The 72,089-nt window shown below is 33.3% G+C and overlaps 4 protein-coding genes across 6 annotated transcripts; 3 read left to right on the forward strand and 1 right to left on the reverse strand.

The window, feature by feature from the left end:
* The first annotated feature begins 3,728 nt into the window (after nucleotides 1-3,728).
* LOC133191755 (C-C chemokine receptor type 3-like) lies at nucleotides 3,729-4,958 on the forward strand. Its single transcript, XM_061327492.1, has one exon. It carries the CDS (start codon nucleotides 3,750-3,752, stop codon nucleotides 4,956-4,958), a length of 1,209 nt encoding a protein of 402 aa, XP_061183476.1. The 5' UTR covers nucleotides 3,729-3,749.
* A 7,607-nt stretch (nucleotides 4,959-12,565) lies between these two features.
* On the reverse strand, nucleotides 12,566-18,933 carry LOC133191830 (uncharacterized protein C1orf50 homolog). Its single transcript, XM_061327558.1, has 5 exons — nucleotides 18,825-18,933; nucleotides 16,023-16,138; nucleotides 15,669-15,755; nucleotides 14,304-14,435; nucleotides 12,566-13,882 (listed from the first exon to the last, which is right to left on the reverse strand). Exons 1-5 carry the CDS (start codon nucleotides 18,856-18,858, stop codon nucleotides 13,694-13,696), a joined length of 558 nt encoding a protein of 185 aa, XP_061183542.1. The 5' UTR covers nucleotides 18,859-18,933; the 3' UTR covers nucleotides 12,566-13,693.
* A 2,681-nt stretch (nucleotides 18,934-21,614) lies between these two features.
* On the forward strand, nucleotides 21,615-37,786 carry LOC133191715 (mitogen-activated protein kinase 1-like). Of its 2 annotated transcripts, XM_061327450.1 has the most exons (11): nucleotides 21,615-21,758; nucleotides 22,409-22,535; nucleotides 23,824-23,879; nucleotides 24,120-24,309; nucleotides 27,904-28,036; nucleotides 32,632-32,703; nucleotides 34,405-34,484; nucleotides 34,720-34,798; nucleotides 35,078-35,187; nucleotides 36,882-37,011; nucleotides 37,389-37,783. In XM_061327450.1, the coding sequence occupies exons 1-10, from the start codon at nucleotides 21,640-21,642 to the stop codon at nucleotides 37,008-37,010; spliced, it is 1,095 nt and encodes a 364-aa protein (XP_061183434.1). In that variant the 5' UTR covers nucleotides 21,615-21,639; the 3' UTR covers nucleotide 37,011; nucleotides 37,389-37,783. The 2 variants fall into 2 exon arrangements, with proteins under 2 accessions (XP_061183434.1, XP_061183435.1); XM_061327451.1 differs by lacking the exons at nucleotides 21,615-21,758; nucleotides 22,409-22,535 and adding an exon at nucleotides 22,577-22,623 and having other exon boundaries at nucleotides 37,389-37,786.
* Nucleotides 37,787-48,752: 10,966 nt separating this feature from the next.
* Nucleotides 48,753-54,876, forward strand: LOC133191831 (uncharacterized). Of its 2 annotated transcripts, none has more exons than XM_061327560.1 (6): nucleotides 48,753-48,886; nucleotides 50,016-50,288; nucleotides 50,595-50,676; nucleotides 51,410-51,547; nucleotides 52,973-53,259; nucleotides 54,563-54,876. In XM_061327560.1, the coding sequence occupies exons 1-6, from the start codon at nucleotides 48,839-48,841 to the stop codon at nucleotides 54,794-54,796; spliced, it is 1,062 nt and encodes a 353-aa protein (XP_061183544.1). In that variant the 5' UTR covers nucleotides 48,753-48,838; the 3' UTR covers nucleotides 54,797-54,876. The 2 variants fall into 2 exon arrangements, with proteins under 2 accessions (XP_061183544.1, XP_061183543.1); XM_061327559.1 differs by having other exon boundaries at nucleotides 48,804-49,026.
* The last annotated feature ends 17,213 nt before the right edge of the window (nucleotides 54,877-72,089 follow it).

The raw sequence follows: 72,089 nt of genomic DNA on the forward strand, positions 1-72,089 counted from the left end.
CCGGGGCCAGATTTGTTACGTTTGATTCAGATGAAAACTTCTAGATAAGGCTTAACCTTTACCTACAGTGGAAGCGCTTCTTGTTTACATTAAGGTGTTTCTTCACTTGTGAGATCGAAGGTTCTGACTCAGACAATTCTTTACAAAAAGAGTCTGGACTTCTGGGAATCAATGGATATATGAATACTTGTTTGATCTATGATGATTTCTTTTTGCTTGATCACGAAAAAGTAAACATACAGGTGAGAAATTAAGATTAATTAGCTGAAGCCTCAATCAACCAGGGCGTATAGATTGAACTCTCCTAAAACTTAGTTTTATATGTTTTTATATTCCTTGGCAGACTGTTGTGTTGATCTTTTCAAACTTTTATGGTTTTAGATTCTATATCTCTTTCAATATATTTTGTTGCATCAATAATATAGTAATGTATATTGTTTAAATGCATTCAAAAACTCCAAAGAAGCAAAATAATTACATAACATTTCACCGCTTTATCCAACCACTTCTCATGATTAATTAAAGACTAGGTTTTTTGACATCATAGATAACTGTTTCTTCAGAAAAAATGGAATTTGGAAATTTACATAATTATATTGAGATTTTCAATACTTTGTTAAAAACAGTTTTGATCCTACACGTAAATACTTTTAGGTCGAATATTCATATTAAAAAGATGCTGGAGTCCCTCATTGACAATGTTTATGTAGTCTTTTGAGACCAGGCCCCAAGACCATAAACTCAGAACAGACTTAAGTCAAAAATCTGATTTTTAATAAATTAAATTTCATTTAACGTATTAGCTTAAAAAATTGAAATTGTGCATAACACTTCAATTCAAACATATGATGAAAATTTTATTTTATAATCTAAATTATTTTGAAAGTTATATCGATTTTGAACTTTGACTTAAGTCTGTTCTCTGTTTATGGTCTTGGGGCCTGATCTTCTAACAATCTGTTGGAATCTCGATGGGCACTAAATGTGTTTCTTTATTAGCCGACCCTTTTTTTTTTCTTATATATTCTATAAAGCGGAATTTATTCAAGACGTTCTACATGAGAAGCAGGAAACCGTTGTTGTGGCCTTCAATTTGATATTCTGCTTATATCGACGACGTTTTGATTCTTAACGAAAATTATTTGCAATTTTTGTCGATTCGATATACCTCAGTGAACAAAGAAAAAAAGAATTTCAAAAGAAAACTAAAAGACACCACAGAGTCTGCCACATGTGTTTTATACTTGAATGTTTTACTTCCCCTTTTTGTACAGTAATATTTCACTATCACCTGTATATGGTGTTTATGTCTCCTTCTTGATTTGATACTCAAGATCATGTACGATTATTTTTTTCCAACGAGGCAGACTAATAAAAATTGGTTGACGTTATAGAGTTTTCAACAGTCTCTTTTAAAGCCTACATTCTGCAAATTCCGTTGTGGTTATATTGACTGTTTGCAATTATACATCCTATCGTTGGGTCGTATTTCAACTGACATTTTCTTGCCACTTGTTAGGCCCCTGCTCTAATATTTATATTGATTATGAATATCTCCGTCTACATGATTAATACAGAGGGCTTACGGAGGGTGTGACAGGTCAACAAGGGATGTTTACGCCTTCTAGGCACCGGATCCCTTATCTGGTGTTTCCAGAGGTCCTCGTTTTTACAATGTTCACGATTCATAATCATACGCGTACAGGTTTTAAGAGATCGATCACCTTTAAATGTTTTGAGCAGGCGTTTTTATTGTAGATTTTTTTTTCTTGAGGATATAATATTTAGGCATATTAGCTGTTTAGAATTAATTGTAATATTATAGGTCAAAAAGTGAAAGAGAACTTATTGACCTTTTTGACTCTAATTATAACATTAGGGGGCAGAATACAAAGGTTATTTTAATAGTGTAAAAAAAAAAATAAAGAACAAAATCTAAGATAATGATGAGTGTTTTAATAATGGTTCTGATCACAACTTAAAGAGAATCTTCAGACCTCAACCTTATACTTACGACAGAGATGCTAGATGTCAAGTTAAAATGATTTACTAATTTATTGTCAAGAGGTCAACAATGCTTTACACAAAATTCAAGAATATTACTGATACAAAGTTTTCAGAAGAAGCACATTGATTTAAGATAAAATGTTAGATATCAAGTTCACGCAACAAAGGCGTAGCATGAGCAATTTTAAGAGAAAGAAAGAGAGACTTTTATTGTCAAAGGCAGCGATGATCTTCTGAACTCTTCAAATATACACTTCAAAAATTCCGTCGAACCTGTACATTTTGTTAATCGGATTAATGGCAGATTGTTGGATCATATTTTACATCTTTATGAAAATCTTTGTTTTTCTTCTATTGTATAATAGGGTTGTGTATTGATTTGAAATATTCAAAGCCAGTACGATCTAAATGAAGATTGATAAATAATTTCTTCACCTTTTATTTCTAAGAATCATTATTAACTATCTAAAGTGACAATTTCCATTTATCTTACACTGTTATAAACAGATCGTGTTCATAAAATTCTGCACAATGTAAATACTGACTTCGATTTTGTGTTCTAGACACTTAAATTTATGGCTAGAATGGTACAAAAATACAAGGTAAGCTTTATAAATATTTAATAGGATTTAGAAATGAGAAACAAATCATTCACAATGTAGCATTTACTAGAAAGAAGTATTCATTGTTTTATCGTTCAATGTTTTATTAAAATATAATTAAAGGTTTTCCTTAAATTATAAAATAAATTAACCACTTCTTCTACTCGGGAAAATAAATATACAATGCAGGGAACTAATTTAATTTGTTACATAAATCAGGATCACATAAGCAAAATAAGCATCAGCATTCAGATAGCATCAGGATCGGCATTTAAAAAACAGCATTACCAGGATCAGCATCAGTAAGCAAAGGATATAACTAGCATTGACCTACTTAAAATCAGCATTGACCTACTAGCATCAGAAAATCAGTTTTTTAAGTAAAAATTGAGAAAAGAGAGAGAAAAACGCTTAAAATATTTAAAATAATAATATATAATAATATTTAATGATATAAAATAATATAAGGCATTTTATTGCTCTAAACGGCGATGCTAATATTAAATCATCTACTTCCGGTAGCAGCATGCTACTTCCGGTAGCATTGACCAACTTATAAATCAGGAGAGGTAGCATCAAGATAAGGGAAACTAGCATTAAATCAGCATGCAAGCAAAGGAAGCATTCAAATCAGCATCGATGCTGTAATAAAATTAGTTCACTGCACTGTTTTTGTGTATCTACTTGGAAACTATTTACAAATAGTACAAAGTAATAAGAACTGATACTTGGGCACTTTACACATCCTGTGTTTCCAGGGTTCCGTATTTGTCCCTGTTCAATATTCCTTTTGATTACACGATTTGGGGAATTGATAACTGATCATTATCTTTACCTATTTATATAGATTACGAGATTACCAGAAGCCGTTTCATTGTTTAATAGGACTAAATCCTAGACATTGAATAGTTTATAAGTTTGGACGAATATAAAAGACTGTTGCACAAAATTAAAGCTATCAAAGAGGTAACAAACAAAACCAACAAGAAACTGAACACTATATTTCAAAAACATAGAATAGACTAAAATGATGTTTCGGAATGGTAAATTATGATTTTTATGGTTTCGAGTGAAAATCAATTTTACCACATTATATTATTTTTGTTTCAGAAGTTAATCTGAGCAGATTCTTTTCTGAAGATGATGAATTCAACAGTTGTGCCATTTTCTGCGACTGCAACATCAGAGGTGAGCGCCACAGAAACCAAAAGTCAAACGTCAGGAGACATTATAAATGCTGTTTATCCACCAATTCTCATATTTGTTGGAGTCACGTGTAATGTACTCATCATATTGGTCATGCGCACAAAACAGTTTTGTAGACAATCAACGTCTGTCTTCATGACAACCAGCGCTGTTAATGACGCTCTAAGTCTAGTGATATCCATGACAACACACTGGCTTTACGTTAGTTTTGAAGGGATTTATTATCGAAATGATGTGAAAGGCATCTGTAAATTCCTAGACTTTTACGGGTGGGGGAACTGTGACTTCGGTATTTTGATCACAAGTATGATGACCGTAGACCGGGCTTTAGCAATGACGTTTCCCTTAAGGTTCAAAACGAAATCAATCAAGCGAGCAAGAGTTGTGGTTCTTGTCACAGTCCTGATTGTTGTCGCCAAGGAATTTCATTTCCTCATTGGATCCAATATGGTTCCGGAATCGCGGAAAGAAAGGCTCTGTGATGTATTTCCAGGAACTGAGTCATACAAATTTTTCTGGAAGCAGGTTTGGCCTTGGTTACATCTTGTATATCTTTCTGTGTGTTTCATCATCATCATGGGGAGTAACTCTGTTCTCCTACTTCAGATACTCAAATCATCTAATTTCCAGAAAATCTTCAAGAAAACTAGCAAAAATTCCAAAGTGACTGAACAAACCAAATTCAATTACAGTACTCGGATGAGAAAACAATTACATACCATAGCACCTATGTTGATTGGAGAGTCCTTAGTACTGTTATTGTTAACGTTTCCTTTCTCCGTCCAATTATCCATATCAGGATACGACCCAGAGTTTTACAGTACACCAGATATGGGACTGCTATTCTCTGTGACTTTTTACATGCTTTACACCAATAAATGTGTTACATTCTTTGTTTACCTTGTGACTGGTGGTAAATTTAGAAAATCACTGAAACAGATTTTCAGAAGATGGTTCAAAGGAAAGAAGAGCGTGAGGAAAAATCAATTCAATAATTTTTCTAAGTGGTATTCAATTAAAGGAGATTTACAGACAATGAAGCCTATCTGTAGGAGCCCGAGCAGCGAGGTCTGGAACACAGGAAGCTCATTATCATCGGACATTCAGACAGAGACCAGTTTTGTTGTGTCTACACATCTGTAAACGACAAACATTTAGAATGTTTGAACAAACTATGTTAACTTCATTCATTGACTCTGTTTTTCTTTTTATTTAAATTTTGTAAAATGCAATATGTTATTTGTAAAATACTTTTTCCACGTACATGTGTTATTGATTGAAAATCTGAATTTCTAGTCAAGAGGTAAAAAACGTGAAGATAATAATGCCTTGGAATACTTTTTTTTTAAATTTCATATTGATAAAAGAAGAGCGCACGGATACCTGAAGGGATAAGTATCATATGTAGTGATTGCTTTTTTCTTATTCAATATATGGGGCTCACAGCGGGTGTGACCGGTCTACAGGGGATGCTTACTCCTCCAAGGCATCTGGTCCCATCTCTGGAATTTCCAGGGGTCCCTGTTTATGCCGTATTCACATATTTGTATTGTTTCTAGTTTTTATGAGATCGATCACTGTTCGTTATCTTCACTCTTTTTAAATATAAAAAAAAATATTGAGTGCTTATTTTCAAAGCTTCCATTTGCAAAACTTTGCTGGGAAACGTACCGCTTAGTCTAACAAAATTTGTTTTGCATCAATTTAAATAATTTATATGTAATGACTCGGCTAAACGGTCACCAATTATGCAGCCGGAGTTGTTCAAACCGTAATATCCTTGGCAGGGTTGTTTAGATATGCTTAAATCGTCATTACAGAAAACATTTTAATCAGACAATGAAATCGTCTGAAAAGAATTTGACTTTTGGAAATACATCTGTATTTAAGGAATGAATATACTGTATAGCCTTGGTTGGGAAAGTTAAGGCTTTATAAACCGCGAAGAGGTTTATGAAAAAAAAAACGTAAATTGTTCCAATCCAGGTCATTCTTTGGTAGGTAATAAATTTATTCCTTATAAATTTATTTTCTTTCATAAAAATTAAGGGTTACAAATAATACAATTTCATTTCAAAAATGTTTCAAGTTGTAAAAATTGTAATATATGAAGACAACAGTAAGCAAGCTCAAAAGTGTGCTACTTGTCATGATCGGGCAAACGGAAATTCAGTATGAAAATAATAGCCTAAAAATTTGCATGAAAAATGTCGTCAACATTGGCCTAACTGAAAGATTGAATTTTCTGACAAGGTAATTAGATCAACCGTAAAATAAGCTAAATTTTGACTTTTAACGAGACTGTTGATTTTGTTGTTTTATCAACTTTTTTTTCAATGGCTTGCCTCGTTTTAGAAGTTGTCCATGCATACAGCATGCCCGTGTGTATCTAATCAACTGAGAGACATAGACTCCATATGCAGGTGATAATAGTATATTGCTACATTAAGGGGGGGGTTGCCGATAGAAAAGTTTCATCAAGTTTATCTTAAAGTTTTGCTGTTAGGTTAAGACTAACGTGTTTCTAGTAAAGTATCCAAATATGAAACAGATGCGTCAGACTCTATGGTATCTTTTATGTCGAGTTCAAAGGGATATGTCGAATCAAAGAGGGAATGAAAACAACATTGTTAATTGATGACATGTCGTCTAATGTTGAATTGAAAGTTGCAGCAAGAGACTTCTTTCCATGCAGAAGTTTTTGAATAAAATCTGCTTCATATGAAAATAAAATAAATCTGTTAATAACGGGGCGCAATTAGTACCCTTGGGATTTCCAACAGACTGTTGGAAGACTTGATCTCCAAAACCACATCGATTTGTCAATCAGAAACTCAAGCAACTTTTTAATATCATCTTCGGAGTACTTGTGTGTACAATCAGTGTGTTTTAAACAAAATAATCTTGCAAACGACCAATGACAAGATAAGTATTTTTACAAGTACCATTTTAATTGAAAAAGCAGCTGTCAATGATGTCAAAAAAGCTTGGACTTTATCTTGGGGACTGTTGTACAAAGTGTTGAAAAGGCGAATGTTTTATTGTTGGTAAAATTTTGTGATTTTCCTAAAAATCCACCTCTGATTTACAAAATTTCTCGAATATATTGTTGTACAGTACTCCTGACGTTCTTCTTCACTGTAAGCAGATTTTTACGTTTTTGATGAAGTATGCGCAGAATTTTTAGCGAGCATTCAATTTTGGCATTATTCGCGAGGGTGAAATTGAATATCGCTAACAATTCGTTCCAAATTCATGGTAATAGATATCTATCTCCACAACTTAAAAGCGCTAAAATTGCTATTCGCTAAAATATATTTACAAAATTTTAATGATAATTCACTACATTCGCGTCCTGATAAAAATTCCACATATACGTTAGTATGATAACAATTATTTCACCATATCCAGAATGATAAGTACATGTATAATTCGTCACTTCAATTTTCCGGAGAAGTGCATCAGAGCCAGTGACAATCATATTGTACAGAAAACTCATGATGTGCAGAACTCATGTGTCTTCTCTCTGGCATAGATGTCAATTTCAAAAACTATAAATTTCCTCAGAAATGCAAAATAGGAGATATCAACAATGAAATATCTGAGTAAATCAAAGGCAATAATTACATTTACCTGTACTACATTTTCAACTGTGAAATACTGTAATTTATCCATTTAATAAAAGTGATATTTTTTTTCATTTTGAAAATATCAAAATTGCGTCAAACCCGATTTTTTTTCTCTTCAAGAATAGTGTAATAAAAAAAATACTGTCTTTTATTAGCGAAAGTAAATAAATAATCCTGACAGTCTAAAACCGCCCAAGTTTTCTCCAAATAGATATTAATATCCATGTTTACCATTTTCGATCTCACATTCGCCTAGTTATGACGTCTCAGAACCGCTTAACTTTGATATCACACCCTATGACACTGTGTTACACAGTGTAAAAGACAGAGGCAAAAGGAAAATCAAAGAAAATATGATAAACCGAAAATTTATTATTTTATAGGTGGAGATGGACCTCTTTCACTCGTGCGACAGGATTCGACCTAACGACAGACTGTATTTGCAAAAAAAGTCATTGTATCGACTATAGAATTTGTGAAATGTTTGCTTCAATTGAGATTGCAGATACCCTAGTATCATCAACTGGTTCGGCAGTAGCCCTCCTAGTCTTAGAAATTGTTCTTGCTCCTTAGTTGGCTGATATCTTTTTGGAATTTATGTGAAGGAATATTTATTCAAAAAAATTCAACATAAAAGCTCTTGCTGAGTTGCCTTCAATTTCACATTCAGCTATATCAACGATGTTTCATCAATTCACATGCATTTGAAGATAACGATAAGTTATCATGCTAAATAGTACAATGAACGGTACAAATTGAGAGTAGAGCAAACACGAACTTCCGAAATGAAAAGGGTGAGAATGAAAAAAAAAATATCTACAAACAATACAAATCTGTGAACAGCTAGGGCACAAAACAAGGACCCCCAAAAATTCAAGAGGTGGGTTAGGTGCCTTTGAGGAGTAAGCATATCTTGTTGACCTGCCCCCCCCCTCCCCCCCCCCCCCATCTTGAGCCCTATATTTTGATCAGGTAGACGGAGCATTCCGTAATCAAATAAAGTATAGAAACAAAGGCCTAACAATTTGTATAAAACACGTCAGCCAAAATACAACCCAATGATAGCTTATATTTGTTACATGTAACAAGGTCCTTATATCGACCATAGAATTTACGAAAAACTGACTTTAAACTAGGTGGTTAAATTCATGTAACATTGTATCATCAACTTATACGTCAGTAGCATGCCTCGTTTTAAAAAATTGATCATTCTCATAGCATGCTTTTGAGTATCGAGTAAGTTGGGAGATGTAAACACCATATACAGGTGATAGAAGAATATTACGACATAAAAAGGAAAGTTCGTCGTCAACTACAATTTAGCTGTTAGCTGGCCCTTATTGTCTATATTCTGCGAAACATCCTAATTTGAAACAGATGTGGCAGACTCTGTGGTGTCTCTTTTTCAAGTTCACTATAATTTTCCGAGTCGACCTATGAATAGAATCACAAGATACGAAAATTTCCGATCGCGTTCCATTTTCATTTATTTTTTTTAAAAAAGCAGTTGTATTTGATACCAAAAATCCAAGTTTTAATTTATCGTGAGGAATAGTTGGATAAATTGTAGGAAAGTGATCTTGAATTTTCTAGGTTCTTTGTTGTTTTTGAGAATCCACAATAGTACTTCTGAAGTTTCTCCTTAACAGCAGGTAATATTTTTGTAAGGAGTAAAGAGAGGGGTGCTGTAGAGCATTTGCTGGAACCGGCCATATGTATTTTTGTTGGTAAGGATTTTTATGAAATTTAGGAATCCAGTATACGTAAGGTAGTTCGAACTCACCTTGGTTGACTGGAATGTTAAAAGTATTAAAGACTGAAATGTGATTTTGAAGAATTTCATTCATAAAAAAAACAGCAGAGGTGGGATCGAATGCCATGAAAGCATTCCATTTTGACTGGTTAAGCTTGCCATAAGTCCTTTATATTGATCGGGTAAACGGAGAATTCCGTGAACAATGCAGCATGAAATCAATTGCCTAATCATTTGTATGAAATATGTCCAGTCATCATTCGATGTAACGACAGTTTTTTTTTCCGCTAACAGGGTTGACGGCATTGTATTCATCATAGAAGTTGCGAAATGTTGCCTTTAAACAGTATTGTCTTTACCTTTGTAACATCAACTTATTTGTTATTTCAGCCTGTCTTCATTTAAAAAGTGTTCTTATACAAAACATGCTCTTGTCTATTAACCTTACTGGAATACATAAACACCATATGCAGACAATAATAATTTACCGATATTGCTACATAAAATGAGAGTTGACTGTAAAGAGATTGAATTCACAGCGTTTATCTAGCTGTTAGTTTGCAATCATTGTCTTAATTTCTCTAGTAAAATAACCAATTTGAGAAGGATGTATCAGATATGTATTGTCTTTTATTTCGAGCTCAGTAATCAGTAAGATGTATTAATTCAACGTATTGAATGAAAATGAATATTGTTAATAAAATAATGAAAGAAAAAGTGAGCAAGCTCACATACCCCACGCTCACCCAAAACTCAACAATGCAACACGTTTTAAATACACAGTATAATAATTCAAAAAGGGGCATTACTTGCAAAAAATCATCACATCAAAACTTCTTGCATATAAGGACATTCAAATCTTTGTATGTTACAAATTTAATTGGGCTGAAGTTTCTAGATAAATAATGGAATCAAAATTTCTTGGTAATATACAAATCTATACATTATGTCTGAAATACCTACAAAGTTTCAGGAAATTCAGTGCAGGAGTTATGCTGACAAACTGTTATTTAAATTCCTCAGTGATTTCGATTTGTTATGAGTGTAAGTCCATGTCCAACACATGACAATTTACACATTTAAATAATTGATGGAAACAAAATTATGATGTAGTCATATGAATTTGTTTATATACTGTACTTATGAAATTATTTAAGGCAAAGCACCAATTTGAAGGGGGGTGAGGGGTGGGGGTGGGGGTGAGAACTATCCAAGATTGTGTGTGTGTGTGTGTGTGTGTGTGTGTTAAATCATTAATATTTTGATATCAAAACCAATAGGGGTCTTTTAAGGTCATAAAATATTTCACATAAAATTTCATTACAAAAGCTGATTCCAGTGGATTTCCTTATTACCTCACTGGAAAGTTTCTTCAATAATAGGCAAAACTCTTAAGGCAAAAATAATGCAATAGGAATTTCCTTGTAATATGCATATCTGCAAAGTTTAACCAAATTCTGTGCAGCGGTTTAAGAGGAGTTGCACTAACAAACTGTTCGTATCTATATTCAAGATATGGCCAAAAATCTAAGTTGAAAAGTGCCGAAATCCCCAGAAAAATAAAGGAATCGGAATTTCCTGGTAATATGCACATCTACACACTGTGTACTAAATATCTGCAAAGTTTGACCAAATTCTGTACAGCGGTTTAAGAGGAGTTGCGCTGACAAACTGTTCATCTCTATATTCAAGATATGGCCAAAAATCTAAGTTGAAAAGTGCAGAAATTCCCAGAAAAATGATGGAATCGGAATTTCCTGGTAATTTGCAATTCTACACATTGTGTCCTAAATATCTGCAAAGTTTGACAAAATTCTGTGCAGCGGTTTATGAGGAGTTGCGCTGACAAACTGTTCATCTCTATATTCAAGATATGGCCAAAAATCTAAGTCGGAAAGTGCCGAAATTCCCATAAAAAATAAAGGAATCGGAATTTCCTGGTAACATGCACATCTACACATTGTGTCCTAAATATCTGCAAAGTTTGACAAAATTCTGTGCAGCGGTTTATGAGGAGTTGCGCTGACAACTGTTCATCTCTGTATTCAACATATGACCAAAAATCTAAGTTGAAAAGTGCCAAAATTCCCATAAAAAATAAAGGAATCGGAATTCCCTGGTAATATGCTCATCTACACATTGTGTCCTAAATATCTGCAGAGTTTGATGAAATTCTGTGCAGCAGTTTATGAGGAGTTGCGCTGACAAAAAAACAGGACTGACGGACTGACTGACTGACACACTGACTGACGGACGGGTCAAAAACATTATACCCCCCTCAACTTGTTGCGTGGGGTATAATTATTGATAAAACGTCGTCGATGTGTCTTAATGTAGAATTGATGGCCACAGCATGAGACTTCTCCCCTTCATGTAGATTTTTTTTAAAAATAAATTCTACTTCATATTAGTGCAAAAATTAGTCTGCTAATAAAGGGGGACAATTAGTATCCATGGAAATTCCAACAGATTAAATTGTCCCTAGAGACAACATAGATATTGTCAATGAGGAGCTTGATCTCTTTTTTTCAGTATTAATTTTCGTTCGTATGTCTCCACGTTATATCCCCATGAACTAAAAATAAAGCACAGAGTCGATCAAATCTTTTTTTAACATCGATTGCTTTATCCCGTATAGACGTTAAAGGCAAGCAAACTGCAAGCTACCGATAAAATATATGATTGCAGAGAATGAAATTAAGCTTTTTATCGCGTCATCATCTCTTTTTTATGTAGTAATATCCCGCAATTACCTACATATGGTGTTATGTCTGAAAACGATCAATTTTTAAATCGATGCAGGCTACTGACAAATAGGATGCCATTACAGGTCTTTCAACATTCTCGTTTAATTCTATGGTTATTACGATCTCGTTTGTAAATTATATTACATATCCTTAGGCGTAATTTGGCTGGCATATTTGATACTATTATCAACCTATTCATTTACCTTTATACTAATTTTGATTATGGGTTACCAGTACCGCTTACATAGAGTGTGACAGGTAGATAGGGAATACTTACTCCTCCAAGGCACCTGATCCCTATTTCTGATGTTTCCAGGGCTCTGAATGTCTCCCTGTTCATGATTTGTATTGCCTATATGACTTGCGAGATAGATCACTGTTCTTTTTGGATATAAATGATGTGTCTTTGTCTTTCAACTTATAAGAGATAGAAAATCGTATATATATTAATTTTGTTAGTGTCCCATATTTTTCGAAAATCATAAACAAAAATGATAATTTCATTTTATAAGCATTATTTAAGCTGAATAATGGTATGGACAATAGCTAATATCCCTCTATCATAGTTACATTGAAAATCTTAATGATTTGTCTTTCTTAAAGAAAGAAAAATATCAACTATAGTTTTTCATTATCTTTTATTCAATCCAAAATTTCATGTTTCATACTTATGAAATACTGAGAAATATGTAATTTTTTGGGGATTATGGAGTGTATATTGATATAAATTTGTTAAGGTCAAATAGATATAAAAAAATAATTTTTCTAGCTACTCTCTGTGGATTTAAGTATGTTGCCAACTTGAAACCAAAAATGTATATTTAACAATATGAAATATTCAGTAGGACAGTTAGTTTATGTAAGAGGTCACAAAAATTGATACAAAGCTATTTCAAGTTTTCTAGATTCCTCTTATGTTGAAATTCTTCATGTAAAACATATTCATGCTCAGAAAGAACATTCTCTTGCTATCTAATCAACTGTGAGACATAAACCTGACATGCAGGTGTTTCCAGAGAAGGGAAATTATCACTATTACATGTGTAGCATTTGGTGGACATTCCAAACTTTGGTGGACTCAGGCCACTGGTGTCAAACCCTCTCATTACAGTAAGTTTTTGGCTACAAATATGTGCTTGTGTTACAAATACACTATTCCTCAAAAACAAATTTGATGATTATTTCAATATGAAATATTTATTTTCATTTTTTCAAATTACCTTAAATACAAAAATGTGAACAATAAATACAAATAATGTTAACAATAAATTCAATAAAAGGGATATTTAATTTAAAATAAACCATAAGAAAAAGCATGTACATAAATATAACCGCAGGTAATTTGTACTATAGCCCTCAAGGATGGTTTAATAATTATGAAGTACATAATGGATAAAATTGTAATAATTAATAAAACAAAATACTGACAATGGTACATCTATTGAACATTCAATTTATCAACTCTTCTTCTGATGGTTGCAAACATCTGATTAAAATATTGATCTAAAAAGTAATCCTTACATTTTAAAACAAAATTCAATAGCATGATTGGTAAAAGTCACCTTCAAATTCAAACTTCCCTACTTTTCATCACAGTTATTCTGAATTGCAAAATTTTTATCACATTTTTCATCTGTGACACATGTATTCACAAATCCTTTCACACATGCATATCAAACTTGTATACACAACATTACACATGAGTCCATTCCAATCACACATTAGTTGTTCACTCCACGACCGTTCACTCTATGATTTGTCTCCAAATATACCGGTGATGGATGATGTTTCAGGCAATGCTTTCTGAGTGTCTAAGATTTTATCAATGAGAGCGAATTGTTGACTACGTTCCTCCACCTCTTCTAAAGGAGTCCATGACATATCATGTTCTAATTTGTAGGCTCCACAGAATACATGTGGACAAGATGCACCCCATTCCTGAAATATGAATTATAGAGTGCAAAGGCAAATGAAGAATATCTAGTGAAATACGGATTATTCTTGATGGAGATAACTCTTTTAAGTTCCAGTTACAGTATTATCTTGGTTTCTTGCTATTTATTTTTTTAAGTTCGTCAACATTTATGCACATTTTACAATATGCATTTATTTACTACATTTGTGATGCGCTATTCAGTACTCTCAAATCATTCAAGCAATATTTGCTACCATACATGCTATTTGTGTTGGAAAGCTACTTACGTATTTTCTTTTAAGCTTTAACAAAGGTAGCTTATCATTTACACATAGAGAACCTTTGGCAGTCCAAACCATTTAGTTCATGCAGCATTAAACCTTCTAAGGTGTGTAAGTTGTGTTATCATTTGTATTATTTTGTTTTATTTACTTAATGACTCACTTCAGGAGATAGAATTGACATATACTTCTGTCCGGATTCTCTTTCATACAGATAGTATGTGGTGCCTGGTTTCTTCACCAAGTTACAGGCGTAATGATGGAGTTTGTTGTCTCTGTTGGCCTCTTCTAAAGCCTGCAAGTACATCCAAAATCACAACCATGATGTCATAAAATTCAAGAATATCACAATATTGAAGTGGGGCAATTTCAGTGCATGAATCACATTGAAAATTATTAGCTTGCAAGTTTGATTTTTCAAAAGTTAAAAATTAAAATAGCAACTATTAAAAATTCCTTCTTAATTTCATGGATTTTTCTACACCCAATTTAGGTCCAAATATCGGCCCTTTCCCCTATCAAAAATTACCGATTTTTTCCCAATTTCAGTTGCTTTTTTTCCTAAAATAAAACCATTGTTTTTGTTATATTGAATTTTTTTACGTACGACTTATCAAAAATGGAACAATATTGTTCTCAGTCATTCAGACTCTTAAAATAGTGGTGAGGAAGAGTAGATCATTTTGTGCGTTTACAAGACAGAAAAACACATGGATCATGTCAAATGTCAATTTGTGTGTAAATACATCGTAAGAAAGTGTAAGATGCATGTGAACCGGTGAAACATAGCTTTATTTTTAAATCCAAGTACTAATAGTTTTACAACAAGCATCCCTTATTCCACGAAAATCAAACCGTTTCTACACCCGGCAGATGCAACCAATATTGCAGGGTAATTGCAGCAATATGAAAGGTAATTTAGATAGCTTTTATAATGTTAGGAAAAAAATGATTTCTTATAAATCAAGTCAAATTACTCCATCTTTAATGGCTATTATGAGTAGGATTTTCTATTATGTCTACCATTATGGCAAAAAAAAATGGAAGTATAGGACGGTCACAATGATAACTTTCAAAGATTAAAAAAAAAAGTTTAAAATGTAGAACTGTGTCTAATTTGTTATTTTGTAGTAAATATTTTGAATAAATGATGTTATATTTACTTATATATTTTATTTTACCTGTCAATTAAGGTTAATTTCAATCTTATGGATTTTTTCCCAATTTTACACAAATGTCGATGATTTTTCCCAATTGTAAAGGCCCAGGCCCCATTAAAAAAACGTAGAAAATTACTGAATTTGTCAGTTTTCATAGAAATTCACTAGTTTTAATTGTGCAGATGGACAGGAATTTTGTAATCAAACATTATTTTCTGAGAAAAAAAGAACATTTCATTGGGCATTCAATAAGATACTAATGCTGAACTGCACTTTGAACTAATTCAGTTCTGTTTCCCTTGTACAAGTACATATGAAGTAGTCAAATCCACACCAATCCAGCTTTGCCCTGCGGAATCTATTTTTACCTTTCTGGCCCGCTCCTGTAGGTAGCGGATCTGGTTTGCGATCTCCGTCAGTTTACTGCCTGCTGTAGCTTTAACAAATTCATCAGCCTACAAATGTTAATGATATATACATGTATTACTTATTCTTAACCATGTTAACATGGATCACTTAAAATTTAAACCTGGAAAAACTATAAGCAACTAACCATCGACCAATAATGCTTGACTTGTATGCTTCAAAGTTCAATATTGTATGATAACCCTCTTTAAAAGGTCTTTTATATGTGTTTTAAAAGGCCAACACATATATGTACATAAAACAATATACATAAATAGAGTGATCATACAAGCATTAGAATTGACAACCCTTAGTACCTTTTGTATGGTGGTAGCTAGCTCCACTAAGTCCATCGGATCAGCTGATTTGTTTGTCCTGGCGGTGCTGACCAGCTGGACACCACATGGTCGACTGTTGCTCTCCACTAACTGGACTACAATCAGAATCAGAATTTATTCCAAGTCAGGTAATTAATGAGTTACACGAACAAGTCTGACCACCCAAGTATGCTTTAGATTAATCTGATTAAAATCAGATCCTTTGATCTGCTCACATAGATTGCTACACAAAGATCTGAGGAAACTCCATTTAGGGTCATCTCCTGGTGACCTTTCTTATAAAAATATTCATTAAAATTTTGACCAATCAGAAAGATCGTACTTAAGCGACATTCGGGAAAAGTAATGTAGAAATGAAAGTAGCTGTGAGGGAGATCTTATTGTTTCATACAAAACAAAGAGCTAAATAAACAAGGCAAAAGCAAATACCAAATATATTTCTGTACAGAAAAGACTGCAGTCATTCTTTTGACAGGCTATGGAAACCAGGTCACCATTTTCCGTTCGTGTATCATCGGGGCTTTCACTTCCGTAACTGAATTCCGAGATACTTCTAAATTCTTGCAAGCAAATGTTTGACTGGATAATTGAAAGGTCACCAGGAGATGACCCTGAATGAAGTTTCCTCAGATTCTTGTGTAGAGATCTATGCAAGCGGATCAAAGGATCTGATGTTAATCAGATTGGCTTTAGATATATCATCCACATGTAAACATTAGCTTGACTAGACACTGAGCTGACCTGACCGTCGTCTCTCATTAACAATTTCTGGAGAAAGCTTATTTATCTAACTTTAATGTTTATCTACATCTAGTATAATAATTCTATGTTCAAATTCAAACTTTTTTATTTTCAAATTTTTTTGTCCAATAAAACTACATATTATTATTAATAGTAAAAATACTTGATTTCTACATAAATCTACTGCTTCATCAATTGGTGTCAAAATATTCATGTGCGGGCAGGACAGAGAGAGACAGAAGTAGGCGGGGCTTGTAGCATGCAAAATAAACAGAATCAAGTGCATATAAATATATGGAATAACTGTCAGATTTTTTGGCTTCATGACAATGGTCAAGCAATTTGCTTGCGTGATAATGTTACAAAAACGTTTTTTGGTGTTTATGCACATGATGCAAATTATCAAGCAAGCCCATTGCTTAATCACATCATGAAACCAGATAGACAGTTATTCCTTCATTGATTTTAATTCTCTGATTGCTTTAAGGTGGGGTAACACATACATTGGTATGACAAAATCAAATTTACATGTAGTTGTTACTCATAAAGCATTAACCCCTAATAAGCTTGTATATTTTGTAGTGTTAGGAATTATCCAAAAGTGTACACAAATTTGAAATAGAGACACCCCTCAATGGATGCATATATACAAATTTGTAAAATGCATTTTGATTTGCTAAGTAGGGGTGAAATGATACACCTCCTTCACGGTTCGATACGTTTTGTATAATTTTGTCTCGGTACAGTTATTTTCGATATGATACATTTTGATAGAAGGAAACAAATTCAACCTTGTTTTATGATTTCTTTTACTAAATCTAGTCACTTAATTTACAAATTTTTATTTGCAAATTGACTAGAAGAAATTGATTAGAATTATTTGACTGTCAAAAATTATTTTATAAACTATCAGTCGTCAAAAATTTACGTTTTCTATACTTATTTATATTAAGTAACGTGTTTTACCTTATGCCAAACCCGAATGAATAACGATCCCGTCCGAAAATGAACCAAACCAAAAATTAAAGATTTTGCACCGTGTATCAAACCAAGAAAAAATACTGCGGTGAATCGATACCGCGGTGAACCATTTCACTCCTATCACTAAGGCACTAGTGCTTGAGGCATTTAGACTAGCATCAATGAGAGTGAAATCTTTTGATTTTGACATCATAATAATGCAACGGGTTTTTACCCCTCCACTAACTTGTCGCTGGTAAAAACTCTGATTGCAATCGTTAATTCAATTAGCATTAATAGTGACAAAATATATTAAATGAGAAGACAGTTTTTCCCTTATGGGAAGTAAATATATGTAAATTAGGGAATAACTGTCTTCTCATTTGTTATTTGCAACCGTTAATACTGATTTAACGGTCGCAAACTGAGTTTTACCGGCGAGGCATAAGTGGAGCCAGTAAATCGGATGCTTGCGACCGTTAAATCAGCATTAAGGGTCAAAAATAACAAATGAGAAGACAGTTATTCCCATTCTAATGCAATTTATGCATTTTGTTTGATGTTTACGTCTTATTTTGGTGAGTTTTGTTACATGAAATACGTCATGAAGCATTGTGTTTTTGCGTCGTTTTATTTTAACATCACAATCGAAAGCTATCATTCTCGTTAATGCATGTTTTACTGCCTCAAACATTGGTGTACTATACAATCAAAATGCATTTTACAAAACAGTTGCATTAGAATGTGAATTCGTGTATTAAAATAAAATAATTACATAACAGGGTTCAATGTTCTTAAACCAGTGACATAACTTTATATATTCCATTTTACACAAAATATTTAACCAAAATCTAATTTTTCACGACATGACAATAGTGCAGATGGTGTCTGTAGGTAAGGATTTAAAAGATATAATCAAACCATACAATCATTAAACAGTGTTAAATATATCCAATACACATGATACATACATGTGTTTACAAAAATTTGTTACACAACATTCGAAGGTATCGATATCGTTTCAATATTCCTGATCCACGTTTTCTTTCTGAAAACTACAGAGTGTTTTTGTAAACTTACCAGCTTTGGTGTGTGCAGGGGGATTTTGACTCATTGTGTAACAGAGGAACACTCCTGACTGCTGTAGACCCTATATGATGTTTCTTCTCCTCTGAGGTTTCACCGGAAACAGACAGTGCGACGGATTCGCGTCCTCGATTTATATAAAGGATAATGACGTCACTATACCTCATGATAATTCGTACCTTTTCGTTTCGTGCAAAATTTTGTAAAAATTCCCAGGTAGGAGGTTAGGCTAGAATTTTTACGAAATGTTTAATTCAAGTAATTTTTCAAATTATTCCATCAAAAATGTATAATTAAAAAATAATTTTTCGTTGAAGATTCGGAGAAGGGGTGGTTGTTGTGTGTGTGTGTGTGTGTGTGTGTTTTTGTTTGTTTGTTTGTTGTTGTTTTTTTTTTCGAGGGGGGGGGGGGTTCCCACAGTTCGTCCTCAACATGCTCAAACACCAGCGGAACTCGTAATTAAGAGAGCTCGATGAATACATTCCTTTTGCGGAACAGAATACCAAACCAAACAGAATCTGCATCTAGTGTTTGTGTGTGTGTGTTCGGAGGGGGGGGGGGGGCGATCATTTTTCTTCACTGGTGCTAAAGCAGTGGCGTATATTCCATATAGGCAAAGGCTGTAGCCTACACATCATTTTGTCATGGATAAAAAAAAAATGGTTGTAAAGGAGGAGAAAAGATGATAATAATTCTTATCTATTAAATTTATTTTGTTGCAAATGCAAATGCAAAAAAAAAAAAAAAAAAAAAAAAAAAAAAAAAAAAAATCCTAGCAATCCGTGTTTTTATACCTATAACAAAACTTCCTATACCTGGATTTTTTTTAATTCCGAAACTCAAGTGGTATATTAAGTCTGTACTAGACAATTTCAAAACCATCGACGGCAACAGGAGGCCATGATTACTGCAGGAAATGAAATTAATATTATTGGAAACATATTTTGGTTATAGTAGGAAATCAGAGACATATGTCTCTGAGGAAATTAAATGTATTGATCGTATTAAGATTATTCAGTAAGGAAGTTTCCATATTTTCTAAGCAGAGTAAAAAATAAGTGAAAATTGAAGTTCTCAATTTTGTTAAGTAGTCTTCATATCATAATACAAACTGAAAAAAAAAAATGTTTACAATATTATTTTCACTTGTCAAATTGTAGATGACAATCGTACATGTCTTATAGTTCGGAAAAAAAAACTCCCCCAGAAACCCCTCCTCCAATCCCTATCGAGAGGGGGGCGAAATTCTCCTTGCCTACCCACACTTTGCGCCTCAGATTTAATCTGTGACTTCTCACTAGCCTACACATTAGCAGATAGGATGCCACTGAAAAGTATAACATCTGATCGCTAACATCTGACATTTCGTTGTAATGCTTTTGTGCTTTAAGATGGATCAGATGCCAATCTCCTAGTAACATGCACCACGATATTGGGATAAAAGAATAAAATCTAGATCTGTGAAATTTAATTAGCAAGGTCTATACTCCCAGCTTTAAAAAAAAAAACAACAAAGCACGCCTATATGTGACTACTGTTACAAAATAATAAGTAAAACACTCTCATCCCCACCCCGGATGTTTCGAGCTCTTATTGGCATGGTAAAAGAATCTGCTGAAATATATTAAGAAAAAAATATATAAGTACATTATTTTGTACGTCAATCCACATGCGCTTGGTTTCAAGGTGGTGTATTTCGTATGTTGTGTATTTTTCCATGTCTGTAAATACACTCGTTAAAATAAAATATCAAGAATTGCTGAAATTAGCATTCTTTTTTTAAATAAAATATTTCTGTGTGTCTTTTATGTACAAAAATATGATATCTTTTTAAATGCTAATTTTGGCGATTTTTTATTAATGAGTGTGTTTCATTGGCGGATCCAGAAGGAGGGGCGGGCCCGGGGGCTGGAATCCCCCCTCCTTTATTTTTCGCCGAGTGGAAATGAGAGAGAGAGGATATTTAAACGTTTGTTGGAATAGATACTTGTAAGTTTAACTCACGTTTTATAAACGTTGTTCGATTCAAAACAATTCAAATGGTTGGTCATATATTCCATTTGCTATAAGATAGAGTCTCACAAATTTTCTTTTACCCCATTTACCTTCACTTTTCCCGGCCTTTCTTTCAGCTTTTTTTTTTTTAATTATTTATGAGTGAATGGAATAAAATGTTCTACTTTTTTCAATATATGATGAGTAATTAATCTTGTTAATATGCGAGGTTAATTTGATATCGGATTCCGACGATCTTTGGCTATATATTCGTACCATTTTCGGATTATCTTTTAAAGGAACTAAATTAAATAAGTCAATAAAGGTAACATGCATAAGGCCACAGTAAATTATATATAATTCTTTGATTTAGTACAAAAGCCTACCAAGGACAAAAAGTTTTTTTTCAAATTCTAAAAAAAATTCTATGTTTTCTTTGGAAATGCTGCAAATCTATTCAATTTTAAAGACTTCAGTAGTTTTTAGTTTTTTGAACTTTTTTTTCTCTTTAAATTCGGACTGGGAAGGGGGGGGCTTCAATTAACGTACAAATATAAAACAAGGATATTATTTACCACGATGGGGGGGGGGGGTTTAGAGGGTCACCACCCGGGAACCCCCATTCAAAGATTGCTGGATCCGCCCCCTGTGTTTAGAGACAAAGAAAAATAACCATCTGAAACCATAGACCTAAAGCATTTGTCTATGCTGAAACCAAACGCTATGCATGAGTCAAGTGCACTTGTACCAGAAATATGCAAAATATACAAAATTCCCTGTGACGTCAATTGTCACGTGACTCCTGGCTATCAACATGGCGAGCGGGGGGAAACCTGCAAATAAACCCGTGGCCGTGAAGGCACAGGAATTCCTCGTGGGTCCACGCTATGTTGACTTGAAATACATAGGGGAGGGCGCATATGGAATGGTTGTGTAAGTTATAAGCATGCACCTGCACGCAACTGCAGTCAAGGGACGTTACTCTATTGTCTTTTCTATGTTAAAAACGAGATATTTAAGACATTTATATGAAGCGTTTTGTGACTGTACTCTTTGCTCTGTTTTTATGTAAAGTGCATTGTGGTATAATAATAGTTGCCTGTAGAAGTATTTAACACTGGTAAATCACTATACAACCAGTTGACAAGTTCATAGTAATGTAGGATTTATCAAACAAGTCATTGAATGAACCAACCACATATTTTGACAACTTGTACGAAGGGAAAAAAGAATTTAATTTACATTTTTTTACAAGAAAATTTAAATCAAATTAATACATTTTTTTTCCAAGACAAGGTGATAAACACAATATTGTGTTGACTGTGCAGAAGTTTATAATTTTATCATTTTAATGATAATGCATTTTAACTACTCCTTGTGATAAATAAAATAACAGTATCTACAAGCATATATTAAAGGTGAAATCTTTGATGTGTATTTATAATCTGCAGAGATGGATGCACAACTTTTCTCACCAAGTTTATGAAACCTAAAAATTTGTGTATTAGTGTAATTTGAGTAAAGTAAATTTTCTAACGACATGTCATATCATTATTTACAGCATTATTCTCTCAAACTTTCAGATCGGCTCTGGACACAGTTACCAAACAGAAGGTTGCCATTAAGAAGATCTCACCTTTTGAACATCAGACCTATTGCCAAAGAACACTCAGAGAAATCAAGATATTAACAAGGTTCAAACATGAAAATGTAAGTAACAATTCAGATAATAACCCTAATTCTAACCCAACGAACAACCAGAGAAATCAAGATATTAACAAGGTTCAAACATGAAAATGTAAGTAACAATTCAGATAATAACCCTAATTCTAACCCAACGAACAACCAGAGAAATCAAGATATTAACAAGGTTCAAACATGAAAATGTACGTAACAATTCAGATAATAACCCTAACTCTAACCCAACAAACAACCAGAGAAATCAAGATATTAACAAGTTCAATCATGAAAATGTTACTAAAAATTCAAACAATAAGACCAAGAAAAAGTATTCTTGTTCATTAAATCCAGTCAACAAAATTTATCCTACAGGTTTTTTTTTTTCAATCAAAATTTTCAGAAAATTAAAATGGGGGAGGGGGTGCCTTTTTTTAAAGTATCAATTTATTATGATAATAAGTTTTGATTTAAATTAAAAAATAGAAAACAATAAGAAGAGATGAAGCATGGTAAGGTGCAGCTACCATCTACTGCTTAAACAGTCAGGGGAAGGACATATTTCATGATTTGCCTTAATAACATGAATTCAATAATACAGATTTAAAAGTGAAGGAGGAAAGTTTATTTCCAATCAAGGACCCACAGAGGTTTGCATATAGACTAGTGTTTGAAACTCACTGTAAAATTAGCCAGACATGCAGGTCACTTTAACAAAAATGATAAAAATACATACATTACATAGTTAGTAGAAATGACATTTATCAATCATTTTTCAATATGATGGATTTCAGTCTCACCCCTGACTGTATATCAGAATCTGGGGTACCGTCAGAATGGTCAGTGGCCTTAAATTAGGAAAATTAATGAGTTACTGGACATCAATGATAGATCAGAAATCAAGCCTTACAATGGGTCAGTCATTATTTATTACAATCATTTATTATGACTTTACTGACCATACCATAAAGAGGCTAAGGGACAAAGAGGAAATGTGGCCTTGAAAGCATTTCCTTGTTCATGTCACAATAGCAGCACACATATATATTACTTACGATAAACTGATCAATACACCTGGCTTTACTGGTCTAAAATAGAAAAACATTGATGATGTGTAATGATGATGTAGAACAATTGTATAGAAGATAAAGAGAGTTCAATAAAAAATGTTTAAGTAAATGGTTCAGGTAGTCACTACTAATTATTTTTGTGCTAAGTTTGGTGCCATTAATTATATTGATTGATGCTGGAGAATCTTTATGTCAAAAGATTTTTGTTGTTGATGATATTGATTAACCATTGATTATTTACTCCTTTACAGATAATTAATATACAAGACATTTTAAGGGCACCAACTATTGAGGAAATGAAAGATGTGTATCCTTTAACAAGAATGTCATTCTTTTAGATTCTCTGTCTTTGATTGGTTAGAGTATTATCTAAATTTGTCTTTGATTGGTCAGAGTATTTGTCTAAATTTGTCTTTGAGTGATCAGAGTATTTGTCTAAATTTAAAAAAATTGATAGTGTTGTTCATTGAGAAATAATGAAATAAAATAATTACAGTTTTTCATGCTCATCAGTGCTTCTTCAGTATTATTCCTTATTAGAGTTTAGATATATAGTACAATGTTTGATGGAAACAGACATGTACAAACTTTTGAAGACACAGCAGCTGAGTAACGATCACGTCTGCTACTTCCTGTACCAGATTCTACGAGGTCTCAAATACATACATTCTGCTAATGTCCTTCACCGTGACCTCAAACCTAGCAATCTCCTACTCAACACAACGTGTGACCTAAAGGTAGGTACTGAGTCCTCACACAACATGTGACCTAAACTAAGAACAATGTCCTTGACACAACATGTAATCTGAAGGTCCACACTGAATCCTCAAAACAGCTTGTGACTTACAGGTAGGTAGCAAGTCCTTCTCTCTCATACGGCTTTAGTTAGAAACATGAAACTTTCAGGTATGGTAGACCTATCACTGTAGATATGCGGAAGGCGTTTCATTTTTATTGGAAGTGTCGTACGTCGGCGCTCGCTATGACCCAAAAAAAGTCCTATCGGGAATTTGAAAATTTTTAACACCTTTTCTATAATATCTTTTTACCTGTAAATATTTTGTTAAAACATATAGAACAAAAGTTGTGTAGAATGTTACGATTCTTCAAATGATACCAACAATAAGGGCCTGGCCCCTAACGTTAGGGAGCTAGAGGGGCCAAAAGTGTTTTCGCGATATCTCAAAAAGTGTTGAGAATTTTGTATAGCTTCGTAGAAGGAAAGTTGTTCCAAATGATAAGTAGCAGCTAAGGAGACCATTGAAAGTCGTCAAAATGACGTCACTTCCGGTCACACCGAGAGTAATGGTAAATGGCTCATTTTTAGCTCTACTGGTCAGAGACCAGAAGAGCTTATGCAATAGTAAGGTGTACGTCGTCCGTCCGTCTGTCTGTCTGTCTGTCCGTCCGTCTGTAAACAATTTTTCAAAATGCTACTCCTCCTACAGTTTTGGTCTGATTTCAGTATTACTTGGCACACAAGTAGACTACACTAAGATACATAATTCTGTGTATCGGTTTTTGATTTCAATGAACGGTGTTGCCATGGTTACTAAAAATAGAAATTTCTGTGAAAAACATTCAAAATGCTACTCCTCCTACACTTTTGGTCTAATTTCAGTATAACTTGGCACACAAGTAGACTACACTAAGATACATAATTCTGTGTTTCGGTTTTTGATTTCGATGAACGGTGTTGCCATGGTTACTAAAAATAGAAATTTCTGTGAAATACTTTCAAAATGCTACTCCTCCTACAGTTTTTATCTGATTTCAATATTACTTGGCACACAAGTAGACTATAATAAGATACATAATTCTGTGTATCAGTTTTTGATTTCAATGAACGGTGTTGCCATGGTTACTAAAAATAGAAATTTCTGTGAAATACTTTCAAAATGCTACTCCTCCTACAGTTTTTATCTGATTTCAATATTACTTGGCACACAAGTAGACTATAATAAGATACATAATTCTGTGTATCGGTTTTTGATTTCAATGAACGATGTTGCCATGGTTACTAAAAATAGAAATTTCTGTGAAATACTTTCAAAATGCTACTCCTCTTACAGTTTTGGTCTGATTTCAGTATAACTTGGCAAACAAGTATCCTACACTAAGATACATAATTCTTTATATTGATTTTCTGTTTTCGATGAACATTGTTGCCATGGTTACTAAAAATAGAAATTTCCTTGAAATACCTTCAAAATGCTACTCCTACAGTTTTGGTCTGATTTTAGTATTACTTAGCTCACAAGTAAACTACACTAAGATACATTATTCTTTGTACCAGTTTTGGATTTCGATGAACAGTGTTGCCATGGTTACTAAAAATAGAAATTTCCTTGAAATACCTTCAAAATGCTACTCCTCCTACAGTTTTGGTCTAATTTTAGTATAACTTAGCACACAATTAGACTACACTAAGATACATAATTCTCTATACCAGTTTTGGATTTCAATGAACGATGTTGCCATGGTTACTAAAAATAGAAATTTCTGTGAAATACTTTCAAAATGCTACTCCTCTTACAGTTTTGGTCTGATTTCAGTATAACTTGGCAAACAAGTATCCTACACTAAGATACATAATTCTTTATATTGATTTTCTGTTTTCGATGAACATTGTTGCCATGGTTACTAAAAATAGAAATTTCCTTGAAATACCTTCAAAATGCTACTCTTACAGTTTTGGTCTGATTTTAGTATTACTTAGCTCACAAGTAAACTACACTAAGATACATTATTCTTTGTACCAGTTTTGGATTTCGATGAACAGTGTTGCCATGGTTACTAAAAATAGAAATTTCCTTGAAATACCTTCAAAATGCTACTCCTCCTACAGTTTTGGTCTAATTTTAGTATAACTTAGCACACAATTAGACTACACTAAGATACATAATTCTCTATACCAGTTTTGGATTTCAATGAACGGTGTTGCCATGGTTACTAAAAGTAGAAATTTTCTTGAAATACTTTCAAAACGCTACTCCTCCTACACTTTTTGTCTGATTTCAGTATAATGTGGCATACAAGTAGACTACAGAGTTATTGTTTTTTGATTTTGTTGAATGATGTTGCCATGGTTACTTAAATCAAAATTTCTGTAAAATTGTTTTAATAGGCTACTCCTCCTACAGTTTTAGTCTGATATAATAATAAATCTTGCCACAAAAGAGACTAAACCAAGGATCATTATTCTGTTTATTGCTGTTGCAAATATTCAAGTCAAAGTGCTACTTTTATCTTCCTTTATAAATACAACCAGTAGAGCTACAGTCTCGTCAGAGACTTCTGGTTGCACATGTGACCGTAGAAGTCTCTCGATCTCAATCTTTTCCTTCAAACTTAGACGGAAGACTTATTTGTTGCTTTGCAACAAGCTCGTCTAGTAATAATTAACTTCTTTGACCTTTCTTAGCAGAAATCACTTGAAATGCCATTGTTTATTGGGTCTTTCCACCTGTCTGTATGACTTTGACCTTGACCTTTATCCAAGGGTCGGATAGGAAAGTAAAGACATGCATCCAGCGAAAGTCTCAGTGTAAAACATAGAGAGTAAATAGTTTTTTTTTTTTTATAACATGACCTTGACCTTTGACCTTGACATATGACCTTGATATTAAGGTCAGAATGTTTACTGAGGAAGTGGAGTTGATAACAACTCCCAGTTTATAACAGGCTAAGGATGATAATATTAAACCCCACCCCCACCCCCCCACCCCCCCTTTTTCGAAAAAAAAAATCACAGCAGTTGCAACATAGAATATCGCTCTAAAAATAAATTCACACATCGGATCGACACAAAACTTCAGAGAATTGTAGTTGAGACGCCAAAGTAACTTTCTGTAGAGTTTTATTGTCTATCTCTCAAAAATGTAGAAATTACAATTTTTTTTGGAAAAACTTGAATGAAAAATATCACCCTGAGAGCTATGTGAAGTCTTTCTCTAAATTTTAAATCGCACTTCGGATAGATATAAAGCTTCACGGAGTTGTAGTCAAGAACCAACAGGAACTTTCTAAAGTGTTTTATTGTCCTTCTCTCTCTGTCTCAAAAACCTAATAAAAGGTGAATACAATTCACCCTCAAAACTGGAATATGTGACTTTGGGTGTCAATCTTGTCCTCAAGGTGACATTGACATAAAGATCAGTACAGTTTCATCCTCAACACAACACTTGATCTTAATATTGGTAAATAAGTAATTAAAAATACAGTTAGTAAGTTCAAGTTGGAAAAGAGAAAAGCTAGATACTATTACAAGACTTTTAAATTGCTGGATATTTTTTCATTGGTAGAATTATCTTTGAGAACTTATATTGTAGATTTGTGATTTTGGGTTGGCTCGAGTTGCTGATCCTAATCATGATCACACAGGGTTTTTGACTGAGTATGTAGCCACGAGATGGTACCGAGCTCCTGAGATCATGCTCAACTCCAAGGGCTACACTAAGTCTAGTAAGTACATTGTAATACTGTTTATTTGAAATCTTTTGACTGATTGGTCTTCTGTGTTAGGCATTGAGAAACATTTAAATTCAGATGATGAAAGACAATACTTGTAGTATTAGCCATATTTCATTCTTCAGTTTCAAAGTCCACAAGTGACCTGTTGAAAAGTATAGGTCTGTGGAGAGTATACTATAACTTGCTGGATGTTATATATATTTGTGTGCATTTTTAGCTCACCTCATGAAGTTGGGGGAGCTTATGTAATACCCTCGGCATCCCAGGTTAAAGTTTTTGGTGCAGTTTTCTTTTCAAGTACTTCTGTGCCCTATATTAATCAGAGATGCATGTAGGATGCTTCTAGTATGTTTCATTGTACCAGTCAAGGTTTCAGATACTGCAATTTCAGCTGAAGAATGACCAGGTAAATGTGTTTGGAGCAGGTTAAAGTTCTTAGAGCAGGTTAAAGTTTTTGAAGCAGGTCTCATTTCCAAGTAACTATAAGCCCTACATTGACCAAACTTGCATGGATGATACATCTAAGGATGCAAACTACCACGCTTGCTTTGGATGCTAGATCTGACCTACATTTTCCGGATGAATGACCAGTTTAAAGTCTTGAGAGCAGCCTCATTTCTAAGTAAGGCCATTCCAAGTTTTTTCTCTGTTTAGCGTCCACCCATCTTTCAAAAACCTACCTACTTATTCGCAAAAAACACACAAACCAAAAAATAAAAAAAAGAATTGATAATCATAAAAATGAGGTCAGTCAAAGGATTTGATTTCATTAATCTACTTTTCTCATAGTTAGATCTATTCTTAAGCAAAATCAGGATATTAAATGCTTAAAGTTTACCTAACATGACATATTGTAGACAACTATGTAGAGAAATTGACTGAATTCAAAGATTTTGACCAGAATAATCAGTTTTAGGACTCCTGATTCTGTTTGTTTTTAGCTCACCTGAGCTGAAAGCTCAAGTGAGCTTTTCTGATCACCCATTGTCCGTCGTCCGTCCGTCTGTCCGTCCGTCTGTCGTCCGTCTGTAAACTTTTCACATTTTCGACTTCTTCTCAAGAACCACTGGGCCAATTTTAACCAAACTTATTACAAAGCAACCTTGGGTGAAGGGGAGTTTAAATTGTTAAAATGAAGGGCCAAGTCCCCTTCAAAGGGGAGATAATCAAGAAAATACAAAAATTGGGTGGGGTCATTAAAAAATCTTCTTCTCAAGAACCACTGGGCCAGAAAAGCTGAAACTTATCTGGAAGCATCCTAAGGTAGTGTAGATTCTTAATTGTTCAAATCATGACCCCCGGGGGTAGGGCGGGGCCACAATAGGGAATCCAAGTTTTACATTGAAATATGTAGTAAAAATCTTTAAAAATCTTCTTCTCAAGAACCACTGGGCCAGAAAAGCTGAAACTTACGTGGAAGCATGCTGGGGAAGTGTAGATTCTAAATTGTTCAAATCATGACCCCCGGGGGTAGGGCGGGGCCATAATAGGGAATCCAAGTTTTACATTGAAATATATAGGAAAAATCTTTAAAAATCTTCTTCTCAAGAACCACTGGACCTGAAAAGCTGAAACTTATGTGAAAGCATGCTGGGGTAGTGTAGATTCTAAATTGTTCAAATCATGACCCCCGGGGGTAGGGCGGGGCCAAAATAGGGAATCCAAGTTATACATTGATATATATAGGAAAAATCTTTAAAAATCTTCTTCTCAAGAGTCACTGGGCCAGAAAAGCTGAAACTTATGTGGAAGCATGCTGGGGTAGAGTAGATTCTAAATTGTTCAAATCATGAACCCCGGGGGTAGGGCGGGGCCACAATAGGGAATCCAAGTTTTACATTGATATATATAGGAAAAATCTTTAAAAATCTTCTTCTCAAGAATCTCTGGGCCAGAAAAGCTGAAACTTAGGTGGAAGCATGCTGAGGTAGTGTAGATTCTAAATTGTTCAAATCATGACCCCCGGGGGTAGGGCGGGGCCACAATAGGGAATCCAAGTTTTACATTGAAATATATAGGAAAAATCTTTAAAAATCTTCTTCTCAAGAACCACTGGGCCAGAAAAGCTGAAACTTACTTGGAAGCATGCTGGGGTAGTGTAGATTCTAAATTGTTCAAATCATGACCCCCGGGGGTAGTAAGGGGCCACAATAGGGAATCCAAGTTTTACATTGATATATATAGGAAAAATCTTTAAAAATCTTCTTCTCAAGAACCACTGGGCCAGAAAAGCTGAAACTTACTTGGAAGCATCCTTGAATAGTGTAGATTCTAAATTGTTCAAATCATGACCCCCGGGGGGTAGGGCGGGGCCACAATAGGGAATCCAAGTTTTACATTGAAATATGTAGTAACAGGGATTTTTTTACCCTTTGATTCCAGGGGCCGGGGCCATCAAGATTGGGAAAAATAGCGATATTTGGTTGAAATTGGGAAAAATATCTTCATACAAATAAATAGGAAAAAACAAGCAAAAGTCAAATATTTAATAATTTTTTCTTTTTTTTATAGTATGAAGCTGGCTTAAACCAGCTTTAGTGATATGAAATAATAGCAGCTGTTGAAATTCAGAAGCTTAAAAATGGCAAAGCCGCAGGGTATGATAACATTGTAAATGAACATATTTATACGTCATCTTTATTACCTTTATGCAAGAAGTTCTTTCAAATAACATTTAATAGTGGGTTTGTTCCAGATGAGTGGTTAATTGGTATTGTTTGACCAGTTTATAAGAAAAAGAGCGATTCAACACAGCCTGAAAATTACCGTCCTAGGCAAACTGGAGAGACTGACATGAGCATGATGCACGTTTATTTTTCAGATAACGATCCCGACTTTAATTTTTAAACATCGATCCCGCTTTAAAAAGTATGCATGCAAACATCCGGAGTATTCCGAATAACTTCTCGGAAGTCCTCGGATGGCTGGTACATCGCACATAGAGAACATAAACACCTTTTTGTCATTATTTTATTTTAATAATTTACAACCTAATACTTTTTTTTTCATATTGGGAATTTTTAGGTATGATTTTGGGAAAAACATACACTTTTCAGCATTGGGAATGGGGCCGAATTTCGGCCCCAGAGAGACCCTAAAAAAATCCCTGAGTAAAAATCTTTAAAAATCTTCTTCTCAAGAACCACTGGGCCAGAAAAAAAGCTGAAACTTATGTGGAAGCATGCTGGGGAAGTGTAGATTCTAAATTGTTCAAATCATGACCCCCGGGGGTAGGGCGGGGCCACAATAAGTACTATGGGGGGGGGGGAGAAATCAGGTGAAAAACAGCAAGGCCAAAGTTACTCAGGTGAGTGCTGTGGCCCATGGGCCTCTTGTTTCTTATATTGGGTGTCAAAAACCTAGGCGCACGCGGACGCTAAACAGAGAAAAAACTTGGAATGGCCTAACTATAAGCCCAATGTTGTTTAAACTTGCATGGATGATACATCTAAGGATGCACACTACTGGACTTGCTTCAGATGCTGGATCTGACCGACATTTTCCAGCTGAGTGACCAAGTTTGAGTTTTTGGAGCAGGTCTCATTTCCAAGTAACTATAAGTCCTATATTGACCAAACTTGCATGGATGATACATCTAAGGATGCACACTACTGGACTTGCTTCGGATGCTGGATCTGACCTACATTTTCTGGATGATGACCAGGTTAAAGTTTTTGGAGCAGGTCTTATTTCCAAGTAACTATAAGTCCTATATTGACCAAACTTGCATGGATGATACATCTAAGGATGCACACTTCTGGACTTGCTTCGGATGCTGTATCTGACCGACATTTTCCAGATGAGTGACCAGGTTAAAGTAAACTATAAGGGCTATGGCTATCTGAACCAAACTTGCATGGATGATGCATCACATGATGAACACTCTCAAACTTGCTTCAGATGCTGGATATGACTTACATTTTCTGGGTGAGTGACTAGTTTAAAGTTTTTAGGTAAGTCCATTCCCAAGTAACTTCAAGCCCTATCAGACCAAAATTGCATAAATGTTACATCTAGGGATGCACACTACTAGATTATTAGTTTGGGACTTTGCCTTACTTAAAGACAACATTTGTTGAGGTGAGCTCTGTAATCTCTGATTACCTATGTCAATCATGTCTTCACTCATTGATTGATCTGTGGGGTGGGGTGTTTTATAAACATCAGATGACATAAAATGAGGTAATATAAGTTCAGTCAATTTAATACCCCACAAGTTGATTCCCCGCCAAATTAAAAATTTGATGACCAGGTGCATAACCACCCATTGGATGACTTGGATTAGCTCACGCCAATGCATTATTAGACCTATACTTTTAAAGTTTTCAAACATATCAAATTTTGCACATGAAGAATACATTGAAGTAAATATTCCAGAAGTACTCAGGGTTAGGGTGTGCATGTGTATCACATTACCTTGTGTCATCAGTGATGTGTATGGCTGAATATATGGATGACAGTTTATGTTAAATAGGATATCACTGTACAGTCATTAACCAACCACAAGTAGTGATTTCATTACAAACTAGACAGAGAAGATGTGGTAAATGTATCCACTTTGATTTATGATCTCTGATCTCTTTCAGTTGATGTTTGGTCTGTTGGGTGTATTCTGGCTGAAATGTTAATGAATCAGCCTCTCTTCCCAGGAAAACACTGTATCCTTCATATGCTTTCACAAGAGAGAGCAACATTTCTTTTATTATTTAAAGTGGTGATGTTCCATGTCATGTCCTGGAGTTATTTCCCTTTTAAACCAGACCAAAGTTGTTTCACTTGAGATATTAAAAAAGTTACTTGTGTGTATCACTGCTTTACCAGATATTATTTTTTTATTTATTTAATATTTATTTATTTTTTTTTTCATTAAAATGTTGTTCTGCTTATGCAGATTTAAAGTGAGTCTCAATATTTTTATTGACTTTAATTTCAAATGTACATGTATTAGATAAATGCTTCAAAAACTGGTTTACCTCTCCTGAAATTGCTCATGGAACAAGCACTACTGACATACAATAATACAATAAGGCGAACATTTTTTATTAAATGATTTACGGGAATTTTTTTTTTGAAAAATTGGGTCGGGGGGGGGGGGGGGGGGGGATAAATAAAAATAAAAATCCATATTCTGCGCAGTCGACTAAAAAAATAAAAATAAAATTGGAAAAATTGTCTGATTTTTTAATTTTCATTTATTCGATAAAATATGATATATATAAAGTGTGGAGGTTAAAATATGATAACCGCAACACAAAAAATAAAAGTAGACTATTAAACCCTTATGAGAAATGGGGGAAATCTAAGGAATTTCTTCATGTTCTTATCAAAATATTAATCATGACCACAACAAGATCTCCAAAGAAAAAAAGTTTATAATGAGAACCTCAATTTTCTCAAAGTACTGAAAAATCTGAACCAACAAATCAAAAATGGAAAATATTGTTATAAAGAGAATCTCACTGTAATATAAAACCCAGAATCATGATTTAAACCTGTATTTTGCAATGCAGCATATGTTTATGCATATTAACAAACATCTGAAAGCTTGACAGTATTAACACATTAAATACCGTTCTGTATGCAGTTTTTGTTTATATCTATTCTACAACTATTTAACACACAACAAAATACATATGAATTTCTAGTCCGTACAGTGCTGCACATATGCAAGTTAGATATGTCTCATTTTATTCTTCACAAAATTCGAACATCAATTTTCGATTTTCATTCTTTTATCACGTTCATCAAAGGTATCAAAATTGTAAAAGAGAACTACTGTTACGGTACCCACAGCGAAAGTGACAGTCCTGTCAACATATCCTTTAGTAAAATTAGGCTGATCATTTCTTTAATTTCTTTTGAACTCCAACTTAATTTCGTCATTGGACATACTCCAATTGATTTTCCTGATCTTCCTGTTAGCTATGGTTGACTTAGAAAAACTATCGTACATGTATACATGTAAGGACAAAGTATTCTCAACTTTTGTAAATGTTGACATTTCTGCATCAATGTTGGCACGTTTTATACACTTCCGAAACAATTGATAACAAATGTAAATTGATTCGATAATAATAATGGCTTTCAATAAAGCAGCCAATCAGAATTGCCGACTTATTTGCACATAATTTTATTTTCTAAGTGCACTTGCATTGACAATCGGCGGAAATTTAAAAATAAAATCAACGACAGGGACTTTTATTTTTATTTTGTTTTATCCAAAATTGCAGTGGGCGCTCCCGTAAGTCATTTTATAAAAAAAATGTTGGCCTAATATTAAGTAAATCTACACACAAGTTTTTTGTTCTATAATGATATTGTCCCCCATCATCGGCTACAATTGTCCTTAGCGTAGACAGATCTGGATCAACTGAATCACATACTGGGAGTCCTAGGATCTCCAGGTCAGGAAGACCTGGATTGTATACTCAATGAAAAGGTATGTATCTTGTTAAAGATTTAATGATAATTTTTACACACTTAATCATCATTATCAATATTTTGAAAAAAGAAATTATCATTTTGATAGAGGGTTATCATATTCAAGGTTCGTACAGCAAGTGTGACAAGACATATCAAACTATGATTATATCCAGTGTTTAAGCATACTTTCAAGTATTTTAAATTGTACCTGCCTCAGAATGTTCAGTTCTTTGATTTTGTCTCACCCATAGGCCAGAGGCTACATCCAGTCCCTTCCCTATAAACCCAAGGTAGCTTGGAACAGACTTTTCCCCAGAGCTGATCCCAAAGGTATGAATATAAACACTCAATAAAACGGAACCCCCCCCCCCAAAAATTTAGTAGATAGTAATAAAGTGGTAGAAGGTAGAAGTACTCTTCTCAAATTGACATTTATTCCTTAGTGGAGCCACTATTTATAAGCAATGTAAATAACAACTGTATCCCAGTTTTTCCTTATTTGTGTTTTAAGAGATTTTCCTGCTTTTAAAATTTTCAGTAAGGCATATAGAAAGATGAGATTATGTCAGTAATTGAAAAGAAGTTCAAAATATGTCATGTCTATTGCAGCTTTAGATCTTCTGGATAAAATGTTGACCTTTAACCCCCATAAGAGACAAACTGTGGAGGAGTTACTGGCACATCCCTACTTAGAACAATATTACGACCCTGCAGATGAGGTGAGTAATAAAGTCTTTTTCTCAAGAACAGCAAAGCCATGATTAGACAATAGTTCATACTTGTTATCACAATTACTTTACTAAATGGAACTCTTTCGAGATGGAGGTAGGAAATGTCTATTAGCTGGCGGCAAGTTTTGTTGAATACAATTCTAAGGTGAAAAAAAATAACTTGGTTCTCGGGCCAGTTTTCTCAGAAATAAATGCGTGAGGGAGGCTTTTTTCCCCCCTTTTTATCTCATAAACAGATGCGGGATTTTTGATTTTTTTTTTCATTATTTCAAAACTACCAACTTTTAATCAATGGTGCTTCAACATTGAGTGTAGAAATCAAGATAATTTATTTCCTGCTTCTTTCTCTTGCATCTTCTACATTCCAATGATTCAGGTAATGAAACGACAGCATCCTAAAAACCAGATATGTGTTAAACTTACAGAACCCAACACGTTTAGTGATGCATCTGGTCAGTTACTTACGTAACACAACTAATCTAGGAGTGTTTCAGCACTATTAATAGCACTTATGATTTTATGAAAAATTATCAAATTTATCAGTTTTTGGTTTACCCACACCAAATGAGATCTGCAAATCTTGCTGACGTCCAAGTTCCGAGGTTGATGGAGCCTTCTTTGATAGCGTTATTGATCAAGTTCTAGCATGGAAAAACCCCCAGTTTGAGAGAAACTCCCACTTTGTACCATGGAAGTATTACAGTCATTCCCTTATGACTTTGCACTGAAATCAATGCCATCATGAATAAACTTAATCTTGACGTCTTATCCTGTTAACTCGATGGTCATATTTGTGATTTTTAACTAGGCCATTAGTCTGGATCATCTTGATGTTTGTCAAACGTTTTACTGATTTCTAAAATGCAGTCAAAATGCAGTCAGGAATGGAGAGAAAATTTATTTTATTATTTAAGGATAAAAATGGGTAATGCGCATTGTTGAATTAGATGCGGGCGGGCCTGAGAACCAAGTTATTAATTTTTTTAGGCCTAATTGAATGCAACCGTTTTCTTCAGATAATCGTTACTTTTAGAAGCTGAAAAAATACTTTAAACATTCCTAATTAGACAACCTACTATTTGAAGTTCAACTCTTGGCAATATATTGTACTTTGGACATACTGATATTCGAATCATTTGATTGTCACTAGAATAAACGATATTATGCTCCAGAAATCTTGCAAGATTTAGAAATTCTTTGACTTTACAACAGAAGAGCAGAATTAAGTGGGACATCTCTGAGGTGATTGTGATACTAAGTAATATTTATATGAAAGCATTTTCAGGTAGTGTAGACTACTTAGCTCAAATCAGGAGGGGGGTGGGGGGGGGGGGGGGAGGGATGGGAAGGGGCCACAATAAGCAATCAAAATTTACATAAGAATATATAGGAAAAAGTCTTTAATTTTTCTTCTTAAGGAAAGCAAAGCCATTGTATTAAAGTCATATTTATATGGAAGCATCCTCCGGTAGTGTAGATACCATGATTCAAGATTGTTCAAATCATGACAAAGGGGGGGGGGGGGGGGGGCTAGGGAAGCACAATATATCATCTAAATTTTACATGGGAATATATATGGAAAAAATCTGCTGCTAAAGAAAAGAAGGGTCAGTAGCTTTGTCACCCATGGGCCTTTAGTTCTACATTTGAGATGAAGTTAGATGTTGTTTTTGTTTTTATAGCCTGTGGCGGAAGAACCGTTTACGTTTGAGATGGAGTTAGACGATTTACCTAAGGAACGTTTGAAAGAATTAATTTTCCAAGAAACAGTTGACCTTAAGAAGAAAATGGGAATAGTAGATTTACAATAAGGTAGGGAAATAGTTTATAATACTTTTGACATTTAATTTTTTCTTTTACACATAGGAAAATATATTTTTGTGTGTGGAAGTCTTTGTTGACTTGTTCTGCCAAACTTTTTTTTTTAATCTTTTGTGTAGCTTTTACGAATATTGGCCAGGTTGCAATCATAGTTTTTACATAAAAATATTTTCTTCAGTTAACCAACAAGAAGGATGATAAAATGTTTATGTTTTCTTTTGAAAAAAGAGAGATTTTTATTTTTTTGCGAGCTCCAGATGGTTTTTAAGCTATATTAATGGTCTAGAAAAATAACATTGCAGTTGAATTGAAAAATAGTAAAATTCTTGTAGACATGCTTTAGAATATCTGTATTTTCTTTCTTCCAGGTAGAAGTAAACATTGCATATCTTGAGCTTATTCCATTACTGTGGCATGACGGACTAGAATTTTACTTTTCGCATCTTTGTGTCACAAGCTTAATGGATTTAAACATTCCATACAAACGGCACAAGTCTGTTGTCTCTCTCCAATGCCTGATAATGGACCTGTCCACAGGATTTCTGAATCTGATATCAACTGATTTCAATTGATATCTATTGATATTTACTGATATCTACAGGATTTCTGGATCTGATGTCATGGCATTTAATGTTCTTTTTTTCCCCCTTTATTCATTGCATAATTACTGTTATTGCTTACAAGTCAATGTTGTTAAAATGTAATCTTCCAATTTTCATTTCTTTTGTGAAAAAAAATTTGACATTGAATATGATGGATTATATGATTGCAAATACTTACATACATTTTTGTCTCATATTTTTGAAAAGATTATGTTATTTAATGATTTTTTAAATATAAAGTTTGATGTTCAGATGTAAGAATTATATAGGAATTCCTACTCAAATAATTTTAGTTATAAATACTAGTAAAGCAAGCTGAGAAAAGTTTATCAAGATATTAATCAGAAATTGAAACGTTTCCTTATAAAATCACTTAAGTCACAACATATCTACATGTACATAATGGCAATACTTCAGTGAAATATTTATTCCTGTAACAATTTATTTTGCAATAATTTTTCAAGGATGATCCAGTGATTTTGATATCTCTCTAATTGATGAAGAAAAGTATTCTTTGAACTCATTTTATGAAATTTAACAAAAAAAAAAAAAAAAAAAAAAAAGACATATCTCTATATTTAAGGAAGGTGGAAAGATAATTTTGCTAGGTCTCAAAAATGTATGAAAGTGAATATTCAGTTCACTACAATTTTTAATGTCCCCATGGGGGAATGATTAATGAGGGGGGTTTACCCCCCTGTTTACTCACATGAAATTTTGCTGATGATTTTCAAAAGAAATTAAAATCATCATGATCATAATTAAACTTGAAACAATTCAAGCATATTTTGCAAGGCAATTCATTTTATTTTTTTATAGAGAAAATTGCCTTTTAACTTAGTCATTAATTCAAGTAAGAGTTATTTCTCTTATCTCAGGGTCAATGGACCTTAAGAATGAAGGGAATGATATTGACATCATAGAAATTTTTTAAATCAATTCAATTGTACATCTGTTTTTGTTATTCATCTTTGAATAATTTCATTTATGTTTTCAATATTGTTGATTTTTTCTTCACACCAAACAGCAAATAGAAATGTGCAACTAATTTCCACATTTATTTCATGTACAGGTACATTATTACATGTATTTAATCATTCTGGATATAATTTGTAATTATTTTGATATGTTCTTCTCAGTCTATCATGTGGTAACAGGACAATGGATAAGTAGACCAGATGATTTATATCATATTGATTTTTTTAAAAAAATACTTAAAATAATACATTTAAAGTACTGTTCATGATCATTTAAGGAGATGGTGAGCACTTTTTGTCTCCTCCATCAAATGAATTTCAATTCCCCCTTGCTTTACATGTTTATTGTCAAAGATTTATTAAGTGGAATTATTGTAAGAAAAATTTTGTCCATCACTTGATGCATGGATAGTTGTTCTCCTTTCATTTCTGCCAAATATATATTGGGGGGTTTTCTATAACAAATTATTTATCAGGCATTTGAGGAATTCAAGAGTAAAATTTACCATAAAGAGATATATACAGTATATTATTTTGATCTGTTATTCATAAACATACATCACGTCCCATAGTTGGGATGTTGTTCAAACTGTTGAGGTTACATGGCAGAGAGGCATTTTTATTTTGAAATGGCAATCCCTAACACTAAGTCATAAAATTCATAGAAAAAAATCATTGTTTAAAGGCAATCAGTATCCTTTTCATAAATAAGATATATTTTCCAATTATTCACAAAAAATAAATAGTGATTATTGATTAACATTGAAATCAGGACTTAAAAATCTTTTGATTTTTTTGAAAATTTTATTTGCTGATATTTTTTCATCTTATATTTTTTGGCCTGTCTTTATACATACAACATTTGAAATATTGTAAATGATACTGTAAAATTGATATCAATTCTGGTCTCCCTTTGAAAATTGACTGGTACCCAGACTTTTGTGGTCCCCATATTGACTGATACCCAGGATCTTGTGGTCCTCTTAGCATATTGACTGGTACCCCGCTCCCTATGTTTTGTATGTTTATATAGGCCTGATAACTTAGCTGAAAATAGATATGCCTGTATAATAGTTATATTCTCATTCACTTCAGGCAGGGAATCTTTATCCCTGGCTTCAGAAGTTGGTTGTACTTTATATATCATTTATATATTAAGTTAGATAAAGAAATAATTTCTACGTACACAAGTGTTAGCTGTTTACTTTTTTTAAAAAAGGAATGATGTTGTCTTTGTAAACTTTATTGTTTATGTATGTCATTTGGAATTTTTTTAGTAAACGTTGTTGGTATGAATAGTCCCTATGTCAGTCAACTCTGAAGGATGTCATACATTTAATTTTATTAACAGCAAGTGTTGTATCTTTGTAACCAAAATTTAAATCAGAATGTGCTTTTTCTGTTCAGAAAAAGACTTGTCTTTTATAATTCGTGAAATTTAAATTTTCATATACTTCGCACAAAAAATCTGCTTGCTTTCTTCACATATTCAACCAAATTCCATTAAGATTTCTCTAGATATATGTATATTTAATCATGTATATATAAGGCAATATAAGTGAAACAATTCATTAATACTTCCAAAACATTGACCTACTTTTTGGTGTTTTAGTAAACAATTACAAATCAGAAGTGGGTTAGAATTACACACACAAAAAAAAATTGATTGGGCAAGTATTCATATTGAACGTTTTCAATCGTGCCAGTTATTTGGGTTGAAACTTGAAACTTTGAAGTTGACTTTCCTATTTTGGTAGACAATATTCAAGAAAATTGACAATATGTCTCTAAAAATCTGTAATCATGTTTTTGGGTTGTACATATGCTTACTAGTGCTAACAAATCAAATAGACCATCTTTGTAAGCAATCGAAAAATAACAAAGTATTTGCTATGAAAGCCTGTTTTCTATTGGTGCATTTTCTGATTGTTATATTTACAATATCAGACTGGAATTATGTGCTGGTCACAGTTTTTGTCTACTAATAAAAAAAGCAGAACTGAAAGAAAATGGTTCTTGTCAATTAAATAAAATAGTTAAAGAAGCCAGATGGGGTGGAGATTTGTAAATGTATCTAATCAAATGGAACACTGAATTTCATCTGCCCTGCCTCCATTGTATGTTAGATGAAAAAATTATCACACTATCCTGTAAAATTTGATAACTTAAAGGAGATCTTTCAGTCAAACTGTTTGAATGAAGATAATGAGGGGCTGTACAAACTAAAGGTACGTACTGGGAGTGAGCTCACAAAATAATTTCCCTGCTTCAATTTGTATAAAGTGCGCATTCAAATTTTGTTAATGTGACCTTGTACTTGCCAAACAGATCTTGATTGAGAAAAATGACACATCCATGCATTGGTCATAGGTAATCTTTTAGTGAAATGCAGTAAAGCATGCTTATAACGAAGTGCCAGAAATGGACGATTTTGCTTCGTTGCAAGTGGAATTCATTATATTCGTTAAGCTTAAGTCACGTGGCATGAATCTCACTCAGCTGAAAGCGCCCATTCATTATAAGCGTGTTTGCTGTAAGCGTGGTTTACTGTATGGACATCCAATGTTTCTCCATTAGAAAATGATAGAACTCCCAAGAATTAAGCACTTTTTATACTAGTGACCTTGAACTTACAATAATGAGATTAAGTCAAAGTAAGTAAATAAGTAAGTAAGTAAATTTTATTTAAAGTCGGCATTTTTTACAAAGTTTAACAATGAACATGAGCTCTGTAGGGCTCTTAAACCGACTATCACAGCTAAAAATATCACAGAGAAAACATTTACAACATAAATTAACATGCAAAAAACACATGTACATATATACACACGCATGACAGATAAAACAAATTTAAGAATTAGAAAAAAAAAGAACAGAAAACTGAAGAGCAAAATGATTGCATTAAGAACAAAAATAAAAAAAAAATAAGCATCATCATAATAACGAATTAGATAAAGCACTATATTAAACACATGGGATCAGATTAAAAAGCACTAATTGTATTAATAATAGAAAAATAAAATTGATAGCTTAGAAACTTAAAAATTCAAGCAAATACAGCTTAACCAAAAATTAAAAAAAAAAAAAAAAAAAAAAAATTAAAGTTCCTCACCAACACACATCCTGTCTAGTGATTGGGTCAGTCCCTACCTACATAGACAGGATATGTATTGTTGTGAGGTTAGGAAAAAGCAGATATCAAAAACAAAAATAAAAGAAACTAGGATCCTGGAGAGCTTACACCTTTGCCATCATAGGATGTTACTCCAAAAGTTTCAGCCCCCAGGGTCCTTATTATTGAAAATTTAAGTAAATAACAAAGTTTAATATATAGATATAAAAGAAACTTAGAAAAACACAATAAAATAAATTGAGGTGGTATCAGTAAAGCAAATGAAAGACTTCAAAAATAAATGAAAAACTGCAAAAATAGAAGACTGTGACTCTAAAATAAATAAATAAATATTGTCTCATCAGCTATGCCGCCCCCACGCTGTGGTTTCTGCAGGAACTACACTTGCATTTCCCCCCCCCCCCTTCCATGTGTCAATGAATGTTCTAAACTGGTTGAGGGTGGAAAGTTCCCTAGCATGGTTTGGTAAAGAGTTCCACAACGTAGCAGCCGCATAGCTGAAAGACTGTTTTCCATACCTAGTAGTTCTTAGCCTAGGTAGTTCCAGAGTCTTTTGATACCTAAAATTGTATGTGGAATTTCTCTGTTGAACTAAATCTTGCAGGAACAATGGGCTTTGCTTATTTACAATTTTGAAGACTTCGAGGGCCATGGCTCTCATACGCCTGATTTTCAGTGAAGGGAGGTTTGATTTTAGTAGTAGCTGGTCATAACTGCTTGTATAGTCATTATATATAAATCTTAGTGCTCGCTCTTGAATTTTTTCTATTTTTTTACAATTCTGTTCACTACTCAAATGCCACACCAGAGGGCAATAACTAAAGTTGGACATTATAAAGGAATGATAGATGGTAAGTTTACCCAGTTTACAGAGATGTTTCCCGACACGTTTTAACACATTTAACTGTCGAGCTGCTTTCTTACAAATATTTGAAATATGAGAATTGAAGTTTAAGTTAAAATCAAAAGTAACACCAAGCAGTTTCACTTCTTCCTCACAGGCAAGAGTTGTACCATTTAAGTTTAAAGTAATGTTTTTGTCATGCATCTTTTTCCCCAGAGCTATTGCTTGAAATTTTTCTGGGTTTGCCTGCATTTTATTAACTGAAAACCAGTCGATGAGAGTACCACTTTCCTTTTCAAGTGTAGTAATAACATTTTTTAAGATAGGATCTGATTTGGATAAGGTGTTGTCATCTGCATAGTTGTACAAGTCTGAATTTTTTACAAAAAAGAAAATGTCATTAATAAAAATATTAAAGATAACTGGTCCAAGAATTGATCCTTGAGGTACACCTTTAAAGATATCCAGTAAGGTGCTTATATTTTGACTAAATTTGACACATTGTCTTCTGCAAGATAAATAGTTCTTTATCAGATCTACCGCAGGTGGGGAGAGACCATAAGATTTTAGTTTGAGCAGGACAAGATCATGAGGGAGACAATCAAACGCCTTGGATAAGTCCATTAAAATAGCAGCAACATATTTATTTTCATCTAAAGCTCTCTTCCAATCCTCAGTGATTCTTAATAGGGTAGATTGGCAACCATACCCTGATCTAAATGCTGCTAAATAAGGGTTAAAAATTTTCTCAAAATAATTTGATAGCTGAGTGTTGATTGCATTTTCAAAGATCTTAGATAAAGCTGGGAGGACGCTAACTGGTCTGTAGTTTCCCTTATCTAGTACACTGTTCTTCTTGTGAATAGGGACTACCTGGGCTATCTTTAGAGAATCTGGAAAAACTGAGGATGACAAAGACATATTTACAAGTTTGGTCAAGGGTCTGGTAATAACAGGCTTCGCGTAATGCAGTATCTTTGGGGAAATCCCGTCTATGCCTGTAGCTTTTCTGACATTGATCTTACTAATTTGTTTACATATAAATTCCTCATCTATAGATTTAAATTGAAAAGATTGATCACAAAGTTGGGGTAAGTTGTCCCTAATTGCCTTAACACTTGGGTGATTATCATCAATGCTTATATTTGAATTTCCTATGTTTTTGGCCACATTAACAAAGAAATCATTAAAAATTTCTGTTATTTGGATTGGTCAGTTTCTAAAACATCATTTTCTAACAATACTGTATCTTTCTGCGCACAGCTGCCTTTATTTGTTAAGAAAGGCTTAATAGTAGGCCAGAAGTCTTTTGATTTCGGACCTCCTGTACATCTTTCAAGAAAGTAATTATTTACTGATTTATTTTTTAATTTTGTAACATAGTTTCTTTGAACTCTATAAGCTTCCCAGTTCTTACTAGACCTACGAGCTTGGTATTTGTTGTGTAGCATTTTTTTCTTAAAGACAGCTTTGCGTAATTCTTTATTCATGTATGGAACCTGGTTGGGTTTTATTTTTCTCATTTTCATTGGCGCATGTTTGTCTATAATGGTTACAAACTTGTTGGTAAAATCAGAAAAAGCTAAGTTGATATCATTGTGGTCCTCATAGTAGAAGTCCACCTGCGGCAGATCTGATATAAAAGATTCCTCATCAAAATTTTTAAAAGTACGACAACTCTTCCATTTGCACTCCAGCTGTTTGATGTTACATTTAAACTGAACACCTATAAAATTATGTACATCACTGAGCCCACAACTGAAGTTGCATATCTTGTTAAATTTAGTATCATCCTTGGTCAAGCAAATATCAAGCAGACTTGGTTTAGCTATTCTGGTGAAACAAGTTGGACCTTTAACTAGATTGGTAAAATTAAAAATATCACAGATGTCTACTAAAGGGGCACTTTTATCCTTATCTAGCATATCAAAATTCATATCTCCAATAAACATGATATTATCGTATTTTGTGATAACTTTATCCACTGTTTTACAAAAATCGTCATAGAAAGTAGCATTTTGAACATTTGGTGGTTTATATACACCAGATAAAAACCATTTTTGACTATCAACTATTATTTCCAAGCCTATTGATTCTATTATCTCAAACTCAAGTTGCTTTTTCCTATCACCAGCAATATCTGATCGTAAATAAGCTATAATTCCACCCCCATATACATTTCTGTCAGCTCGCCATAAAGTGAAGTTATTAATACTAAACATGGAATCTGGAAAAGAATCATCTATTTTAGTCTCTGAGATAAAAAGAATGTCAACGAGATTTCTATTCAGGAGGTCTTGTATACTTTCAAATTTTGATCTTAAACTGTTTATATTTAAATAGCCACACATTAAGTTTAACGGTAGTTGCTTGCGAGTGTCTCTTAATTCACTGAAGATGTCGTACTCACTGAGTAGCTCAGTATAAATAGAATCATGGTTCGAGTTTCCTCTGCCGATGTTATGGCTTTCGTTGGCTTGGGGATAAGTGGACCTGTCGCTCTCTAAAGGTTCATAGAAGAAGGATTCGGAAAGAGATGAAAAGTCATGATACAGCCTCGGGTCATAAACAACCTTTGTACCAAGTACAAGCTTCCAATGATTCTCCAGTTCAAAGTGATAGCCTGGGCAAGAATTTTATACCTTTTTACTGCCAGTGACCTTGAACTCGCAGGAATGACCTTGGAACAAGGTCATGACATACCTGTGGTCGTAAACAAACTCTCTACCATGTATGAACTCCATTACAAAGTAAACAATCTCTCTACCAAGTATGATCTCCATTACAAAGTTATAGCCTGGACAAAAATTTTTATACTTGTTCTGCCAGACCTTGAATTGGCAGAAAGACTTTAGGTCAATGTCACACACCCTCAAGTCAAAAACAATTTTTGTACCAAGTATGATCTTCCAATGATTCTCCATTGCTAAGTCATAACCCAGACAAGAATTTATGCTTAACTCTTTCTCTCAGTGGTAGCCGTCACGGTAGCTCAGTCGGTAGAGCGCTCACTCCGTTATCGGAAGGTCGTGTGTTAGAATTACGGCCGCGACTGACCTAAGTCGATAAAAAAATAGGTAACACTGTTCCTTCGTCAAGCTCTCGGCACTTTAAAGTGAAAGTTGTGAGTCCTTCGGATGAGCTAGACCTTAAAAAACCAAGGCCCCGTGTCACTGTAGGCGTTGGCACGATAAAGAACCCTCACTGCTCAATGGCCCTACGTACCGAATAGAGGTCTGGATTTGAAGCCCTTCACAGGTATATGGTAACGTCTCTATATGAGTGAAAGATTCTGGAATGGAACGTGAAACACACAATCAATCAATCATTTGTCAGTAGCCTGGAACTTTCCGGAATGAGCTTGATTCAAGGTCATGTCACGCTCTCTTGTTATGAACAGTCTTTGTATCAAGTATGAGCTTCCACATTTTCACAACGTCAGGGGCCCTGAGTCAACACGTTGCCGTTTGACCTCGGGGTTGAATCAGGACCCCTGACGTTGGGAGGATGGAGCTTCCAATGATTCTTTAATAATTTAGTTTTCTTTCGACTTAAGTCCTGATGGACACAACATTACTGATGATGTAAAAAAAAAAAAAAAGAAGCTGAGAATGCTGATCTAAAAGCGATTAAGCATTTGAAATATTCTAAATTCAGGGAACCCCAAACTTTCAAATGGCGGCAAAATTTAATTCCTATCATGAATTCCGTCATAATGCCAGAAGATGGTGAAAATATGAAGGAGAAGTCCCCCTCCCCACAATTTCTCGGAATAGATACACAGAGATAGTAAAAAATCGTATAGCACAACGATAAAAGGGAAAATACGTACCAAACTATCTTTCCGTTTTCAGAATCTGGAAGTTAAACTATATGTCCATTATGTAATGATTCCAGCTGACAAAGCATGTGTCAAAATAGTCTTTGTTTAAATGATTCTAGACAACGGATCTGAATTGAACTTGAGTAACTATGCCTATAATGGGTTCCAGTAAAATATAATTAAATATTCTTTCCTTTCTATATTCCTCACAGAAATATTAACTGCTGTGAAGGAGAAACTTAAGATGATGCTATAATTATATAAAATGTTCAGGAAGTGGTGTGAATCAACTGTAAATTCTCAAAAACTAGCTCTCCTAACAAAAAACGAGCGACTTTTCAACACTATATACAACCATACCTCATTATAAATTTAAGATCAGGATTTTTACACCATAAACAACTTTTTTTGAACAGAAATAATTTAATTGTGATTGTAACGCGCCATTTGATTGGATAAAAAAAATTACTTTATATCGTATAAATCCACTCGGCACACCTCGGCCGATTCGTACCTCATCAAAGAAGGTGACGGAATCAGCCGAGGTTTGCCGAATGCGTATAAATCGGGTTGCCTACGTCACAATAACTTGCGTCAGAAACGTATCAGTTGTACAATTTGAAGTCATTCTTTAAGAGCAATTATCTTTTTTTTTCTTAAACTAAATGAATGGAAATTAGATTATAAGGAATGAAATTAATAGCTAATCAATTTATACGGTATAAAGTGGGTTGGAACAGTTTACGTTTTTTTTATAAACCGTTTCGGGGTTTATAAAGCGTAAACTGCCCCAACCCACTTTATACCGTATAAAATGGGTAGCCATTAAATTCATTCTTTAAATGAAATTCGAAAATTTTCATATTTAGCGATGAGTTTTATATATATATGAGGTCCTTTTATGAGGTCGATCCATAGAGATATCGATTTCACAGAAAAGCATATCGACTGAGCATGAAGTGCGAAGTCGGTATGCATTTCTTTGAAATCGATATACCAATGGACTGACTGAATCAAAAGGCTGCATTTGTTATATTATTTTCTTTGGAAAAAAAGATACAAAAAAGTAGGAATTCGTAAGTTTTAAAGACTTTTCACCACTATATAAACACATCATTGGATTATCCCGAAGTTTTTTTTTAGTACATGTAACTCAAGTCAATATCGTAAAATATAATTTTGCACGTGATAGCAAGCAAACTAATCATATTTATTGAATTACATATATATATATATATATATATATATATATATATATATATATATATATATATATATATATATATATATATATATATATATATCACAAAGAAATTCACTTTTACAAGGATACCCACTTCCACCCCAACCCGGGGTTGAACTCTCGACCTACGGAATAAAACTAATGTCCAAATAACTGTATCTCACTTCCATTCTCAATGACCGTGTAGTGTTGGACAGCGCCGCGAGAATTCCATCGGCATCGAAAGCAAGTTTTTTTGACTTGCCAAGATGACCGAGCGGTCTAGCACGCCGTTTCTCTACTGCTTGGAGACAGATTCCGAAGGTCAAGAATTCAACACGTACCCCGGGTTGGGGGTGGAAATGGGTATCCTTATAAAAGTGAATTTCTTTGTGCTTTCTATATATCAGCGCTTTTTCGACGTCACAGTAAGAATGTTGATTTTGTATTTATGTGTAACTAAGCAATATATTGTCAAACCCCTGAAGATTGAAAATGAATTAAACCGGTAGAGTTTATTTCGGTGTTGAGATATATATATATATATATATATATATATATATATATATATATATATATATATATATATATATATATATATATATATATATATATATATAATGCAGCAAGTATACTTTATTTATCATGTATTACTGTTCATTTTGTACCTGTGTCATATTACCTGATGTGCCATATGGGATAAGGAAAATAAGGAATTGAAAGGGTACCTGTGCAATTTTGAATTTTATTTTTAAATCACTTGCTATTCCTAAATCCAAACACTACTATAATAAGTGAAACAGGTAAATTGATATATCAAGGAAATCATTTATTTTCCTTTTACGTATTTATAATGGGTTGGATATCAACAACAATAGGGAAAATCCCTCAAAAACGAACGTGACCTTTGCCCGGAACGTCAATTTATCTCCGACACGCTCCAGTGGATAATACAATTACCTCAATTCTGTTTACCTGGTGAATTCTTCCTGAACAATACCTTACGCCGGTCCTCGCTCATCGGCTGTTCAATGCTGAAGAAAATCAACAGGTGAAATAAAATAAAATGCGAGGAATTGTTGTACGTTATTATTGGTGCGTTAGGATAGCATGTGGTAAACGGAGATCTTTGGGAGCATGCAGCTAACCAGATGGTGTAGGTGACAGCCTTAGTGTGTCCCCCATTCCCGGATAGCTTTGTTGTCTAAAAACCTAAAATGAACCTCCATGCTTTTTGTTCGTTCAAATCTCTGCCAGTTGCTGAGGTGAATAAATGCTTGTAAATCATCAATAATTCAGTAGTAATAAAATGAGGATCAAGGATTTCAGGAAAAATGGTTGTTTCCGAAATTACAATTTATCCAGATTTACACTGGGCTCATCAAGTATTTATGAACCTTTAAAGGTAAGGTAAAATATTATTTAATTAGTAATTATTTATGAATCTACAAAAATAAATACTTTCTGAGCAGTAATTATTTATTAACCTATTAAAGTAAGTTAGATAATCTCTTACAGTTCATTGCCCTGTAAACCTTAATGCTGTTTTATCGTTAGTTTACTGTATCAACGAAAGAAGCAACACTGGAATAGACTTTGAAATTTGATCATTAAATATATGAATGATACAGCATCAAAGAAATTTAGTTTTTCTTTAATACAATTTCCGCCCAAAAGATGAAAAAGAGCAATGAAATATGAAGATAACGAACAGAATTCAATCTCGAAAGTCCAATGAAACGATACAAATTTGGAGCAGAGCAAACACGGACCTCAAAATTTAGAGGTGGGATCAGGTGCCATGGAGAAGTGAGCATCCCCTGCCGACCGGTCATATCAGCCGTGTGCTCCTTGTCATGATCGAAAAAAAACCCCGGAAAAATCCGTAGACAGTTCAGTGTATAAGTAAGGGCCTAACAATTAGTATGAAAAACGTCAGTCAGCATTTGACTTAATGATAGGTTGTATGTGCTGACAAGTCATTTTATCGACCTCAAAACTTGCAAAGTTAACCCAAATTCATAAAACTGTTTATATTAAGTGAAGTACTCAGGGTTCAAAGTCATAAGGAAAGGCAATTTCGATTTAAATGCAATTAGATTTTTAGTATTCCATTAACAGGTCGTGTGAAAACTTTAAAATCTTCCAAACATTTAAAAGACTGCATGTTTTATAATAGGACTAATGGAAACTCATGCTCTTTATAACATTGCCATGATAAAAGCAATTGACCATCAGAACGAATTCATGTCCAGTCATCATATCACTAAATTAAAAAAATCTCAATATTAACGAGGTTTCAATATTAAAAAGTCTTCTAATCTGGTCAGATAAAAGTTTTCAATTTTAAAAAGAAATATCAGTAATTTTCTAATACCAGTATCTTTATTCCAGCATATTGAGACTACTGGGTGCAATGGGGACCCTGTCTTTTATGTACATCAGGGTCATCTTCCGACTCACATGAGGAGCCTTCGTCTGGCCCGCAACACTGGCCTACAGACAGACAGATGCACCTCCTCCCCCACACGTCGTATTCTAATGACGGCAGCCCTCACTGCCCTCTTCTTTGTTTCTTTATTGTGCTTCTTTCTATCAATACATATATGGAGGACCAAAGAGGGGGATACTACAGAGATAACGACGCTACGTCCAGAATTAAATAAGGTAATGCCACTCTTTGTAACAGAGAGAGAGAGAGAGAGAGAGAGAGAGAGAGAGAGAGAGATTGTAAGGAAGGAGAGATGTATTGTAAGGGAAAAACTGTTAAGGAAAGTAAAACCAGAAATTCTATCGATTAAATTGTTAATGCATGAATTGGATGATGGTGTTGTTCGAAAACTTTGCAGAAAATTACCAATATTATTAAATCATTGATATTTCTATATTTCATACTAGTATATGCATATGAATTTTTGCCAAAAGCAATAATATTATGCTTTTTTTTTCTTTTCTTTTTTTTTTTTTGGCTAGACCACATCAGCTATAAAGATGAATTCAGAAAGAAAAATAAGTAATATTATCTTCAAGAACAGCATCACAAAACGTAAAACAGGTAAGCATTCTCGTTGGTATGTTTTCTTGCTTAATATCATTTTTAGAATACCACATTTGTTTCTTTATACGTTGAAAATTGTAATATATATCTGATACTGGCATGAATTAAACAGAATATGCCTATATTGCAAATATCTTTGTTTTTAGTCCCCTACCGGTGAAACCGGGGGGGACTATAGGTTTCCTCTGAGTCTGTCCGTCCGTCTGTCTGTCTGTCTGTCTGTCCGTCTGTCTGTCTGTCCCTCTGTCTGTCTGTCAGTCTGTCCCACTTGGTTTTCCGCACTTTTCTTCTAAACGCTTGCAGATATTGAGCTGATTTTTGGTATGTGAGTGTATCTTGATGAGTTACAGATCAAGTTTGCATTTCGTTCCGCTTCATTGATTTTTGACGGAATTACGACCTTCTCAATTTTTCAGGGTTTTCCGCACTTTTTTTCTAAACACTTGCAGATATTGAGCTGATTTTTGGTATGTGACTTTACCTTGATGTGTTATAGATCAAGTTTGCATTTCATTCCGCTTCATTGATTTTTGACGGAATTATGGCATTTTCAATTTTTAACGGGAACCAGATTACACTTGCCGGTAGGGGACTAGTATTGCTAATGCAATACTCTCAGAATGCTTGTTATTTTTATTATGTAAGGTAGAGTCATTAACTTGCTTTAATGTACACCATTTTGGTCAGTGGTTTAGAAAGAAAGACTTATAATAGACGTTTTTCCTTCCAGCTTCCCTGAAATACAACACCAGAAAATCTTGTGTAAACAACGCGTGCAGGATGTATTCAGCTTTCCAATTTAAGGCTTCTTGTTCCCATGGTTACTGCCAGTGTAGTGGTGACGGCTACCAAAAGCAAAATTGTCTGCGTAAGTCTTAGAATAATTTGTGATCATACAGAACAGAATCTACATGTCTTCATATTGTTTTGTTTGAACGTCTGTAATGATTATTTTCTATACAATGTTCCCTTGTCAACATGTCTTAATATTTGCTTATCATTGCTAATTTGAACATTGAAAAATTATCGTCATTGATTTTTATAGGTTAAGGTAACTGATTATGTAAGTTATGGTAATTGGTTTTGAAGGTAATGGTTCTTGATTATATAGGGTAAAGATTATTGATTATATAGGTTAAGGTCATTGATTATGTAGGTTAAGGTCATTGATTATATAGGCAAAGGTCATTGATTAAGTAGGATAAGATCATTTCTCGCCTCATTGTAAATAATACACCTATACATTTAAGGAATGTTTTCAAGTTTTGTTTGAGTTATTGGTGTGTAAATCACACAGACTTGTCACGTAGGCATATTTCATGAAGCGCGCTAGCATTAGCAAATGAAAACATTCCTTATATTTACATGTTTAAAAGCACCAAAAAATATACTCAATATTTGAATTTCTTGCTGTTTTATATCGTTATATTTTTATTAACGCCTCTGTTGCCCCATTGGGACGTCACTTTTGAGCGAGTTTCTCCGATAACAAGAATATCAACAGTCTCGTTGAAAGTCATCATTTCGTAAGTTCTGTGGTCAATGCAATGATCTTGTCAGCAAATACAATCTATCATTAAGTCTTTTTCCATACTAATTGTCAGACCATTATTTACACACTGAATTGTCTACCAATTTTCTGTTATTTCCCGATCAGGGAATGCTCACTCCTCCATGGCACCTAATCCCACCTCTGATGATTTGGAGGTCCGTGTTTGCTCTGCTCCCGATTTGTATTGTTTTAATGGACTCCGTGCTTGAATACTGTTCGTTATCTCCTTATTTCATTCCGTGTACATTTCTACGCTTGAGTATACACGAAAATGGCATTCGAATGAATATCATAGTTGAATATTTACCTTTCCAAATATTTTTCCTTATATATTTCTTTGCAAATTAGAAAAAGTTCATGTTCTCATGGATGCGTAAGAATATTTCCATTGTAATGTGATTGAAGTCAAAAAATAGCGCAAACTTTTTTTTCAAAAATGATCGTTGAATGACAAAAATATGTGGCAAGTCACCAGAAAAATAATGTAAATATAAGAGAATGAATTTAATTTTTGAGAATTCATGAGGTACATGAACTACAACGCTTCATGCCTGCATATTTATCATGAAGCGCTTACTCTCTTAATGAAATATGCAGGCGTGAAATGTCGTACAGTTCATGTCCTCATGAATTCTCAAAAATTAAATTCATCTCTTAATGAAGTAGAAAAACACAGCAAATGAAATATTTGCAATTGTTTAGTAAGTGTCACTCTTTGAGATTAGTAGTTCTTTTTTACAGCCAAATATGGTGACTGCTATATACAGGAGGGAAAGAGAAGATTTGTTGATGCACTTATCCAAGGGAAAAAGTCCACCATGTATTCTTGTCAATCACCATTAAGTATTAACACTGAAGAAAAGATACACGTGATTAGTACCTTTAGTAACAGTCAGAGTGACGAGACTATCGTGGAAATATTCGGAAATTCCACGAACTTGATCCCAGTTACAATTGTGCTATCCAATTATCAGAAAGTAAAGTGGAGAGTGATTCTGGAAGGAGTGGTCGTCAAGAAATTTTATCTGGTACGTCAATATATTCACACCACATTACCCAATATTAAATGTAATTAAACAGTGAAATTCAATGATAACATATAACTGAATGATGACATATACCCATTTATCAAACATGTGCTTTTAATTGAGTGATGTTTATACATGTACAATAGACATTGACAAGTTATAGCTTATCAGATCAAACATTAGTCCTGCTACACAGATCATTTACTTCCATGACATAATATTTACATAATAGCTGATGTTTGGTAATATGCTAATTCGTGGTAATATTAGGCTCTCTGTGTCCTGTGATAATAGTTACCGTGTGAATGTGCACTGGAAAAAGAATGAGTTATGAAGTGAAGTTAAGAAAAGTATGACAATTCTTTGAAAACGCTAGGGATATAAAGAATGTCTAGATAATCTGAGCTGATAAAGTTAATGTGACAGTTCGTCTGTTGTCTGTTTCAGTATTCGTCCGTCCGTTAACTTTTCACATTCTCGATTTCTTCTCAAGAACAACGAACCCAGTTTTAGCAAATCTTGTTACATCCTTTAGTTTACTGGAATTTAAGTGTGTTCAGATTAATACCAATACAAGTCATCCTTTAGTTTACTAGAATTTAAGTGTGTTCAGATTAATACCAATACAAGTCATCCTCTAGTTTACTAGAATTTAAGTGTGTTCAGATTAATACCAATACAAGTCATCCTTTAGTTTACTAGAATTTAAGTGTGTTCAGATTAATACCAATACAAGTCATCCTTTAGTTTACTAGAATTTAAGTGTGTTCAGATTAATACCAAGCAAAGGAAGAAAGTCAATGAAAAGTATTTTAAAAATAGATTTAAATGAAAGTATTCTTCTCAAAAATCAAATAATTATAAGAGACACAGCTATTAAGAGAAAATTAAAGCAAATATAGCATAGGTTTATATGTGCAGAAGCAAATATAGCGTAGGTTTAACATGTTTAAGTGTGCTGAATCTAATATAGCATAGGTTTAAGTGCTGAAGCAAGTATAGCATAGGCTTATATGTGCTGAAGCAAATAATATAACGTAAGTTTATGTGTGGGGGGCATAAATAAGAGAAAATTGGCAAGGATTATGGTCTAAAAACAATCTGGACTAACGCCTTGTATCGGAATATTAAAAAGTTGCCAATATCGTAGAGGAATAGATCAGAAAAAGATATCTATATTTCATTATATTGCCAGATGGCAACACAGTGTATTATACTGTGCATCGATTCGTCTAAAAAAATGGATAAATCTCAGTTCATTCTACAGTCATGTAATGAATGAGTAATTCCTATCTTTTTCTAGATTTCTCATCATAACCTTAAAAGGTCTTCAGTAGAGATCCAAGACAGTCAGGGTGATGCCATAGCGCCACCTGCGGTGGAGAAGCTGTTTTCACAGGTGGGATATGGTGAGGACAGGTTCGGTGGACACACAGTTGACTTGTTAAAGACTATAAATCAGCTGATAGGACCTGTCTCCACATTTCACGGTGTCGCTACGGCGGACAGGTGGAGGCTCCAGTTAAACAAACTATAGCTTTATTTATAATAAACATGATGTTATTCCAACAGCCAGGGAGAAATGATTGGATTTTGGATGGAATCCTGTTGTTTATATGTACAATCAAAACTGTTTTAAGTAATAAATAAACAAAATACGATTGTAATAAGCATTGTTCCATTTCTTTTTTCTCTAATGAATAGACTTTGTTGAAGGTTTAAATAAGCACATTCCATTGAAACACTGTTAAATCATCTTTCACATTTGGAAGCCTTGTTCATCCTTTCATGCAGACTGAAGTCAATTTAAGTCAATTTAAGTCTACAATTATCTGCACTATTCTTGTCAATATTCATCTATCACGATCACTGAGGAGAGAAAAACGTAAACATTAAATTTGTTAAGGAATGACATTTAAACTATATCCAGGGCTAGTTATAATTGTATTACCATATGATATCAATGATTCGAGAAGAATTATTTTTAAAAAAAAAAATTGAATGTCGATTTTTTCAGGTAGTTCGATTTTTTTCCGAACTGAATTTGTTAAGAATGTCGCCTATTATTTACGCCAACATTAACCATATTTTTAAATTATACGTGATTTTTAGAAAAGATCCAGAGAAAATCAGGATCAGTTGTCATTAAATGGTATTTTTACCTCACATTTGTAAATGTTATATTTTATATCATTTCATGATAAGTGACATTGGCGAGTCAATAATAATTAACCTATTTGGTTATGCATTATCTTGCTATTGGAAAAATCGATTTGGATTTCATATCATTAACATATCAATTATGTTGCTCTTGGTAGTATTAAGTTATTTTCTTTCCCTGAAAGATAACATCTTGTATTAGACAATAATTGTGTTTTAAAGAAAGTGTGATTAAAAAAACGCATTTTTTTTCAAATAAAATAGGCCTGCTAGTTATGATATATTCAATGTTTACTAGCAATGGCAATACAATAAAACTTGTATCTATGAATTTTTATTGCTAATTCTTCTTTTTTAAAATAATAAAGTAAAAAAATGTCGTTTTAAAAAAAATTGAAATCACATAATTTTTCAAAAATCAGTAACATCAAAACGTATGTCTTTAATTTTTACATATTATTCAACCGTACCTCACGCTAAATAAAAAACTAGACTTTTTAATGTCATAGGTAATTGTTTCTTTGAAAAATGGAAACTCGGAAAGAGAGAGCTAGGTTCACTTTATGCAAAAATTGGCCCTGTAGATATACCAATTTATTGACTAACACTTTATATTCCATTTTAAACATCAAGATAAAGTAGAGACTTAGTGCTTTCATTTCCTATTAAAAATTTTCTTCTTAAAGCCAAGGTCTTGGAAAACAGGCTTCATGGAATTGCAATATTCTTGAATTTTAAGGAAAACAAGTATATTTAAGTACTTCACGGAAGAGAAATAATATGAGCCCACCCTCTGATCTAAAAAATAAAACATGTTTTGTAATTCTCAGAAATAGTTCTATCATTTAATAGTTGCATATTTTAGATCAGAGGTTGCGCTCTATATTAAATATCGAAAAATAGCTTTAGAAATTGGCTGTTTTTGTAGAATTTTTCGGGATATGAGGAAAATGACGCATTTCATGACGTCATAATGCATTGACTAGCCAGAAAATTACGTCATTTTTGATTGACACGCAGTCACCAAAAGTCTAAATGATATTTAATGCATTGTTAACTAAAACCAAGCAGTTTCAGTTTTTCTGAAATTCACAGGGCCAAAAAAGGCCCTAAGTGAACCTTGTTCTTTATATCTTGTAATTGGTCATCGACAAAATAACTGTTAAAATTACTCTGATTTTCACAAAAGTACTCTGAAGCTGATATTGAAAGGATGCTGGAGTTCCTCATTGAGAACAACTGTGTAGTCTTTAGAAACTTTTGTGCTCCTTCATTATATTCTGTTCTTATATTCCCATGAAGCAGAATTTATTCAAAAACTTCTACATTAGAAGAAAAAATAAACTTGCTGTAGCCTTCAACTCGACATTCAGATATATCGACGACATTTTAACGATGAAAAAGGCGAAAATAAATAACAGTGATCACTTAAAAAAAATACAAACAATACAAATCTGTAAACAGGGCATGAAACACAGATCACGGGAAATCTAGAAGACGGATCAGGTGCTTAGGAAGAGGGAGCATCTGTCCACTGGTCACATCCGACGTGAGTCCTGTCAATTAACAATAGATACTCCCATTCATATTTCGACTCGATATATCCCAGTGAACTCGAAATAAAAGACATCACAGAGTCTGTTTTATATTTTGATGTTTTACTGTCTTAAGACGATAAGGACTAACTAATAACAATTAACAACAAAACCGTATGACAAACGAGATGACTTCAGCTTTTCCGTCGTCAGCTTCCCTATTTATGAAGTTTATAATCCCAATATCACCTGCACATGGTGTATATGTCTCCAAACTTATTCTATTCTGAAAAGCTTGCTCTGAGTACGATCAATTCTCAAACCGAGACAGGCTACTGACAAATAAGTTGATGTTACAGGAATTTCAACACCCTTGTTTGAAGTCAACATTTTGTAGTCGTTATAATGACCTTGTTAGCCACTACAACCTATCATTGGGTCGTATTTTGACTGACATGTCTCATACCGATTGTTAGGCCTTTTTATACTTAATTTGACTATGGATTACTCCGTCAAACCGATCAGTACATAGGGTTCATGGAGGGTGTGACCGGTTGACAGAGGATGCTTACTCCTTCTAAGCACCAGCTTAGAAGGAGTTCGAGTTCGATAACTGTTCATTATCTGCACGTATTTCAAACAAAAAATTTTCTGGTGTATAATTTTTGCCAATTGCATAAAACCTTCTTGGGTAAGATGGATTTAGCTGAATACTACGAGTTCACTTGCACCCCTTATAAACAGACCTATTTTTGTATTCACATGAAGCAGAATTTATTCGAAAACTTCTACATGAAAAGAAGAAAACACTTGCCGTGGCCTTCAACTCGACATTTAGATACATCGACGACGTATTTAATAGTTACTTCCATTCATATATCGACTCGATATATCCAAGTGAGTTTGAACTTAAAGAACCTACAGAGTCTGACACATCTGTTTCGTATTTGGATATATTACTAGAAAAGACTTTAATGGTAACCTCACAACAAAGCTTTATAATAAACGTGATGACTTGAATTTTTCAATCGTCAACTTTCCTTACTTATGTAGCAATATACGCTTATCATCTGCATATTGGTTTTTTGTCTCCCAGTTGATTTGATACTCAAGATTATGCTCTACGTATGAACAATTTCTAAAACGAGGCAAGCTATGGGCAAACAAATTGATGAAACAAGAATATCAACAGTCTCGTTTGAAGTTATTATTTTGCAAGTTTTATGGTATATACAATAACTTTGTCAGCAAATACAACCTATCATTAGGTCAAATGCTGACTGAAGTTTTTCATACTAATTGTTAGGCCATTTTACACACTGAATTGTCTACCGATTTTTCCATTTTCCCAATCATGACAAGGAGCACATGGCGGGTGTGAACGGTTGGCAGGGAATGCTCTCTCCTCCATGGCACATGATCCCACCTCTGATGTTAGGAGGTTCGTGTTTGCTCTGCTCCCGATTTGTACTGTCTAAATGGACTTTGAGCTTAAATACTGTTCGTTAATGGCTTAGCAACGAACAGCATCATTATGGCTTAACAAATGATATGAAACATGTAATACACCATTTTATAATTTGTTTGAAATGCCTATAAATTCTTTCCAATTTCTTTTATGTAGATAAACATTGCATACATAAGAAAATTACTTTGCGTTGCTGAACATATCTTTTTTTTTTTTTTTTTTTTTTTTTTCTTTCTTTTTTTTTTTAAATAGAAACATATGTTACAGAAATTCAATTCGGTAAAGGATCAGTGCACTTAAGCTATGAGAGTTGGATCCCGGTGCTTCGCCAATAATAAATTTCCGAAATTTATAAACTTTTTGAATCAGAATTATTAAACAATATCTTAAGAGCAGGGTTTGATATATTATATCACATAAAAATATTAAATATATCCGAGCGACACTGGTTTTTGCGACAGGGGTCTAGCAGTTTTGTCACATTTCTATTGTTATTCATATGCATACCAGTTTTCAACGACATTGTTTACATCGAGCCGCAACTTTTCCATTCTTCTCATTTGCACAGAATGTGTATTTTTATTTAAACTTATACATATCCAAAGGGCAATGTTGGACAATTTGCGGCTCATATGTAATTTTTTAAAAAATTCTCCAAACTACGGTTGGGTTACCTACTAAATTAACAGGTCACCGAGTGTCAACCTATTTTGACCTGTTTGATATTATAATCACTTTACTCACGTGACATTCCACTGTTCGATATGCTTTCATTGTGTCTATCAATGGACTTCAGGGCTGTACACACGGATATGTATTTAAGTACAAAATCTGACTATGTATAGACTTTTAATACGGTGAATCCTAAGATTTTTCGAATCTTATAAAACTGTATTAAGAATAGGGCAATGCTCTATTTCTTAATACAAGTCTTAACTTACCTTTCATTTTTAAACCAATTAAAAGTACTCACATTGTGGTCATCCTATTTTTATCATAACAAAAAAGCACGTGGTAAATAATGGTCGACTTTAGCAGTAAAAATATCGAAAAACTCGTTGTTTTATGGGAAGAAGATCAAAAGGAGTAACTACATGTGATTGTAAAAGTTGCTCAAATGCAGCGTTATCTATTCTAAAGAAGTTTTTATAACTACTGGGGTCTTCTCTTTGCACCTCATCTAGCGATGCATTGTGTGCACCAAGTACGGTACATATACGAGTGTTCCGCCGCTGTTTCCATTACGATGTTGTTGTTTTTTTCAGTTTTAATGCAATGCATAATACAATAACAGGTACAGCTAACAGAACCTCGTTTTCCACGAGAGAGAGAGAGAGAGAGAGAGAGAAATATTGCGAGGGAAACACGTAGAAATCCCTTTAGTCTATTAACAATCTAATAAAACGTATAAACGTGTGTACAGGAAAGTATTATAATACAAATATAATACTTGTATTATACAGTATCTACAAATCTCACCGTTTGTACAGGCCTGAACAACTTCAAAATAATGAAGAATTTTGCGAAAATTTTATTAGGGTCTTAAAGTTTACCTTGTCTTCTTTCACTAAATTGTGTTTTTCGTTTGGTATTTTGAAGGAAATTCTGGTATTGCCAGTGCAAATCAAGTGCACGATTAGCATGTAGCTGTGTTAGCTCATGTCGCCTCTGTATTATGGTCTGCAGGCATCTACAGACACATTCCTAAACACTAGTATCATACCTGACAATATTTGGATTGCCGAAATGAAAGAGATATTGAAGACATAAGCGAGTGATTATCGATATAGTAACGTTGTAGAATTTTCGTTGACCATGTTTTTTAATCTGAAATATACTTGTTCCGTCAATAAAATGTTAATTTAAATTACAGATAGTTTGTATTTCTTGGAGTTTGCATGTTAACCTAGCGACTCAAATTTTAAGCTATAATTTTTTATTTCATTTCCGAATGTTATTTATCTATACATGCATATAATAAAATATGTATCACCGTGAGTACTACATACATGTATAATTTGTTTCACTGCACGTTTGTATTACTCTACGTATTACATGTACAGTGAATTACGATTAAATGTAGTGTGACATCGAAGTCATGTACATGTGAATCTTTCTTAAAACATATATTCATTCTTTGAATTGAAAAGCATTCAGCATATAAAACGAAAAATGATAAAGCTAAAGAAAAAAGAGAGGGCATTTTTTATCATATACGAAAACTAAAGATTGATCTAATTCGGTGGTATGCATCAAACATATGGATACGAATCGTGAAAATGATCAATATGTATGGCCATGAATCATTTATTATTTGTGTGAATCATGAAACTACACAATCTTTCTCTCCTCCATTTAAATTCATACTGTAGAATCAATTTGGAAATAATGTGCAAATGTTTACATTCCACTTCCATGCGATTTAAATATCTCCGCCCATTTGCGGGTACCTTAAATTCGAAAGTGGTCCAGTTCAAATTTCCGGAATTTAATGCTTATACATGTTCTTTTCAATGACGTTGTGTGGAATTATAACAATATGTTTAACAAAATATTCGAAGTATAAATATCAAAAGCATATGTATGCACAATAATCATAGATTAATTTAGCAATATAGTCTAATTTAAGGCTTAGAATGGGTGGCCGAAAAGGCTCCAAATGACACTCTAAAGTGCACTCATTCTTTAAGCAAAACACAATATATATTACTAGGTGGTCTTAAAGATAAATACACTAACGTAGGAGGCATACAGGTAACTAATGATGCTGTTCGATGATCAGGTATACAAATTGGCCATAATCAAGTACAATGTTATGAATTGAATTGGTTAAAACTTTTTAAAATGTGAAAAAAAAACCTCTTTGAATCTTGGAAAAAAAGATAATTGACTATCTTTGGGAAAACACATGTCATTAATTCATAAGCTACGTCACAAGTTATCTATATGGGTTCAATATTACCAATGCCCGCTCCCGAATATATTCGACAAATCAAAAGCAGCATATTTAACTTCATAATGAATAAACGTGATAGAATCAAAAGAGATACTGTGATTGGAAAACAGGAAGATGGTGGCATAGGTGTAGTAGATATTGAATTGAAATTTAAGGCCTTAAAGGCTGCATGGATTAGATTCTTAGTGGAAAAGAATTGTATAATTAACGAAATAGTAGACGGCTATTTAAATCGTCTTAATGTTGATGTCGATTAAATATTAACTTTATCGGAGACAAAACCCTCAGACATTAATGCCCTGTTCACACGGAGAGTTTAATTCGAATTAGTATAATTCGAATTAGTTTACTGCTCACTAAATTACTTCGCATTAGCTCCGTGTGAACGCTAAGCGAAGCTAATTCGAATTAAATTTTTACGCATGCGTAAGGGCAGAATTAAGACACATGCCACATGTCGGTGGTCAGATATAGGTATTTCTGCTATTTTTGAGTGGAAAACAAAGGAAAATTATGTGAATCACTAAAATGTGTACAGACACTATGACATTATGTCAAATGTATATATCTGCTCTGCACAATATGACGTGATTTGTAAACCTTGTTGTAGAAATAAAATTATAATTCGCATTAGTTTACTTCGCATTAGCTGTCGTGTGTACGCAATTTAATTCTCATTAGTTTAATTCGTATCATTAGTTTAATTCGCATTAATTTACTGCGAATTAAACTCTCCGTGTGAACAGGGCATTAAATTATTTCAAAGCTTTCACTTTTTTTTTTATAAAGAAGTATTCTGTAGTTTTAATGATTGTAAAAGATATATCGATGAGACTAAATTTTCTAATGTAAGATTTTGCTCAACCAGTATGGAATAGTAATATGTTTAAATATGAAAACAAAACAATTTGTTTTAAAAATTGGATCCAAAGTGGGATAACGCATGTTAAAGACCTTTTTAAAACTCTACAAGAATTGTCTTTTGATCTGACACAAAAATCAAATTGTTTAAAAAATTAATTTTTGTCGCAAAAGAGAGAAGAGAGCTGTATATATATATATATATATATATATATATATATATATATATATATATATATATATATATATATATATATATATATATATATATATATATATATATATATATATAGTACAGTAAATCTTGTCGAATCCGGACACCACTAGTTCCAAATAAATTGGCCGGATTAGACAATATTCTGGTTTAGGCAACATTTTAAACAATTGAATTAACTGAAAGGGACTTAAAGTTTAGATCGTATTAGACAAGATTTCGGATTACACAACATCTGGATTAGACAAGTTTCACTGTATATATATAGAAACAAAATAAAAAGATCTTTGTGGCAAAAGAATATGTGAACTAATTACAAACTGTTAAATAATACATTGTGTTGTAACAGTTCTCTTTTTATATGCAAATATAGGTAATTTGCTTTTTGTAATATGTGTAATGAAATTGAAGATTTTAGACATTTACTTTTTGATTGCGAACATGTTCAAATATTATGGAAAAATCTGAGCTCAGTTTTACATTTTGATGTATAGTGAAAACATGTAATCTTACGGTTTTATTCTGAACGGAATTACAAGATATAATTATTTTTAAATACCTTTGTGTCTTTTCTAGCATATAAGATAAATAAATTCAAAATGTTTCGTAGATGTCCGAACAAAACTGAAACAAATAATATACGTACAACATGGAAATAATACAGAAGTTATCGAAAACTCATATGTTTAAAAATAAGATAGCATCACTTGTAGAAATGCTATAATTGATATATGTTTTTCTGTTATTCTTTTTATGCTAATTATCTGAACCCGGGATAGTTAGAAATTGTAAATGGATTTGCATTATGATTAATAAATACAAAAAAATATTTTTTTAAAATTCAACAGTTAACAGCAGTTTATCTTGCGAACTGTCATCAGTTTAACACTGCTACCAGATTGTTACTAGCAGCTTTATATTCTTATATTTGTTTACATACACCGGTCTACAGGGAATGCTAAATCCTCTATGGCACCTGATGGAACCTGTGATGTTTCCAGGTCTGTGTTTGCCCTATTCTTAATATGTATTGATTGCTTCTATTGCATCATTTTATTTTAAAGAGGAGATCAGATCATATGCCACATATAAAATGTTTCATCTACTTTATAAGCAAAATGGTAACAATAATGTCATCCTTAAATTTGTCAAAAAGGCAAGATTCGTAATTAGATTTGACTTTCCCAGTTTAAAAATATGATCTAAAATTTTAATTATTACAGGTAACGCTAGTGTGTTTACTGTAGCCTGGGTTTAATATTAGAATCAATAGAAAGGGTATGTACTCCTCTTTCATCTTATAACAGTAGATAGGGTTGACTAAACATTAACACAGCCAAACCATTTGAAGAAGAAATAAAATATGTCTGAATTTAAGAAAAAGTATAATCTTGGTTAAATCTTTTTGAAGACTTGTTTCTGAGTTTCAGCAAACATGTATTTTACTTACTGTTTTAAAAGGTTTTATTACCTGTACAAATATATACTTTTTGTGCTAAGCGAAATGCAACATAGCGACTTTTAAATTAAAAAAAAAGAAAACTTAGTTCCTCTTAAATGGAAATTGGTCTATTTTTCACATGGCATGCTCAAAATGAGTAAATCTACACTTAAACAAAACTAGTATATAACAGGAGTCAAATCATTCATTAAATTTATCCCTCTTTTACCACTGTTATTAAAACACTACAGTTTCCAATTTGTATTTTGCATTTGTTCATAAATTGTAAGTGATGTTGGTTGATTAAATGGTTCATTTATTTTTTATATCAGTGTAAATTAGCAAATTTTTGAATTGATTAAACATCCCCCTTCTCGATTTGATCCCAAATTAAAGTTTTTAAGCCCTACAAAACAGCTGTCACGGAATTTTTGTCATATTTATGTTGAAGTTTTACTTTGGTAGTGAGATAGTTTTCCAGTCATGTGGAATTTTATTTCAACATGCAATAGATTGTTCTTCGGTATGTAGAAATCTTACTAAAAGAATTACTTATTCTAATTATTACTTTTGCTAAATATGCAAACCGGCAAAACAAAGAAAGTTTAAGGTAAATTGTATGATAGAAAATAATAAGACTCGGATTAGAATATGTGTTCGTTGAATTAAGGGATTTAAAAACTGGTCAATGATATGTCTTGAACATATTCTTGTCTTGAAAAGAATTTATTCTGGAAACGAAACAATTAGAAATAATATTAATTAGATTTGATAATGTTAATCATTAGATCCTCTTTTTGTAAATTTTCTAAAAGCAATTGTTTAGGATGAAATATGGAGATAAGGTACAGTAATGAATTTAACAATACGTTTATTAGGTACGTAATAAGTTCTAGGATAGTAAATGGGATGTAATTTTCTTGCTACTATGCTGGATATCTTTCATCTATTTTGCAGACAAATATTGCAGACTTTACTCAACTATTTAATATATTAAGAAACCTGTTGGGATTTATTTTGTACAGTTAATTTGCTGTCAATGGTGATTCTAGGACGAGCTCCACATTTTTACAGCGAAACACACCAGGAAAACTGTTTCCCTCGATCTCATTTGTCTGAGGGTGAGATGCCTGGGGCTCGTATGCGCACATTTAGAAATACCGGTCCCCTGACGTGCATCAGAGAATGCCTCTTAAGAAGAAGCTGTTTGTCAATCAGTTATAACACAGAAGGCTCCTGTTTTCTTCACTACGTCAGGACTAGTCCTGATAATCCTATTTATTTTGTAACAAGCACAGTTTGGCAGTATTTAGAGAAGCCAGGCATAAACGGAATGGTAAGCTCTGACTTAACTTTCAATTTTCTCAAACTAGATTGGTACATGTTGTTGTCGGTATATATAATTCTTTATATATGATATACTCTCTATTCTTATAATCCATTATATAAGTCTGCATGAAGCCCTCCACTCTTTAATGTTACACCCTCTTTTTTTATTCGACGAATTCTGTTATTTTATATGGTTAAATATAGTTTCATACAGTGCTTGTTTTAATGGTTTTAAGATTTGTAAATGAAGCCTTTATGGATTTTGATTTCGCTCTATTCGTGAGTATAATTCAGACATTATAGTTAACCTCAGCATTCTAATAATTGCTCAGTAGCCTTTTTCACAAAAATTCTTACGACTAAGATTAAAATTTGACAAGTTTGTAATTTTTTTGTTTAATGAGGAAATTTATTATTTTAGAAAAAATAATTCACAATATACTATCATGTAATTAAATATAAGATTTTTTGTAACCTGCTACAATTTAGGTACATACAGAAGAATTGGAACATTTTAGTCGTAAGATTTTTTGTGAAAAGGTCTACAGGTCTGTAAAGTCACGTTCGAATTGACCTCATCAAAAGTCAATTACTGTGTTATGTATAATATCCAGGTTTGGGGTAATTGAAATAAGTAATTCTAATTTACTGTATTTAAATACATTTTTTCAAAGTAATTGAAAGTATTTGTAATTGAGTTTGTTTTCAATTACAAGTAATTGAATGTATTTAAATACATTCCAAAAATGTCATGTATTTTTCAATTACATTTCAAGTACAGTTCAAATACTTCATTTTTCAAGCTACATATTAAAAAAGGTGTTTTATCATAATGCATACCAGTACTGGTTGGCATGAGTTTGTGTTTATTCAATAACTAAATGCTTTATAATGTTTATACAGCACAAACACTCTCACCAGGGCAATAAGAAAGGCCAAATTTGATTATGCTGCTTCAAAATATTCATGTAGATGTTCTTCAAAATTTTTGGAAATAAAACTAAAGTAATTGATATGTATTTAATTACATTCTTCAAAGTAATTGAGAGTAATTAATTACATTTGTTAAAATCGATGTAATTGTAATTGCAAGTAATTGACAAAATTATCAATGTATTTGAAAGTATTTAATTACATTTCAATGTAATTGACCCCATCCCTGATGATATCTATATTCTCTCCAACATTATGAAGGTTGTATGATAGACCATCAATCTATATGTATGTATGTGTGTTATACGTTCTATTATTATGTAGGTCTGTTTGATGTGCCCTTTATTATTTATGTAGACTTGTATCATATACTTTGTATTATTTAGATAGGTATATTTGATATTCTACCTATCTTATAAGTACATCTCTTTGATAAAATTTATATTCTTAATCTAAAACTGTATATGATTTCACACTGTACCCTCTATCCCCTCTATCCCCTGTCTAGGTAGATGTACACCCATGCAATGATACAATCTGTGGAGAGAACGAGAGATGTGAATTGTTACATGACAAATCTGTTTTCTGCAGTATAACTGGTAAGATACAACACGTGATGATACGTCATTGGAGAGAATGAGAGGTGTAAAGTGCATGTTTCTTGACAAATCTGTTTATGCCGTACAACCGTCACTAGTTGTAGACATAACCTACAATGAAACAATTTAAAGAAAGAATGAGAAATGTGAACTGTTACTTGAAAACTGTTTTCTGCTGATTATTTCTTTCAGTTGCTTCAAGAGCATGCAAGAGCATGTTTTAAATAGAAACAATCTTTAAATCGAGGAGGGCTATTGACAAATAAGTTGATGATACCTGAATATCAATAATATCGTTTAGTGTCAATATTTCTAAAATTCAAGGTCAATACACAGGCCTTCTTTTGGAAATACAGTCCGTCTTTAAGTCGAATGTTGACTGACGTCTTTCATACAAATTGGTAGGCCATTCATATGACATTGAACTGACTACGGTTTTCGTTTACCTGATCATGACAAGGCAACTATTACTACGAGGGTTATAAAGCTTAAGCTGTTCAAACCCAAATTATACTGTATTAATTTACTAAAACTTACTGAAAACATAGTTTATAAAAATTATAGATAATATCTTGTAAATTCTAATGTCCGTAATGATAATTTTTCAGGATAAGTTTTCTCATGAGATTTTTGAAGCTATAAAACTGCTACCTTTTATAGCACCTAATAATAACTGATCAAGATTCATTGATATCATTATATCTGATACCGATTTGTCTTGTTTTTTATCATGTATGTGTCACTTTATTTTCTAAAAATTTCATATTATTACAAAGTGTACTGTATAAATGCATTTTACGGCAATTTATATTTCAATCACTTACGCAGAATGCATCAAGCCTCCTACAGGCGTTTTCCGTTCTTGGAGAACGTACTCTACTAGTATCAGCACTATAGCTGTGGGTGATATCGGAGAGTTCTATTGCCTCCATGGTACATCGCTACAGGTAGCCACTTACAAATGTAAACAGGATGGTTCGTGGGGAATAACAGATATATCTCTGCCAAATATACACAAATGCAACAAAAGAGGCAAGTAAAACGAAGGCACTGTAACAAAACCACTAATACAATTGACAATGTATAGTAAAGCAGCACCTATATTTTTATTCTGATCCATTACTATTATTATCCATTGTGTAGACATCATTGAGTCTTAGTTAATAAATGCACTACTCTACGACGTCATCACATAAAAATTATTTAAAAACATCTCTTGGTAGTGAAAATGCTGCGACACAAAATGCTGTCACAAAAATAAACAAATTTTCGCATGAACCTTACCAAAATGTACACATTTTGTACAGAAGATCGAAGAATTTTCACCATTTCACGTTGACTACATGATTCTAGCATCATTTTCCTAGTATTTACGATATCGACAAAAATCATGTGTCAAAGTATGCGGCGTAGTGTTTCATTTTTGCATCTCTGTTGTTGAGGACGACAGAGAAAAAGGTTGATCGGCATTTCAAAACACTGTCTGTCTTTATTATTAGAAAAAAGCAATGAAAATAAATCAGCATATGTCTGATTCTTAAACATTATTTCCTTATGAATCACACCTAATATTCACTGTATATTCTTTTAAACTCTCATTTCATATATTTCTTTACATGAATTCTCGTCTTGTTTCATTTTCACTCAGCGTATATTTGATAAAAAACTATGACGTTATGGGTTACGTATTGAACCCCCTTGACAAAGACTTCGTTATTTATATCAGAAAAAATCCATGATTTCGTGAATATTATGTTATGCATGTTTCATTTTATTTTTAGGATTGAAATAAATGTTTAAATATACACATTTAAGACATCGTTATCTCTAAATTTATCTTCATATAGTACCGTTCACGGTAGCTCAGTCGGTAGAGCGCTCACTCCGTGATCGGGAGGTCGTGAGTTCGAATCTCGGCCGCGACTGACCTAAGTCGATAAAAAATGGGTAGCAACTGTTCCTTCGCCATGCTCTTGGCACTTTGAAGTGAAAGTTGGGGGTCCTTCGGATGAGACCTTAAAAACAGAGGCCCCCTGTCACGGCAGGCAAAGGCACGATAAAGATCCCTCACTGCTCAATGGCCCTGAGTGCCGAGTAAAGGTAAAAATTTGAAGCCCTTCACTGGTATATAGTGACGTCTGTATATAAGTGAAAAATTCTCGAATGGGACGTAAAACAACATACAATCAATCAATCACTTCATATAGCTTACTATGACGTCATATTGTATAGGAAAATTAGAATATCTGAGTGTAGTCTCAACATACCCGCGAAACTTTACTCGGGTATGTTAATGCTATACCCAGATATTCTACTTGACTATACAACTTGACGTCATAGTAAGCCGCATGAAGTGAAATTTAAGAAATAAGTAACACGATTTCTTAATATCTGTATTTAAAGTTTTATTTCAGGTTCAAGATACGACTGGAAACATGAAAAACACAATATAAACTCTTGTCATTTTTGGATGGAATAAATAGAGAAGTAATTGTCACTGGGGTTAAATACCAAACTCATGACGTCATAACTGCTGATCCAATTTTTACCGAGTGAAAATGAAACTAACAAGAATTCATGTAAACAGATATATGAAATAGGAGTTTAAAAGTATATACCACGAATATCATGTTTGATTCCTAAGGAATGAAATATATGGAGATAACGAACAGTATTCAAGCTCAAAAGTCCATTAAACAATACAAAATAGGAGCAGAGCAAACACGGACCTCTAAACATCAGAGGTGGGATCAGGTGCCATGGAGGAGTGAGCATCCCCTGCCGACCGGTCACACCCGCCGTGTGCTCCTTGTCATGATCGGGAAATAACGGAAAAATCCGTCCGACAATTCAGTGTGTAAATAATGACCTAACAATTAGTATGAAAAACGTCAGTCAGCATTTGACTCAATGATAAATTGTATTTGCTGACAAGGTCATTGTATCGACCATAGAACTTACGAAATGATGACTTTAAACGAGACAGCTGATATTCTTGTTTTATCAACTTGTTTGTCAATAATTTACCTCGTTTTAGAAATTGTACATACGTAGAGCATGCTCTTGCGTATCGAATCAACTGAGAGATATAAACCCCGTATGCAGGTGATGAAGGTATATTGCTGCTTAAGGAAGGGAAGTTGACGATTGAAAAGTTAAAGTCATCACGTTTATCATAAAGCTTGGTTGTTAGATTACCATTAACGTCTTTTTCAAGTAAAATATCCAAATATGAAACAGATGTGTCAGACTCTGTGGTATCTTTTATCTCAAGCTCACCAGGATATATCGTATCGAAATAAGAATGAAAATAGCCATTGTTAATTGACAATACGTAGTCGATATCTCTAAATGTCGAGTTGAAGGCCACAGCAAGTGTTTTCTTCTTTTCACGTACAAGATTTTGGACAAATTCTGCTTCATATGAATACAAAAAAGGTCTGCTAATAACGGGGCGCAAATGGTACCCATGGAAATTTCAATAGATTGTTCAAAGGTTTAAATTAAAGGTTTAGAATCAGGTACGCTGATTTATTTGTATCATTTTTTTTCTTATAATGAAGAATGCAGTGTTTTTGAATTCCTATCAGCCTTTCCTCTGTAATTCTTAACAACAAAAGTGATTAAATTCAACACTATGCCGCATACTTTGAAACATGAATTTTGTTTATATCGAAAGCTTGTATTCAACAGTACTTGAAAAGTGCTGCTAGAATCGTGTGGTAAACATGAATTAATAAAAATTCCTCGATAGTATGTACAAAATGTAACAATTTTGGTGAAGTTTCATGCGAAACTTTGAAACATATTTTTTTCTGTGACGTGAGAGTAGGATTCTTGCAGCTTTTTTTCATGGCCCTGTGATGTTTTTACATAATATTTTCACAAAGAGAAACGAATTATCTCTGGGGTTGTGTTGAACTTTTCACTTTTTCATTAAGGCAATTTTTCTATTTATAGACGTCGCGTGATAACCTCTTAGTGAAGTGCTTCTTTTAGCCTAAGACTCATTGACGTCTATTCAATGGATAATAATAGTAAATGTTTTATCTATGGGTTTTCCGATTTATCAAATGAATGTAACATTTTACCAAAAAAGTGTAAATTCGCCGAATAATTATAATGATCTAGGGACTGCCTTAACATACCTGCGTTATTTCTCATGTAAATCATGCACATAGTATGCTGTTAAACTTTTCATCTCGCCATTTGATTTTTTTTAGAGACCAAAACTAATGGTACTATAAAAATTTTACCAAAATACTAGTATACTGAGTTTTGGGCATCAATTGCTAACACAACATTATATCAGTTTTTTGTGTCAAACACATATGTATCTAAAGAATGATACACATGTTAATATGAATTCAGGCAAATCATTTACAAATAACTAAAGTATTTGCTGAAATAGTCTGAAACATATGTGCAAGTGGAGACTTTATTCTATTTAAGCATATTTTTGTGGGACTTCTTTTAGTTGTCTTTATTATTATTATTAATATAATTATTATTATTGTTATTGTATTTTTTGGTATTTGTTTTTATTTTGTTTTGGTCTACTACCATCGGAATAAATATCTTCATCTGTTTTAACTCAAGCACCTTCTGGCCTTCATAAAAGATGGCAAACTCATGGCATTGACCCTAACCCTAACCCATATTTCAATATTTCTTTAGCTTTTACGTGCTTTGTAAAAATAACAATATACTTATCCTCAAATATATGTCGACTCCATATTTTCAACTGAATAAATTGAAAAACACTGTACAGTCTACAAAAAAAATCATTTTCATAATTTTTATTTTACTGACAAAAGATGTTAAGGCCAACTTATTACAACTATGTGATATAAATGATATGACAAATGAAATGATCAGCCTTTCAATCGTCGATCTCCACTATTTGTAGTAATATTCCCTATCAAGTACATATCATGTTCGTCTTTGAACAAATTTGAAACACAAGAACATGTTGTTTGTATGATCAATTTTTGAATCGAGGCAGGCTGCAAACAGTCACGTTGATGTTACAGGGATTTCAATATTATTGTTTTCAGTACTCATTTCTTAAATTCAAGTATCGTTATAATGACCTTATTTGTTAATACAACCTATTTTGGAATGGTATTTTGACTGGCATATTCATACAAATGGACAGGTCATTGTTTTTAAAAATATTAATACTACTTTTGACCTGATTGATACAGAGGATTCATGGCGGGTGTGACCGGTGCACAGGGGAGGCCTACTCCACAGGGGATGTTTTTCTTCTCCTAGATAACTTATTCCACCTGGAGTTTTGAGGGGTCTGGGTTTTTTCCCTCTTCATAATTG

This window comes from Saccostrea echinata, unplaced genomic scaffold, assembly GCF_033153115.1.
Source record: "Saccostrea echinata isolate AGI-Se365-2 ecotype Australia unplaced genomic scaffold, CSIRO_AGI_Sech_v1 ptg000024l, whole genome shotgun sequence".
NCBI lineage: Eukaryota > Metazoa > Mollusca > Bivalvia > Ostreida > Ostreidae > Saccostrea > Saccostrea echinata.

Excerpts from the sequence above, each read along its gene's own strand:
- LOC133191755 (XM_061327492.1), top strand. The coding sequence starts at position 3,750 with ATGATGAATTCAACAGTTGTGCCATTTTCTGCGACTGCAACATCAGAG.
- LOC133191830 (XM_061327558.1), bottom strand. The coding sequence starts at position 18,858 with ATGAGTCAAAATCCCCCTGCACACACCAAAGCTG. Across the intron at positions 14,436-15,668 it reads TACAGGAGCGGGCCAGAAAG|GCTTTAGAAGAGGCCAACAG; the intron begins GTAAAAATAGAT and ends ATGTACTTGCAG. Across the intron at positions 13,883-14,303 it reads TGTCAATTCTATCTCCTGAA|GAATGGGGTGCATCTTGTCC; the intron begins GTGAGTCATTAA and ends TTCATATTTCAG.
- LOC133191715 (XM_061327450.1), top strand. The coding sequence starts at position 21,640 with ATGGCGAGCGGGGGGAAACCTGCAAATAAACCCGTGGCCGTGAAGGCA. Across the intron at positions 22,536-23,823 it reads CAAGGTTCAAACATGAAAAT|ATAATTAATATACAAGACAT; the intron begins GTAAGTAACAAT and ends ACTCCTTTACAG. Across the intron at positions 24,310-27,903 it reads ACACAACGTGTGACCTAAAG|ATTTGTGATTTTGGGTTGGC; the intron begins GTAGGTACTGAG and ends CTTATATTGTAG.
- LOC133191831 (XM_061327559.1), top strand. The coding sequence starts at position 48,931 with ATGAGGATCAAGGATTTCAGGAAAAATGGTTGTTTCCGAAATTACAAT. Across the intron at positions 50,289-50,594 it reads TACGTCCAGAATTAAATAAG|ACCACATCAGCTATAAAGAT; the intron begins GTAATGCCACTC and ends TTTTTTGGCTAG. Across the intron at positions 53,260-54,562 it reads TCGTCAAGAAATTTTATCTG|ATTTCTCATCATAACCTTAA; the intron begins GTACGTCAATAT and ends ATCTTTTTCTAG.